The sequence below is a fragment of the Canis aureus genome, chromosome 38 (assembly GCF_053574225.1).
Source record: "Canis aureus isolate CA01 chromosome 38, VMU_Caureus_v.1.0, whole genome shotgun sequence".
NCBI lineage: Eukaryota > Metazoa > Chordata > Mammalia > Carnivora > Canidae > Canis > Canis aureus.
In genome coordinates, this window is record NC_135648.1 from 17,642,302 (window position 1) to 17,714,390 (window position 72,089).

Consider the following 72,089-nt stretch of genomic DNA (forward strand, 5'->3'; position numbering starts at 1 on the left):
CCTAACACCAGCAGAAGAAGAGAAATAATAAAGATTAGAGCTGAAATGAATTATATAGAAGTAAAAGAAACAGAAAAGCAGATCAACAAAACTAGGATATGGTTGTTTGAAAAAATTAACAAAATGATAAACCCCTAGCCAGACTTATCAAAAAGAAAAGAGAAAGGACCCAAATAAATATAACTAGGCCTCAAAGAGGAGAGATCACAATCAACACTGCAGAAATACAATTGTAAGAGAATATTATGAGCAATTATATGCCAACAAATTAGGTAATCTGGAAGAAATGGATAAATTCCTAGAAACACATAAATTACCAAAACTGAAACAGGAAGAAATAGAAAATTTGAAAAGACCTGTAATTAGTAAAGAAATTGAATCAGTAATCAAAAATCTCCCAACAAATAAGAGTCCAAGGCCAGATGGCTTCCCAAGGGAATTGTACCAAATCAATAGCTACTCTTCTGAAGCTGTTCCAAAAAAAAAAAAAAAAAAAAAAAAAGAATTGGAGGGAAAACTTCCAAACTCATCCGATGAGGCCAGCATTAGCTTGACTCCAAAACCAGACAAAGACTCCACTAAAAAGGAGAATTACAGACCAAAATTCCTGATGAACATGGATGTAAAAATTCTCAACAAGATACTAGCTAATCAAATCCAACAATATGTTAAAGGAAAGGATTATTCATCATGATCAAGGGAGATTTATTCCTGAGTGTTAGGAGTGGTTTAATATTCACAAATCAATCAATGTGATGCACCACATTAATAAAAGAAAAGATAAAAACCATATGGTCCTCTCAATAGATGAAGAAAAATCATTTGACAAAATACAGCATCCTTTCTTCATAAAAACTCTCAAGAAAGTATAGCTAGAAGGAACATACTTCAACATCCTAAAGGTCATATATGAAAGACCCACAGCTAATATTATCCTCAATGAGAAAATACTGAGAGCTTTTTCCCTAATGTCAGGAACATGACAGGCATATCTACTCTCATTACTGCTATTTGACTTAATGCTGAAGGTCTTAACCTTAGCAGTCAGACAATAAAAAGAAATAAAAGGCATCCAAATCAGCATGTCACTCTTAGCAGACAACATGATACTGTATCTAGAAAACCCGAAAGACTCCACCAAAAATATTGCTAGAACTGATATATGAATTCAGCAAAGTCCCAGGATATAAAATCAACATACAGAAGTCTGTTGCAGTTCTACCCACAAATAATGAAGCAGCAGAAGGAGAAAATAGGGAATTGATCCCATTTACAATTACACCAAAAATCATAAGATACCTAGAAATAAATCTAACCAAAGAGGTGAAATATCTGTACACTGAAAACTATAGAACGCTTATGAGAGAAATTGAAGAAGATACAAAGAAATGGAAAATCATTCCATGCTCTTGGATTGGAAGATCAAACACTGTTAAAATATCTATACTACCCAGAGCAATCTACACAGTCAGTATAATCCTTATCAAAACAACACACCATTTTTCACAGAGCTAGAACAAACAATTTTAAAATTTGTATGGAGCCAAAAAAGACTCTGAATAGCCAAAGTATGTTGAAAAAGAAGAGAAAAGCAGTAGGTATCATAATTCCAGGCTTCATGCTGTATTACAAAGCTATAATCATTAGACAGAATGGTACTGGCACAAAAACAGACACATAGATCAATGGCAATGGACTCATAACTGTATGGCCAACTAATCTTTGGCAAAGCAGAAAAGAGGATTCAATGGAAAAAAAGACAGTCTCTTCAATAAATGGTGTTGGGAAGATGAACAGCGACATGCAGAAGAATGAAATTGGACCACTTTCTTACATGATACACAAATTTAAAATGGATGGAAAACAAAAATACTAGAAAACATCAAAATACTAGAGGAGAATACAGGCAGAAGCCTCTTTGATCTTGGCCACAGCAACTTCTTACTAGACACATCTCAGGGCGAAAGGGAAACAAAAGCAAAAATGAACTATTGGGATCTCATCAATATAAAAATAAAACTTTTGCTCAGTGAAGGAAATAATCAACAAAACTAAAAGGCAATAGACAGAATGGGAGAAGATATAAGCAAATAATATATCAGATAAAGGATTAGTATCCAAAATCCATAAAGAACTTATCAAACTCAACACCTCAAAAAGAAAAAAATCCAGTCAAGAAATGGGCAGAAGACATGACCAGACATTTCTCCAAAGAACACATATGAATGGCTAACAGACACATGAAAAATGTTCAACATCACTCATCATTGGGGAAATACAAATCAAAACCACAATGAGACACCGCTTCAAACCTGTCAGAATGGCTAAAATTAACAACTCAGGAAACAGCAGATGTTGGTGAGGATGCAGAGAAAGGGGAACTGTTTTTGCAGTTGGTGGGAATGCAAATTGGCGCACTCTGGAAAATAGTATGGAGGTTCCTCAAAAAGTTAAAAGTAGAACTAGTCTATGACCCAGGAATTGTGTTACTAGGTATTTATCCAAAGGATACAAAAGTAGTGATTTGAGGGGGCATGTGCACCCCAATGTTTATAGCAGCAGTATCAACAATAGCCAAAATTATGGAAAGAGCCTAAATGTCCATCAACTGAGAAGATGTGATATATATATCATGGAATATTATTTGGAGATCAAAAAGAATGAAATCATGCCATTTGCCACAACATGGATGGAACTAGAATGTATTATGCTAAGCAAAACAAGTCAGCCGGATAAAGACAAATATTATATGATTTCATTCATATGTGGAACATTTTTTGAGAATCACAGAATGAGGTGTTTATTTGGATGATCTAGAATATGACTACAATAATTTTTAGATTGTCATCAAAATAAAAATACAAAATTTAAAAATCCTTGCAGAACTTCTAGATCTCCATGAATGTAGTGATTGCTATAATTTGCAAAATAATTTATCTGCATAAATAATAATTAATATTACAAGTTATCTAAATTTTTGTGGACCATCTTGGAAACTAACCCTTCATATAAAAAGATTTGTCTAGGCAGCCAGGGTGGCTCAGCGGTTTAGCGCCCCCTTCAGCCCTGGGCCTGATCCTGGAGACCGAGGATCGAGTCCCGCGTCGGGCTCTCTGCATGGAGCCTGCTTCTCCCTCTGCTTGTGTCTCTGCCTCTCTCTCTCTGTATGTGTCACTCATGAATAAGTAAATAAAATCTTTTTCAGATTTGTCTGAAGATGTGCCAAATCCAAAATAATGGACTTGCAAGTAGGGCTTTAAATACGACCTACTGATGAATTTTCACTTCTAGATACTTTTTGGATAGTCAGTCGGATAAAAAGAAAAAAAAATGTTCTAAAATAACTTTCTCAGACTATTCTAAAATCTACAGTGTCTCTTTGTCATCTATCAAAAAACAACATATGTGGAATTTAAGAAACAAAACAGATGAACATAAGGGAAAAGAAAGAAGAATAAAATAAGATAAAACAGACTCAAATATAGAGAACAAACGGGGTTGCTGAAGGGGAGGTGGGTGGAGGGATGGACTAATGGATGATGGGTATTAAGGGGGGCAGTTGTGGGGATGAGCACTGAGTGTTATATGTAAATGATTAATCACTAAATTCTATTCCTGAAGCCAATACTACACTAACTTGAATTTTAAAATAAATAAATAAATAAATAAATAAATAAATAAATAAATAAATAAATAAAAAATACCAGTCAACAAATTCAAGTGTGCAAAAACTTCATTTCTCCAAAAGTAAATTCTCCAAAGTAAATTTACTGTCTACACAAGTAAGTTAACTATGAAATAAGCCAATGAAATTTATTACCACAACATAGAGCATGTGGTCCCAGAACTGTCTTGCTCTTTTCCACGGCACTAACTAAAAAATAGGACATAATTCTATCATCCTGTTAACTTCTTCCGGGATTGGCCCTGAGCAGATAGGCACAGCCTCTGCCCAGTAACTGACCCTCATTTCTTGCTGCTACTCAGACTTTTTTTCCTTCTACAATAGAGTCTTTATTTATTTTATTATTTTTTAAAGATTTTATCTATTTATTCATGAGAGACACAGAGAGAGAGGCAAAGACATAGGCAGAGAGAGAAGCAGGCTCCATGCAGGGAGCCCAATGTGGGACTTGATCCCAGAACTCCAGGATCACACCCAGAGCTGAAGGCAGGTACTCAACTGCTGAGCCACCCAGACTTCCATAGAATCTTTATTTAATCTAGGGACAGAGGTAGCATCTCTATTGCCCTCAAAATCTATATTTTATATTCTGATTTATGTGTTTGAACTTCAAAAGCCAAAAATCATATTTTTGTTGCTGTTTTTTTTTTTCTGTGTTATGTAACATTCTTTCCTGAAGCGAAGAAAGCCACCAGTCTGACTTCTTAAATGTTTGAGACAGGTTGGGGTGGACAGGAAGGGTAAAAGAATTTCCCAAGAAATGAGATGATTTGCCTGCTTTATCAACAAAGAAGCGATAAGTCTTAGAAACAACAAAAGTTGGCTTTAAGTATGAATAGAGATATTAGCTTGAATCACATAAAATTATTAATTTGCTGCCATCTTTTACCTCATAAAAAAAAATTTCAGGGCGCCTGGGTAGCTCAGTCTGTTAAATGTCCAACTCTTGATTTTGGCTCAGTTCACGATCTCAGAGTTGTGAAATTGAGCCCCATGTTCCTCACTGGGTGTAGAGTCTGCTTAAGATTTTCTCTCTCACCCTCTCCCTCTGTCCCATACCTCCTCTCTCTTCCTCTCTAAAAAAAAAAAAAAAAAAAAAATACAATTCATATGGCTTAACCTAATATATATTGTATATATAATATATATATATTATAATGAGTCAGTTCATGAGTTTAACATATTCTCTCTTTAAAAGGGAAATCAAGCACCATTCTAATTCTGTATAATCTATATTATTCTGAAAAGGAGGACTATAACTCCTTTCATAATGCCATCCTAAGAGATGAGGTTCATAAACTCTTCATCTATGTATTAAATAATGTAAAAAACATTTGGACATTTTACAAATACCTAGATGGTGGCACAGTACATTTTGGTGGCAGAGTACATTTTGTTGTGTAAGGGTATGTAGGTTGGAGTCAATTGGCTTAGGTTCTAATTCAAGATCCACATTTGCTAGCTGAATGTCCTTTTTATACCTCAACTTTTTTAATCTATAAAGAGGGGATAATAATAGTACCTATCTCCTAGGGTTTTTATGAGGATTATATGAGTTAATGCTTCTAAGTACTTGTAAAAGCTTGGTACATTCTGTGTTACATGCATATCGTTTAGTATCATTACTAGATGTTATGGGTTGAATTGTGTCCCCCAAAGATTCATATATTAAAGTCCAAAACGTCAATACCTCAGAATATGATCTTATTTGGAAATAGGATTGTCGCATGCAGTTAAGATTAAAATATTATTGCAGCAGGGTGGGACAGAAAGGGTAAATGTGAACACAGGGACAGACATGCACTCAGGAAGAACATTTTGTGAGGATGAAGGCAGAGATGTGGTATTGTTTCTTTAAGTCAAAAAATGGCAAAGATTGCCAGTAAACCACCAGAAGCTGAGTGAAAAGGCATGGAACAGATTGTTCCTCACACCCTCTGAAGGAGCCAGCTCCGCTGACAGCTTGATCTTGGATATCCAGCCTCCAGAACTGTGAGACAATATATTTCTGTTGTGTTAGCCACCCAGACTGTGGTATTTTGTTACAACAGCCCTCAGAAGCTATTAGATAAAACACGCTTGTCTAGAAATGTGATCAAGAAGCCTGAAAATAAATTTCCTTTATCTTTTATAAGACACCCTCTTTCCTTAAACATAGTACAGTTTGACAGAGAGTAGCCTACCCAAGTATTGAGCGCAGCAAGGGAGAATTCTGGCCTTGAACAGTGTAGATAACATACTCGGAGAGTGTAGTAGGACACTGGCAGCCTATGAATTCTCAATATTTGCTAAGCAGGTTTTCTACACTCATACATACGGCCAGGATAGGTTTCACTGTGATATGTGTCGTATGCTCTTCCAACCCAGAAAATACCTGAGCCAACATGTCCAATACTGACTGATTGATTGATTGATTGATTGACTGAAGGAGCATGTGGGCAGGGGGAGGGGCACAAGGAGAGGAAGGGAGAGAACCTTAAGCAGGCTCCACATCCAGCCAGGAGCCCAATGCGGGACTTGATCTCAAAACTCTAAGATGATGATCTGAGCCAAAATCAAGAGTCATATGCTTAACTGACTGAGCCACCCAGGCATCTCATCGTGTCCAATATTTAAATTCAAGATCATGATGTCTGGGTGGCTCCACGGTTAAGCGTCAGCCTTTGGCTCAGGTCGTGATCCTGGGGTCCCGGGATCAAGTCCCACATTGGGCTCCCCGCATGGAGCTTCCTTCTCCCTCTGCCTGTGTCTCTGCCTCTCTCTGTCTTTCATGAATAAATACATAAAATCTTTTAAAATAAATAAATAGATAAATTCAAGATTAACTACAACTCAAGGTTAACTTAAAATTATAATATATATTTCTTTCCTCATTGAAAAACGAAGAAGTGAAAGTACTATCACATTATTCAATCAAACACTTTCATCCAAACAAATGAGATATTTCTGGTGAAATGTCTTGATATCTAATTTATTTGTTTCATTTCTCATCTCTCTACACGTATGGCTCTTGTCCCGTTTTAGTTCTGTATCAGTGAGCCCCATACAGAATTTAACCCTTACCTTTATCATTCACCTCTAAAAAAGTACAATATTAATATCACCTTTCCTAGTTATTTGTCAGGTTTTTGAAAACAGGAAACATGCTTTACTTTAAAAAAATACCCATTACAGTCACCAATTCATAGAAATTATTCAAGAATAAATTATTATGAAATGTCCAGAAAAGTCAAATCTATAGAGACAGAAAGTAGATATACTGTCAGGAGCTGCGGATAGAATGCAAATATGCACAAAGAATCTTTTGGGAGTGATGGATATGTTCTAAAATTAGATTGTGGTGAAGGCTGCACAACTGCACGTTTTTACGGAATCATTAAATTTTACAATCAAAATTGAGTGAACTTAATAGCATGTAAACTATTCCTCAACAAAGCTATTAAAAATAATAAGTTGTTGATCACTTTGAATAAAAATAGTTCTCTATACTAGTTGTATATTCATAGCTAGCAAATGGAGCTGTACACATGAGAGATGAATGGAGAAGCTTAGGGTTGTAGAAAAAGCAGTTGCCATAGCACAGCTATGAACATCTTTAACATCCATTCCATTTTCCTTCTATTAGCAAAAGTATCTCTCATCATCCTTACCATGAGAACAATCCTAGTGCTTGATTATGTGTGTTGCTTTATTATGTTTTACAGTCTTCACCTAAGGAAAAGCTAGTTGATCCCAAAAGGAACCAACTGGCGAATATTTAGGCAGCACACACTATATTTTACATTCAAACTATTGTCATTTGAGAAAGATTATTTACCATGACAAATCTTAAATGGGAAATGAAACAACATTTAACTAGAAAAACGTTTCTGTGCCAGAGTCATATGTTCATTGTAAGAGGGAAAACAAACTTCTCTTTCAAGTGGTTTTAATTATTCAGTCTTTGACGTGATTTCAGCATAATCCAACCCAAATGCTGCCTGATTCTTCTTTGCCAACTCGGATGAGTAGTACATCCACAAACTCCACTGTTTAAAGAAGAATCCTTTCCCTTTCCAGACCTTGTGGATTCCATACTCAAAGCATTCTGACTTCCCAAGAAAACTGAGTCATTGAACCAGAGCTTACGTTAACTGAGTTTCATACGTCTCTAAAAGCCCCTCTTAGATCAATTTTTAGAACAAACATTCAAGATCTAGATCAACATAACCTTAAGTCACAGATTCCCAGGCCACCAACTACCCATATTGGAAGTCTTTACTATACCCCTACAAAAACACAAAATCTCACATTATTTTTTCAATGTTATCTTGCATAATTATTTAATTGCATTTTCCAGTTCACTGCTCTCTGGCCTATTGATAGTACTCAGTACTCATTTCCACCAAGGAGCCTTGGTTGCTCTTAAAGGCAGAGACCATGTCCTTATTCATATTCAAACGTCCAATACATGAAACTGTTCAATACCACCCATTTTTTTTAAGAGCCATCCCAATGCTACCCCTTCCATAATATATTTCTGTCACACCCAGATATAATTACCTACTCCTTTTATATCATCTCTATATTGTACCACTTTTACTACATATATTATGTTCTCTTTTGTTACGTTGAATTTTGATGATCCTTCTTATTCCCATCACACTGTAATCTTATAAAAATAAAAGGCTTATTTACTAACTTGGATTTTCCATTCTGCCTCCAAACACAATCTCACTCAGTGTCATTCTCAGAATTAGAAAGTGCTCAATAATATCAATTAAATCAAATAGTTTTGGTATGCCATTCTCACTTATAATATCCATGAGCATAGATTCAAGTGGCAGAAACAATGAACAAACATGCTTTATCTAGTTTATTGTCTAAAGAGCAAGAAATATTTGTGGGTTTTTTAAAAGATTTATTTATTTTCTTTAGAGAGAGAGAAAGAAAATATGCAAGTCAGGGGAGGGACAGGGGGAGAAGAAAGAGAGAATCTGAAGCATACCCTACATTGAGTGCAGAGCCCAACTTGGGGCTTGATCCCAAGACCGATGAGATCATGACCTGAGTTGAAATCAAGAATCAGACAATTAACTGACTGAGTCACCCAGGTGCCTGGGGTAAGAAATATTTGTATTCTGTGAAAAGAACTGTAAAAAGTTTAAAGGGACTACATCTCTACCAATGTTTCTTTGCCAGAGCGTCTTACAAAGCTATCTCTCTCATACTTTGCAAGTTTCCATTAGCATCTGAGATAATTTTTATATCACTCTGCATTGTGATATAGAAAGCATTGTGGTGTAGTAAATAAGATGTGTTCTTGGCATTCATACAGATCCAGTTCCAAACCATATAGCTTAGCTGTATACGCCCAGAGCACATTACTTACCCTGAATTTCAGATTACTTATCTGTAATATGAAAACCAAAAGAACAGCCTCATGTGGTTATTGTGAGGACTCTATGTGTTTAAGGCACTCTTTACCATGCCTGGCATAATAAAGATTTTAAAAAATATTGAATGAAAAGTACCAATTCAATTAAATACCTATTGAGTACCTGATGAGGGCCATGCATTAATTTTTTCTGAGGACTCAATACTGAATAAGACTGGCATAGGCTCTACTCTCCCAGAGCTTAGAGTCCAGTGAAGGAGACAGACACCTGAACATGCAAATGTAGGCCTGTGACAAGCTCAGTAATGCAGAAGCAAATACAGTGCTTTAAGGCCCAAATGAGGGACACCTATGGAGTCATAGCTGACTTTTTTTCACTCTTCTGACATCTTCAAATCTCAGTAGAAACTCTGTACCTACCAAGTATAGTCATTATTAACAATAAAATCTATTTGATAGTCCAGTGCTGGGGCTCAGAGTAGTGCCAGGGACCTTACACCACATTCTAGAATCCACAAGCACAATCTCATGGAGAAACAGGAATCAAATCTACACGCAAACATCCATCCTTTAGATTTATAGAAGAGCCTCAAGACAAAAGCATAATCAATACACATGTCTTCCATTTGCATATTTTCCTATCTTGGGTAATAACTTAAAACCCAAAGTGAAGAGACAGGGACTCTGCAAAGCAGATGCCCTTGTTATGCTTCTAAAACCTTTATTTTCTAAAATAGCATGCTAATTTTAAAAGGCAAAATAATAAAAGACATACAGGGTGGTGAATGGAAAAGTTTCAAAGCTCACAAGACCAATTTCTCATTATAAGTGGCCCCTGGGGAGTGATGAGAAACTTGCACTCCACTTGTCAAACAGGAACCTGTGTGGCTATTTTACACTTCAGTGTACTTACAGCAACGCCACCTGACCACGAATGTTCTGAGGAAGAAACAACACGAGTTTAGGTAAATGCAGCCTAGAGGCTTTGCTGTTTAATACAAATGACAGCTGTGATAGGAGGGCCTTGGGTTCATTTCCAGGGGCCATGTCCTCTGCCTCTGAACAGGGTTGCAAAGGGCTTCAGGAAGGAGGGCATACCACCTCTACGAGCTCTTCCCCAGCCTGGCATCTACCACACTCTTCTCAATTCCGTCCACTCTCCCCTGCACCCAGCAGAGGGGCAAATGTGCACCTTCTGACCTGTAGCCTAATTCTAAATGTCTTGAGCAAGCACAGCCTGAGAAAACCTTGCACTTCCCCTAGTCTCCTTCGATTTCAAAAATTGTTCTTTCTTATAATCAAAATGCTTTACTTGACTATGTCTTCCAGAGAGTTGACAAATACACACAAGTCATCATTACGTTTCCATAAAGTGCCACATTCAGAACTCTTAGTCACCGCCATCTCTCAACTAGATTCTACGTAAAAATGAATATGCTTTCCAACTCAGAGGTTGGACCATGACGAAAAATTTAAAGCTTCTATATCATCAGCTGGAGAAAAAAAAAAAACAGTGAAATGAAACATCATGAATTAATAATTTATGTAACAAAAGACTAAATACTGTAAGATAAACAAACATCCTTGTAATCAGTGCTCCAGTTCTTGCTTGGCAGTGAGAAATAGAATGGAAGATCTCCCACTAAATGCAGTGGAGTCTCAGAGACAAACAGCTTCTGAAAACTGCTCGAAGGTTGATGAAGTCCTAAAACCGATCTAATTAAGAGCCATGAGATACTGAGTCTCAATTTCCTCTTCTTGTGAAAATAGTAAAATCTGTCTCTTAAGGTTGTTAAAAGAATTAGGTCAAGTCCTGAGCTCACTATGCCCATTGCAGGACCTATATAACAGGTACTTACTAGTAGTAGCATTACCCTGATTAACAAACATCCCATAATAACCCTACAACATCCATAAACACAGACTGCAACAGAGCTCCTCAAATATACCCATAATGGACCTGACTGCCTGCAAGATATATGTGGTACAAGCGAAAAGCCCTAAACTAGAAGCTATAAGACCTAGTCACTATAGATCTGCACACTTAGCTCTGAGACCTGAGATTTTCATACCCCTTTCTCTTTCAAGTTTGTCATTTAGAAATTCACGGAGTCATCCTAAATTGTTTGTAATGCCCCTGACAGCTCACGGACTATCATTTTAATGGATCCTCTAGATTAAGCAAGGCCCACCTACAATATCTGAGAGATCTAATGTCTTGGTCTGACCCCATCCTTAACTTTATGAGGAAATATATATTAACTAGATAATATACTGGAGGTGTTTATGGGGAGGTGGATGGCTATTACCTATAAGATATCTCCCTAGAGCACCTCAGTGGCTCAGTTGGTTAAACATCAGACTCCTGGTTTCTGCTCAGGTCATGATCTCAGAGTCATGAGATTGAGCCCTGCTTCTGGCTCCACACTCAGCACAGAGTGTACTTATGTTCCTTTCTTCCTCTCTTTCTGCCCCTCCCCACCTCTAGATCTCTCTCCTCTCTCTTTTTCTCTCCCTCTCAAATAAATTTTTCAAAAAAAAAAAATATATATATATATCCCTAGAGAACTGCTGACTAGAACAATTGAACTCCTAAATTTCTTTAAACCACATCCTCCTAGGCAACTCTACTAGACCCCAAATTTATTTCTGTTAGGAACAAGCTGCTGTGCTGATTGATAAAGAGCCTATCTCTCAGGAGCTTGGAGTACTTGACAGATACTATCACATTAAAACTGTTAGTTGTTGCGGGGCAGCTAGTATGAAAACTCATCCTACTGATAAGGAATCTGAAACACAGAAAGTCAAGTGACTTTCTCTTAAGCACCAAATGAGTCAAGGCAATCTAACTCTCCAAATTCTATGTACCCAACTGCAATTGCCCAGGCAACTGTGATGTCCCCTGTTATGGATCTCTTACGTATCAGCCACTGCTGTGCTTTTCCCTCCGAGACCCCAGCCCTGGCCCTGTTACCCCTCCTACCCTTACCACTTCCCCCTCTACTCTGCCAGAAACATCACTATTGGCTCCACTAGCATCGCCTCTCCATTCTCAGCAACTCCATGGTCAAATGCTCTCCTGATGCTTATCCAGTCATAACATTAGGAGGATTATTTAAATGCCTTCCCTCCAAACCCCATTAGAGAGAATAGAATTTTCCATAGCTCAAATTGAAATTTACATGAAATCTACCTTTGGCATCTATTCCCCGGCCATGTTTGTGCCCTTAGCAAGATGAGCTAAATAATTTGTGGGCCCCAGTGCAAAATGAAAATGAAAGAACTTTTGTTAAAAAAATAATTATTAGCAGAGCATTTAAACAAGGTTCCCGGGGAACTGTGGGCCATGTCCCATGCACATGGAGCTGCCCCTAACCCCCAGTGTCTCCTCTTGAGTTCTAAACATCTCCACAGATGCATACTCCAGTATCTTCAACAACTCTGAACTATTTCCTCTCTCCTCACAGCAACCTCAAGCAATTTTTTTTTTTTTTTTTTTTTTGCCAATCCCTCAGCTCCACAGGTTTATCTTGTGCACCATTGACATTTGCTATTCTCCTGTCTCAATCCCTCAGGGAGATTGTCAACTAATTAATTCACCAGATGAATAGCGTTATCTGGAAAATCATCCTCACGCTATCATTTCAAACATGGCTTCCAAAATCCTGGCTGCATTTTTATTGACTAATCCATCACTAATTGGCCAAAGGAAACCTGGGGTATGGACAGTGTGAGTCTCAGTCTCTGTCAGGTAACTTTGAATATGGTACACTTAGGAACAGGGCTTGACACCAGAGAAAGTTTCTTCAGTAGAATAATGGTGTCTTCTCTCAAGGAAAACAGACAAAACATTTAATTTCCCATTATCTAAAGCCAATAAAGCATCTGTAGGCTAAGAGCAGCTCTGCCAATTAGCAGAGGCCACAGCCCGACTCAATAAACGGCAGCCTAAAAATAAAGCCACACAGTCCCTTTGGAACGCTGCTTGACTTAAAACAGACCTAAGTGGAATATTCCTTAATTACCAATGTTTCATAATACTTTTTTTTGACCCTCTTTTCTCAGGCATGTTTGATTCTCCAGGGTATTTCTAGGCATTGCAATTTAGCATGTTAAATCTGTTTTCAATCTGCAGATAGGATCATTCAGCCAACCAAACAACCCTGGGTCTTGGCAAAAAAGTAAAAATAAAATAATAAGAAATATATTAGTAAGCCTATTATTGTTTGCATTATCAGATGTAATCAGCATTTGAACGCTAGAGTTATTTAGAAAAGTTTGGGTGTTTTTCATTTATCATCAAAATTCAAAGACATGTTGCTTTATGTTATGTTCCTAAAATACTGGGCATCAACTAAATTTCAGAAATTCAAACCAGAGGAATTCACTAAAGGAATCCTTATGGAATTCTTTTGTGAAATAAATCACTATTCTCAGTATGATTAATAATTCCTCCTCAATCTATATTTTTCTGCCAGATATTTTATCATATTCTGGTGGCCGGCAGTGTATACTCTGTTTCTTTAGAGAATGATCCCCAAACTGCATCATTTGAGACCGATAAATTATTCAACTCAATGGAAACCATGTTAATAACAATCAAGTGGCAAGACCGTCTTCTCAATATGAAATTAATTAATTATAATGACCATCATGTAGCAAGAATGGGGCAGAGTTGTGCAACTACAGCATCTGTGTCACATGTCCTTCTGGTAAAGAAAGAAAACAGCATAGATACATAGACACATGTGCCTAAAAACTCGTGGTTGTTACATAATTTGAAATGAGACTGTAAGATATATATAATTGGTTGGTTTCCAAAGAAGCAAATCAGAAAGGGAATCAGAGATCTTATAGTAAAAAGAGCACAAAATTTATGGGCCAGGGTTTTAGCCTCAATATCTCAGTTAGCTCTGATTTGAGGGGCAATGCACAGGAGATAAATGGAAATGCACAGTAAAATGGAAAAAGGTTTTCTTTTTTTTTTTTTTTGAAAAAGGTTTTCTTAATAAAATGAAATTTTTAATCTAGATTACCTCTAAAATTCCTTTAAACTTTACATTTCTCTGATAGGACTTCTATTTTAAAATGGGGTTGGAGAAGTGTGTCTCTGATACAAGTTTTTCAACTTCTTGCAGAGACCACCAAGATTTAAATATAGAAATACTTCCCTTATTGTAAAAGTCTCTTTCAGAAAGCTCTTCAGCCACGGTATTAAAAAAACAACTGACATAAATCTCACGCTCCTATTTATCTTTTGCCTACTCACTTAGAAAGGCAGTAAGATGGGATAAGTGCCTATCAACCTGGAAAAAAATCCTCAAAATGGTCTTTACTCTAAATTGTTATATTTGAAATTTTTCAGTAGACTTAAATAAGTTTCATGGTTTATTAAATACTATTTTCTGTCCTATTTGAACATGTATTTGGGGTCCTGGGGGCTCTGTTGGTTAAGCGCCCAACTTTGGTTCGGGTCATGATCCCTGGGTCTTGGGATCGAGCCCTACCTCAAGCTCCATACTCAGCATGGAGTCTGTCCTTCTCTCTCGACCCCTCCCCCTGCTTGTGCACTCTCTCTCTCTCTCTCTCTTTCTCAAATAAATAAATAAATAAATAAAATCTTTTTTTTTTTTAGATTTTATTTATTTATTCATAAGAGACACACACACACAGAGAGAGAGAGAGGCAGAGACACAGGCAGAGGGAGAAGCAGGCTCCATGCAGGGACCCCTATGTGGACTCAATCCTGGGACCCCAGGATCACGCCCTGGGCTGAAGGCGGCACCAAACTGCTGGGCCATGGGGGCTGCCCAACAAATAAAATCTTTAAAAAAGAAAATGTGTTTGGGGAAAAAAACAATATTTGTAATTACTGCTCAGAAATGTTTCTTTTTAAAAATAAAGTCATACTTCTTGTGTCTTGGTCCCCTTCTGCTTCCTATCCTGCCCCTTTCCTTGGCTTCATCTATAAAAATAACTCAGACAATCTCTATTGGTCTGATGTCCTGCATTTAGGATGCCTTACAGGATTCTAGGCCCCCAAAATTATAACTCTCATAATGGCAATTACTTTCATTTCCCTTTTAATTTTCTTTGAGCCAAACTACTTTTCTTCTATGTAAAAAATGTTTTCAATATACATTTTCAATTTCTGAAAAAAAATTATTTGATGGACTAGTTTTAAAGGTATGAAGGTGACCACCAGGTACTCAAACCTGAGGGGGAATGTGTGTGTGTGTGTGTGTGTGTGTGTGTTTTGTTGTTGTTTTTTTTTTATGTTGGAAACAATATTAAAGTGGATTTCTAAAGCTCTAGGATTACATTTTTTAAAATTCTTTGCCTTTCCTAAAATTTAACGTGTTTTAACTAGTCTTATTTGCATATCATGTCCTTCCAAAGGTTCTACGGTATAGTTCTATTATGTTATTCTCAGATCCTAAAGACAAACGTTTGCTTTGTTTTATTCCAGTTCCTTATTCAATAGAAACACAAGGACTCCATTGTTCAAATTTGCATGCTTCATAAAAATATGTATTTCTGCAAATTATACTTACAAAGCTTGGCATTTCCAGATATATCTCATTAACTACTACACTAATTAGGGATTATAAAAAAAAGCATATCTCTAATTTTGCGATGTGGGAAAACTTATACAATATGCTCCCTCCTCCAAGCTCCACTGAATGATTTTTGTATTAATGAAAATTGGTGAAAGGGACATTGAGGGTAGTTTTTATTTTGGATGAATCTTGTTAGAAAGAGGATATATTCGTTAATTGTTTAAATATTTATTGAGTATCCACTATGCCAGTCTCAGTATTATGCCCCCCCCCCATATGCTTGAAGCATGCATGAGAAAAATGGGAGATTCCCTTAGTAAAGGAGGGAGAAGCCATGACCGTGCAAGCCAACCCTGAGTTCTCTATCCTTTCTTATACCACCTACCAACTGACAGAAGGATCTACTCTTAAACTGCCTTGCATTGGACCCACTACCTAGCCATCCAATTCTCTGAGTCCCTGGATATCACTTAGACCTCCACCATGAATGGGTCAGATGGGACTATACATCACAATTGTCCTGGGGACAGATTTATTTCATGATTGTTAACAAGTTTTAATTTTTTAATTTTTTAAATTTAATTTTTTTTTAAATTTTAAGATTTTATTTATTTACTCATGAGAGACACACAAAGAGAAGCAGAAACATAGGCAGAGGGAGAAGCAGGCTCCCCATGGGGACCTTCATATGGGGATGTATCCCAGGATCCCAGGATCATGACCTGAGCCAAAGGCAAACTCAGGAGCCACCCAGGTGCCCTTGTTAACAGGTTTTTAAATAATGATCTGCAGCAGAGCCATTTTAATCTCTGTGAAAGAAGAAACAAAGCAAAACAGGAAACATTACCACCACACAGGTATGTTTGTTCTATCCTTCCACAGCAGGAAATTCAGATATCTTGCAGAAAGTAACACTCTCATATAAAGAATGGGGCAGTGACTTGTTTGGATGATGAGAAACCAGACAGACCTCAGATTTGCAACCACATACCAGGAGGCCCAGTATATCTAAGGCAAACACAGTGCCTTAAAGGAACAAATAATGGTGCTTTCCATCTGTGATAATAAAGAAATACTGAAGTTCCAGTTTCCTTGATACTTTATTACATTTGGTCTTCTTAAAAAATGAATATAGCACATTATTTCATATAAAAGAAAGGATAGATTATGGTAGATAAGACATATCTTGAAATATCCTCTCACTACCAGAAACCTGGAAATGCTAGGAAAAATGTACAACGAATACCTCCCCATCCAATTTAAATGTATACTTAAGATCAAAAAAAGAGAGGAAAGAAAATGGTCAAGGAAAAACAGAGAATCCTAAACCAGAGGATTTAACATATAGTTGAGCTCAGCATTTGCTAATATCAGTTAGCAAATATCAGAGGGCTGGTTTTTAGTTCTTTCCAAGTCAGAAAAAGAGCTCTTGGGCTGTACTAGGTAGCAATAATTTAAATTTATTCTATCTGTGTGGTCCAGGAACCACTCCCCCTCCTTCCCCATGCCAATAAGCCAAGAAAATAACAAAGTAGTACTGGGTTGAAGTGGTTGGGTTGCCTGACAAAGCCAATGCACATCTTCTTCTAAGGAGTGTACCCTCAACCTTGTTCTCAGAGGGTTCCACAGATGAACAACATGAATGTACAATAAAGCTGAAAGACATGTCCCAGTTCAAATTAAACAACTTGAGCTGTCTTCTCTTTTCCAGGAAAAGAACATCACTTTTCTACTTACCAATGTTGCCTTAAATACACTTACAAGGATGTGGGAAAGTGAAAATGAGATTTTAACTATTCCCCTAGAATCTATTTGGTTAAGACAGAAAACGACAAACCGCTAAGTGCTCAGGAGAAAATGGAAACCAAGTAGGGCTGCTGCTCCTTTTCAATTACACGCAAGAGATCAGAAACCTGAAAGCATTACTGATTTCCTGGGAAAGCCAAAAGAATGGATTTAGAGCCACTCACCGCCAAGTGGAGAAGCTATAATGATTGGGAATTAGTGACTGGACTTTATAGACTGGAGGAACCACAACTGTAATAAAAGCATCTTTAGAGCAATTCATTTGAACAAATGCAGACAAAATTGGTAGCTAGTTTTAACAGTTATTTAAGTGCATTTTTGTGCTGGCAGCAGTGTGGGGTGCTCAGTAATCTGTTTCTAATTTATGTTGTCACTATGTTTCTGGTTTACAAAAGGCAAAAGCCAAAGTTAGATTGTTTTTAGGTGGCAGCAAGCCCAAGAAGACAAAAGGAGGGGATGAGTCAAGTCTGGGTTGCAGAGTGTTCGATCACACTCTAAGATATGGACCTTGAGTCCAAAAGAGGTTGCTTTGCAAAGATACGATACGGGAAGGAAATGCAGGCTGAAGGGACAGAGTGGAAAGGCTAAGGAGGGTCAGATCCAGAGTTCAAGAAAAGCAGGGGCGACTTCCATTATTTGATGCAAAGGATGGATGTGGAACATGGGGAAATGCACTAGATGGATATCTCAGGATCTGGGAAAGGCAATTGGGCCCCCACAAAAGACAGATCATGCCTATCTGCTCCCTCCAGGAGAAGGGTGATATCTCTTACTTGATGATAAAACGAAGAGTCTGGTTTTAAAAAAATGCAAAACTAGTACTTTGAGTGGTTTCTTAAAGCAAGGTGGTATCTACAAACAGCACAGAACTCAAATGTTCCTTAACTTTTTATTAAAAACTCTGTATCGTTGTAAATAAAAACTCGAGTAACATATTTTTAAAAAATTCTTTAAGGAATGTAGAGCTAGAATAATTGCTTTTTTAAAAAACCTTCTGTTAAAGACTAAGGAGGCAACATCTGACATATTCACAGCACACGTGGTCTTTAACAGATTGTTCCGGTATATATTTCTTGGCTTTTTTTCTCCTCTTAAATCTGTAAGCAGAAACTAGCATTTTCATACTGTACTTCAGTCTGAAGCACCATAGTAAATGTTTTCGTAATTTGTTATCTAAGTAATTTTCAGTTTATTTAAAGGGTACAAAAATTTATTCTGATTTAGTTCACTTAAGTATCAGATGTACAGAGCCAGAAATAGTTCCTGAACACCATTATAAAATCTAGTTTGAAAGGAAATTCACTTCTGCAAGTGGGTAGAAAGTAAAACTATAAAGTCTGTGCTTCCATCTAAATAGAAAACTCTCCACAGGAGTTAAAGTAGTAGCTATTGGTCCCAGTGCAGATATTTGTACTTATGGACACATCAGATTGTCTCCCCTACGTGGGAATGAAGAACATTGGCACAAACTGCTGCCTATTGGATACATTTAACTGAAGAACTCACCAGTGTCTATGAGTGAATTTACCAGTGGTTTGCTTCTAGAATATATTTTAAAGTATTATATAATAATTATATATTAAATATTTTATTATGATGTTAAAGTGTTATATGTTAGTTATATATTTTAAGTACTGTATTATTAAAATATATAGAATATATTAACAAGTTCATAGGATACTGTGAACAAATGGCAACAACTCTAGAAGCTAACAGGATGCACTGTGAATATCTGATTTCTTAAACCACCACCAATAATGAATTTCTAACGGTTCATTCATGTAAAGAAGTTCATGGAGAATTTTAACCATACAAAATGAGTAAATATATTTTTAACTTTGCACATTTGAACTTGTGTTACTTCGGTCTTAGTTGGGCCGAAACAGAGTAAAAACGCACAAGAGTAAATAGATCACAGTTCATCAAAGACCACCTTTTACAGGAAAGGGCTTTCCCACACTGCACCAGTGAAAGCCCCTTGATCCTGTTACCAGCCCTTCCCTGGCATCTCTGAATCTGTCGGGTCCACCTGCGTACTGAGGATTACATCACTCTGACCCCATTAATTCCTAGCCCGCCTTTTCCCAGAGAAGCCAGAAAAGCTTAGATATCTGCCACAAACATCTTGTTCTGGAACTCTTCTAGGACTGCCTTTTGCCCAACTATTGTGTGACTCTTCACTCTGTGGCTTTTTTGCTCTTCAGCCCTGTTGATACCCAATTGTCACTCTGTAAAAGATGCTCATGTTTTATTCTGTTCAGCAATCTTTCCACTGGCACGCTTACCGGGGGTGACTTTCAGAATCGTCCCTCCAGCTCCTTGTGCCCAAACCAAGAGAAAGAGGAAACATCCCTGAATCTCAGGCACAAATGCACACAATGCCCAGAGAAACTCCCAAATGTCCCGACATAGGAAAGGAATTGGAGAACTAGAAGTCAATGAAAATGACCTCTATCAGCAAACAACCAACCTAGATCTTTCACAACTACTCCAAACCTCGCCCCCCACTTCCTTCAGCATTGCTGTATCTACTTAGCTTCTGATTCTCTGAAGCTTGTCTGCCTTTTCTCATCCCAGACTTGGCCTCTAGATTTGATAGATTCAATTTCTCTGGGTTTGGATCTCAAAATCATGAAATACAAGTAAAAATAATCTACCTCATTAGGCTCTTAAATACTTTTAGAAATACTCTACCAACCATATTCTGATCCCCTTTCCTGCTGTCTTATTCTAGCTTTTCTTAATTCCCACCACTCTGTTTCTCTCTCTGTCTCTATATGTGTGTGTGAGACACACACACACACACACACACACACACACACACAGAAGTTAGATTAGACATAGGACGAGGGTATTAATCTCACCATACTCTGCATTCATTAATCCTCATCTGGAGCTCTGTGTTCAGTTCAGATTTGAACAGGTATATTAACTGAAGAAGAGTGGTGAATCCAGCAATCATCCTATGAGGATCAACTGAAGGAACTAGAAAGGTTTAACTAGAAAGGACACCTCTTTAGAACCTTCAGTTATTACAAGACTTAGGAATTTGACTAATCTAAACAGATTGATTTTAATAGTTCTCAAGAATTTAATAACAAGTACTTGCAGGCTTAGCTTGCTCCTTGATATTCAGTTCTCTGTTTTGTAAAAGGCAGTTTTTACTTTAAGCTAAACTAGAAAAAATTTTCTAGAACCAGGAAAATTGATTATTTGGGGAAAAAAATTTAATATTACATTGAAAATTTCATGGAGCTACTGCTTCCAATCATCTGATCACTTTAGATGGGCTGATAGTGTTAGATAAAACCTCTATATCAGCAATGTGTTGGAGTCTCACAGCACTACTTTACATATTCAACAAAACCTCTCTTTGCATAGATACGTGTGTAAAAACAGAACATTCATAGAGAGGGCAGGGTGCCATCAATGGTGATTATAGGGACAGTAAAGTTCTTTTATGCCAGGAAAAATAAAATACTGGGTGTCTAATGGAGTTTCAGAACCTGATTTCAAAAGGATCATACAGATAGAAACTAAAATTTAGCATGCTGGACCGTTCTACAGAATATATTTGTAAGTATGAGATTCCATAGAAGAGTGGATGAATAACAATGATGTTGACTTGATATAAATGACTAGTGGATGTTTACTTTAAGAGTGGGGCTGCTAGAAGTGTTAGATTTCTTCTAAGGAAAACAAACTACTAAACACATGTTTGCCTGGCCTGGCCTCTCTATACTTAAAAAATATTTACAGTCATACATGCATAAATGAAACTTCTAAATTGTGCAGCAAAAGAAATATTACAGATTTAGAGTATGGCCTTTCATTTTATGTGTTTTTTTGTGTGTGTGTGTATGAAAATGGATGTATATGTTTAGATAAGAATATATTATAAAATCAGATGTCTCAGAATTGTTTGCTTCAAAAATCATGCATTTTCAAATAATTAGTTCCATCATTTAATTAGCTGTACTGATTCCGGGTATGGATTGTTGCAAGGCTTACATGAAGCAATGTGAATTTTGATTTTACAGAATTTCTTCATTTCTTAATGTTATGCCTAAACACAACTACACACAAATTACTTGCTTTTTAAAAGGTAAGAATTTTACGTGTTTTGGCAAACAAAACCTCACTAAAACGTAAATTGCTCTAGGTCTTTCTAAATTTTATGTGCCATTCTATATAATAAATACATTTAAATGCAGATGTTATATTGAACAGAATGAATTTATCAACTCTTGTCAGAAAATAAAAACGTTTAAATATGTGGAAAGATGAAATTTAAGAAAATCCATTTATTTTCACATTGCTTTGAGAAAGATTTCATTTAAATGCTAGAGAAAATGTGGATCTATTCTGGCACAATATGTATCTAACTCAATTCATCACTAAAGCATTTATAATCACTCTAAAAATTAGATTGTATAGATGAAATTATGGTTTCTTTAAAATAATCAAGAAAACATTGGAAGCAAAATCATTTTGGAGACCTAACTGTTCTAAATACTCTAGGCTTAGAGTATAAAGGTGCATTCTAGTTTTACCAAGAGGATATGGAGAAAATTTAAAAGGTAGGCAAATTAATGCATAATGCTAACATAAAATAAAAAATATTTAAAGAAAAACCAATGGAAAATACAAATAAGAAACAGGAATTTTTACAATATCAACCCATGAAATTAATAAAATTTAGATAGGAAGTTAAACTAAAAATAAGGATAACTATAATCCAGCACTTACAAAGTGAAAAAATTATTTACTTAATATATAAGACAAAGTATTTATAGACATATTTTGCCAAATATGCATTCTCTGGGAAGTACACAGTAATATTTTTGGTTTTGTTATTATTTTCTTTTTAGGTCAATGGAATTTTTCCATAATCATACCACTAACATGAGAAAAAAATGATTACTATTGATTTGAAACTTGGTGAGTTTCTCCAATTTAAATCAATTCTATATCAAATCTATATCATTCTTCCCCAGAGAACTCTTTTGCCAAAACAGAATTTTAATTCTGTGGAATATTTTGGGCTAATTTTTATTTTTGCCAGTAAATGACCACACATGATCTAATTCCAAGTAAATTTGTTAATTTACTTTTCTTGGAATTACCAAAAACATTTCTTAAAACTTCTCAATTATAAATGTGAAAATAATTCATTCTGCCACTCTAAATTTTGGTATTTTGATGCAGATCTATTACTTAATGATATATTCTGTTGAATGAAAGATTGCAGATATTTCTTTTCAAACCACTAGTTATTTTTGGAAACTCTTTGTCCTCAGACTTAAGTTTATTTTCTCCATTTTGCCAGACAAATTTCCAAAGGCTATCTTTTCTCTTTTCATTTTATAGGCATAAGAATTTTAATTTCTACTCTTTCATCTACTTTTCATATTCCAAAATTAGTTTAAAAGATTTTGTTGGGTTTTGTCTCCTTGTTTAATTTCCTTTTTTTCTTCATGTTTAAGCCTTAACTATAATTTTCAGAAGTGTTTTGCCCAGAAGTCATAAGCTCAAGGGGCCAATCTGGTTTATTAGGAGCTAAGTTAAATATTTGTGAATTTATCTCTTGGTTTCAATGTAGAAGGAGGCATTATGAGGACATGGAGAGTGTTCTGTGGTATTTTAACAAAGAGGTGGTATATGGTGATAACGAATCCTGGAGTAAACAGAGAAGAGAGGTGCAGTGGACACTCGGTTTCTAAAATATTAGAAGATGGGTATTAGGGCTCCAGCCAGTGCGCAGGGACATGGAGCAGAACTCCAGCACTGGGACAGCCCCCCCAACAAGTTCCTTTTCTTTGATGGACTAGAAAACCAAAAAACTTTGTGAAACAAGACTGCTTTGTGATCTGGTTTCTGCATAATACATCTTTTACATAATTCTATCACTAAATACTTTATTTCATATTTTATGTCATCACAATCTATTGGCATTCTACAACTTAATCAATTTGTAAATATTTGACTTAGAATAGTAAACAACAACTTACACATGATTATCAAATAGCATTGGAACATAACACCTCAGGGAATTTATTATTTACTAGGATTAGAGAAGTCAGAAATATAAATAACATTATTTTCATACATTTATATTTATATTACCCTCTTTTTCCAATGTCGCTCAACTAAAGAGCCACTCGGGCTAGAGAACCTCCCTCAAAATCAGTCATGTAGCTGGACACAGGGCTGCTATTGGTCTATACAGAGCCTTTGCTGGAATTCTAAAAGATAACCTTTCCACCACATGGATGAAGCCCCACTTGGAGGCTCACAGCTTGGCAAGGGCATTGTGGGTAGATCTAAGCCCCTTCTCTCCTCCAGACCAGATGTGTCCATGGAGGAGAGAGCCTGCATACTCTAAGGAGTAGCTCTGGCTGGGCTGTCCTCTCAGAGCTCTTCTGGTCAAACAAATCCTTCCTGGCAGCTTGTCCCTTCAAAATGATACACACATCCAAGTGTCTGACTTGCTATAGGAGATCCAGCTACTTCTAAAGTTGGCAACTCAGCTATTAATATAATGTGTGAACAATAGAAATGTAGGAACACATGGTACAAATGAAAAGAAGGAAGATTTGCAGGAGAGCATGAGAACACACCGAAGAATGGATAAGGTTAATTGGAAGGCTTCTGAAGTCTGAGTTGAAATTTAAAAAGAGGAAGGAATGCAGTCTGACAGAATGTGTGTTTCCTGTGCATACAAAAGAGTTTAGGAAATATTTCCTGAGTGACAGAGTGCAAGAAGCTGAAGGAAGATCAGATTATAACTAGGACAGAAAGGTTTTACATACAAGCATTTTTCTAATCCTTACAATTCCATTTGAGAGACAAGGTAATTAAGAATCTAAGAGTTTATTGACTATGCCCAAGGTCACGCAGCTAATAAGACCCTGTACTCACGGCCCTGTTTGTTTGGCTTCAGAGCCTAGAATGATTATAATATACTCGGTCACCTGTCAAGAGCTACGGGAACCCCCTAGATGCTAGTGCATCTGGAAATTACTTTACCTTTGTCATGCTTCTGACCTCAGTGGGTGTTGCATACTAAGACTGTCCTGCCTTTGCCAAAGAATTCCATCAGAGTTCTTTAAAAATATTTATGATACCTTGTCAATATGTCAATATGACATGGAAGCTCTAATACATTAAGAGAGTAGGTAATGAGATATGAAAAAAATAGTGTTAAATATAGTAGGGAGGGAAAAAGTCAAGCTACAGTGGAAGACAGGGATGACTAAACTGACACATGATGAAAGGGACTTCTTTACCAGCCTCCTACTTAGAAGAGAAGGGAGCCATTGGGTAACTGCATCTTAGAAGCGATTATAGGCATAAAGAATCTTATATTTTAATTCAGGGTCTAATTATGCACAAGATCAGTTATGAAGAGCCAGTCAACATAAGAGGTTTCTTAGCTTCAATTATTTCAGTGTTAATCATCTTTGGTAATTTATCTTTCTAACAAAATATATGATTTTCATCACACTATTATTTAAAGACCACAGTGAATTATTATTACTACAACAGAATAGAATCCAACATGTAAAACCATCCAGATTCTAACTGCTCACATAGCTATTCTTATAATCAACTCTCTTTTTTGCTTAAATTAGTTTGAATCTATATTCGTAATCACAAGTGTCCTAACTTTGTTTTTTTTTTTTGTTTTTTTTCCTGTAGATAGATATACTTAGCTACTCTGTCCTTTGTTCCTCCTTACAGTAAAGACTCATACAGAAAATGAAGTCCATCAGACCACAACACCCATAAATTCTTATACCCAAACCTGCAAATGTACTTAGATCTACACCCATTCCAGTCACAAGGAAACATCCATTTCTTCCTCTATTTACACTTCTCCAACATTCTATCCCCCATAATTTGAATTCTAGTTCCTTTAAAAAAATTTTTTTTTTCAAAACCTGAGAATCTATCGATTTTCCTCCTTTCTCCTATTTCTGTAACATCCTCCCAAGGACACTCACACTGTAGACTTTATGAACCATACACTTAGAGATGTGCAGGTCAGAATGGCCAGAGAGCATAGTCCTGTCTCTCTGTTACACTGTTTGGTTCATGGCTTTCATCAGAAGGGAAGAAGGCAGGGATGAAGGGAGGGAAAAGTAGAGAAAGTGCAGGTAGTCCTACGTTTGTCCAGGTCTCCATTTCCTCTTGTTTCCTTCCCTCTTGCTTCTGCCCAACCTGTTCCACCAAAACCCCTCTCACTGTTCTTGAATGGCCTTCTTGTTAGCAAATATGACAGATATTTTTCAGTCCTTTGTTCTCTCTCTCTCTCTCTCTCTCTCTCTCTCTCTCTCTCTTTCTTTTGAGAGGGAGAGTGCGTGCATGTGCATGGAGCGGGCATGAGGGTAGGGAGAGGGGCAAAGGGAGAAGGAGAGAGAGAGAGAGAGAGAGAGAGAGAACCTTAAGCAGGCTTCATTGCCCAGCACAGGGCTCAATCTCATGACCCTGAGATCATGACCTAAACTGAAATCAAAAGTAGGAAGCTTAGCCTACTGACCCACTCAAGTGCCTCCCCCCACTGCCTCCCCCATCCTTTTTTCCCTTCATCTCTTCCCAGCATTTTTGGGTTTTGTTTTGTTTTGTTTTTAAGATTTTATTTATTTATTCATGAGGGACACAGCAAGAGAGGCAGAGGGAGAAGCAAGCTCCATGCAGGGAGCCCAATGCGGGACTCGATCCCAGTACTCCGGGACCATGCCCTGAGCCAAAGGCAGATGCTCAACCACTGAGCCACCCAGGTGCCCCCATCTCTTCCTGGCTCTTAACACTCAATTGACTAGTCTTTGCTCTTGGAGAACTCATTCCTTGGCTTCTGTGATACCACATCACTCTGATTGTCCTCCTGCAGGCTCCACTTTTTCAGTGTGTCTCTGAGTCATCTGTCTTGGGCCATCTGCTTTTCTCAGTTCATATCCTCTTCCTGGACCATCTTATCTTTTCTTTTGGTTTCTCCTATGTGTTTTATAAAAACTGCCACCTTTATCTTGAGGTCAAATCTTTCATCCGAACTCGTTTCCTTCCTTTCTCCCACCTTCCATATCCAGTACATCAAGCTCTCCCCCACATCTGCAATCTGTCCCATTCCCTCCATCTCTCCTGCCACCTTCCTAATCTAAACCTGTAACACCCTCACCTGCACTCCTGGAGGTATCCTGGAGGCTGTCTCCTAACTACTCTTCTGAAATCCATCCTTGCACCATTACAATCAATTCTACTCACAAAACCAAACTCAAATGTTAGCATGTCTATTCCATTATTTTAAAACCCTCGATGATTTTCCAACTCCTAACTATGAAATTGATGATGTGTATGGCCTAACATGTTCAGCTTTTGCTATCTTCCAACTTCATCTCTCATCGCTTTCTTGCTGCCATAAGCATTTTTTTAACATGATTACTGGTCCTGTCTTAACTTTCTAGCCTATTCTCTCAGTTTTCTCCCTGCCATATTCTAGATTCTTGTGATGACTACATTCCTTTCATTTCCTCAATTAGGACATGACCCATTGCCCAAGCTGCCCTTCATCCCCTTCGCTCAGCACATTCCTGCATGCCCTATAGGTTCCAACTCAGCTATTACTGTACTGGGATGACATCTTTAGCCACCCCCAAGTCTGGCTAGGTTCTCCTCCTGTGTGTACTTATGGGCCACTGGACTTCCTGTCTCAAAGTCCCCATCACATGGATTTTAACTGCTTGCTAATGAGGACAGGAAGAGGAAAAAGACAGGATCTACATAGAACTGGCAGCCAGAACTTGACACATAACAAATGTTCAACAGATGTTTTGATTGAATCAATAAGGACTGATATAAAAACTCAGTTATCCTTAGTTTATTATGTGTAAGTGTGCATATATGTTTAGCAAAATATTTCCAGCTCTCATTATAAATTGAAGATTTAATTATTAATAAATTTTTGAGTCGTTTTCTCAAAATTCTGAGATTAAAACCTCTGTAATGTATATTGTTATATAAGGCCTGGGCTGAGTAAACTGTACCTGAATTTTAAGCCACGGTTATACTGCCAAGAGTGGAGAAAACCAGGTAAACAACACCCTTCTCAGAGCTCACCTTTACGGAATCTTATTCTTTATTTAGCTACTTAGGCCATTGTGACTAATTACAAAGAAGTAAATTCTTGTTCGATATATTGAGAGATCTTTCTAAAACTAAGAATTACCCAAAAAAGAGAAGACTCAGGAGTTGAATTCATTGTCAGTAGGCCTTAAAGAGGAAGGTCTTTCTCAGTAAGTTGTATTTTTTTAAATACCACTTAAATGCCATGAATAAGTGGCCCAGATGGGTTCTAAAGTCATAACTCTAAGTACTTATATTTCCAGAAAATCTTTACAAGATGAGTTATTTTATTTTTCTCTCTCCTCCCCCACCCCCATGAGTGATAATATTCCATTAATTTCAAAACCCAAGCTTATTTTTTCATGACTTATAATTTTGTGTGTTCCTGAGACATTGCTCTAGCACATAATTATTTTAAATGATTAAATTATACTAAGATTATTCTGTATTGCTTTAGAAAAATGAGCAGGCAAAATTGTTGGATTTGCAAGATGTGCAGAGATGAATCTAAGAGGCTTCCTTCAAAGTAAGTAGCATTTAAATTCTACAGCCATTCTCATGCATATTTATCACATAATAAATAGGTGTACATTTATTCAACTGTTAATTTAATATATTTTGTTCAGAGAGTAAAATTTGCATTTACACATGAGTAATTCCACCAGAAGAGCAATCATGTATTATGCTAAGGTTTCATTTTCATTATTTATGGTTTACACTTGAGAATTAAACAAGTATAATGCTCGTACATGGTCTATTCTGAATAACTACTGTTAAATTTTTTTGAAGTTTTATATTTTTATGCTAAAATGAGATTCCTTATCCAAAATATTTTCGTGTCAAACCCTCTGTCTACAAAGTGCCAGAAACCTCATGTCTAGTTGGAAGAAGGGAGATTGATAGGGTCACTAAATGCTTACCAAGCTCCTGAGTCTCTTGGATATTTTGTCAAACTAAAAACGTAGCCATTTGGCTGGGAACCGTGACTGCTAAGATGGAAAGCGTAATGCCTGAGAAGGGTAATATACCATTTGATTGGTTTTTCCACCTCAAGGATTCCCACACCGGGGATTGCTGTTTGTTGGCTTAACCAGACCTGGACTAACCAGGTCCGTGTCGTAGTGTTCAATTCTGGCCACATCTCCCTTTCTCTGGTCAGAGCTGGATGCCAGCAGTACCAAAATGTCCAAAAATACTTACAAGCATTTGTGCGAGGTGGGGAGGTGGCTGCAATGGTGGTGGAAGAGAGTGTAAGACCCTAAGTTCACCATTTTAAACAGGGGAAGCTGCTGTACTGAACGGGTGTGTGCAGGAAGGGAGATGAAACAGAATAATTTGGGAATAGCTTCCATCTCTTCTGCTGATGACTCCCAAGGAGAATCACCACTGGGGCTTGCGTTTCTTTCTACTTGCCTTGCAGACCCACCATCAGGGAAAGGGGAAGCCAAGGGAAAAAAGAATTCACAGTCATGGCAATCTGGCCATTTCATAGGTGCTTTACATTCATGACCTTCTCTAATTTTCAAGATGATAATTTTGAGAGATAGGTCTTATTCCCATTTTATGTATAATACAACTAGGGCTCAAAGATTTTAGGTAAAACCAAAAGCTATTAAATGCAGCACTGGAATTCAAACTCAGGACTATCAGACTCTGAGCACCCTACATTCTTATTTCCACAATGACATGAGGGTCTCAGAATGCTCCCCTGTCTGGTATCCACTGCTTTTATTAGGAAATCTGGGTGGGTGAGGAGACAGAGACGTTTAGAACTACTCTCATATGGGCACCTGACTAGCCATGGGACAAGATGAACTTGAGATACTCAGAAAAAAGTTACAAGCAAAATGGGGTTAAACCAAAACGAAATTTCATTTCACAACTTTAACTCCGACCGTAATGACCCCAATCATGATCTATCTTCATAAATCTCATGAATTTTAGAAAGAGAAGAATTATCTCACCAACAAAGTACCAATGCTTTATTTTAAGCTAAGCCAAGACAATGATAGCATCTTTGCTCATGTAGTAGATTTTATTTTTTCCTATATAGTGGGAACAGGGGAACCAGAGAGGCATGCCACATACCTTGCCTAGGACTCACCAATTCACTGGATGGAAAAGGTTACTTTAGGTTACTGTTTTTAAAGTTCTAATAAGAGAAAAGAACAGTGAGTCAGATACCATTTCATGGAAATGTTTTTTGCAAGCAACCCTAACAGCAGTATACTGTTAAGCCTCAGGACTGATGCACATAGTCTACCTAAAACTGGCAAGGGCCATCTGAATTTGTAGAAAACAAAAGATATTTGACCTTTTAAAGACTCCTGATATGTTTCCATGTTCTGGGTTATTTTTTAACCTCTTTAACTAATCTTCCTTCATTGTATGAAGTACCTCCTAATGCTGATGGCTTTCCCTCAACACCAATTATGGAGCTACCTCCATACCAGGTGTAGCCCATGGACAATGCTAGCTTGTCTAGCTATCTGATTATTTGACATTATGGAAAACAGGAAAATTAAGAGTGAACCAAACATAAACTGAAACAATCACAAACTGAATGTCAATAAACACACGGAGTATTTTAAAGGCGAGAAAGTAAAATGATTTATATGTAAGAATACATGGTCACTTGCCAATTCACCTCACAAAGCCCTGAAAACTGAACAGAAATGAAGCCTCAAAAGCAGTATCTTTCACAGATATTTTTGAAATTGTAAACGTTTTTTTTATACCATTTGTTCACATATTATTCACAGTAACAGACATTCAAACCCTCAGCATGTAAAAAAAAATTATAGCAACTAATAGAGAAAATATCTACATATAGTAGATATGGAGTTACTAACTTTATTATGTGAATGCATACAAATAGAGTTTGTGGATGAACTCTAGGATGTTAATAGTTAAATGGGCAAACACATTTGGTGTTAGCAGCACACAATGCAAACCCAAATGCGGTTTGACCATTTGAACCAAGAATCTTAAAAACGTACATTTCTTGACCCGCTTTAATTCTACTTCTACGAATCCCATAAGCAATTAGCAATCCTTAATCACAAATTTTTATGTTGAAAACTGAGAAATAATCAAAATTCTCATTGAGAATAATTATGTAAACTAAACAATGCCCTCTTGTAAAGGCACCTGGATGACTCAGTTGATTAAGCATCCCACTCTCGATTTAGGCTCAGGTCACGATCTCAGGGTCATGAGATCCAGCCCCACGTGCTCTGTGCTTAGAGGGAAGTCTGAAGATTCTCTCCTTCTGTACCCCACTAGCTCTCGAGGACTCTCCCTCTCTTTCTTCCTCTCCCTCAAATAACTAAATCCTTAAAAAAAAAGAATGGCCCCTTGTAGAATACTCCACAGTGACTATCAATGACCATCAAATTTATAATTGTCATGACACTATAAGTGGACTTTAAGACAATTGTGATGACATATAAAAAGCTTATTAGAAGTGAATATATACATATATATGTGTATACACACAAAGTGTGTACGCACACAAACAAACTTGCAGAGTATGGATACTTCTTGGTTAAAAACACACAAACATACATAACAAAATATTAACAGTAGTAATTTGGGAATAGGGAAATTACAGGACTATGGATATTTATCTTTTAAAAATTTATTTCATCATATTATCAAGTTTATACTACTGACATGATTTTTTAAATTTTTAACCATTTAGAAAGTAAAAATAAAATGTAGAAGATCACAGAAAGATAAGTTTCCATCCAAAACCACACAAATAGGGACCCCTGAGTGGCTCAGGGGTTGAGTGTCTGCCCTCACTCAACTCAGGGCGTGATCCCAGGGTTCAGGGATCAAGTTCCACATCAGATTCCCTGCGAGGAACCTACTTCTCCCTCTGCCTATGTCTCGGTGTCTCTCATGAATAAATAAATAAAATCTTTTCTTAAAAAAATCACACAAATAGAGTACAACATTTTGGCATTATTTTCAAGATCATAGATTTCTATGTAGCTGAGTAAAACCTTGAGAATATTTTGGTGCAATAAGCACCTTTTGTTTCTTTTCAAAGCATTACTTTGGAGGAAGTACTACAGTGGGGCCAGTCTTTTGAAAAGCTGATGGCTACAAAATGTGAGTATTATGTATACTTCATCTTTGAATAACTAGTCAGTTTTACTCCTAACAGGAAAAGGTGGCACTAGATGATGAATGCGTGCTCTCTTCTCACAGCCTTCTAAATGGCAACTGCCCCCCTGTTAAAAAAAGAAAACCTGAAAATAGTTTGTCATGTCAACCACTATTATTATCTTTGGTGTTAATTAAAACAAGATTAGTCACTGCGAATATTTAGTTTTCACAAGTATATGTGTAAAATCCCTTGGAAAATATGCTTAAATCGTAACACATACAGAAATATACCGCCTTAGCATGGCCTTCTAAAGTTAGCATTTTAGAAAACTCAACAATTTGCTGCTCTTAGTGCTTTCAAAAGTAAGAATAAATTTGAGTCTTAATGTTCTAAAACTCCGCAGAGTTATTTTTCAACTTTATCAGTGTCTGATTTAAGTGGAATGTTATAGAAGACTGCATATAGTTGTATATAAGTATTGACATTCACATGGTAATAAATGAAAGTTAACAAAAATGCGTATTAAGAAGATAGAGTCATAGGCTCAATGCAAGCAACATGGAGAAGTATGTGCATTCATGGGAACAGTCAGTTGTGTTTGGTTAGAAAACTGGGAAGTTGATAAACACCAGAAGACAGATACACACACAAAAAATGTAGTAGGTACTCAAAGAAAACTCTTGTTTGCTGAATTTCGTATTTTTTTTAATGGAGTTTGCTCCCACCAAATGTTTCTTAATTTTTGCCTATAGATTTTTTTTTTATTGAAGTTCGATTTGCCAACATATAGTATAACACCCAGTGCTCATCCTGTCAAGTGCCCCCTTCAGTGCCCGTCACCCAGTCACCCCATCCCCCTGCCCACCTCCCCTTTCACTACCCCTTGTTCGTTTCCCAGAGTTAGGAGGCCCCCTTGACTTCTTTTTATTTGAGATTCCCTATTAGACTTTCTGTTAACATTTCCTCTGTTTACACCTATTGACTATGGAAAGGGAGTTAGCTGTGCTACTTGATTGATGGTTTGATTGATGGAATGTGCCAGTGGTAACTGGATAGAGTACTTCTTGTTACTTCTAGAGGTGGCCAGGCTTCTGGGACACTTCCTGCTCTCTGACCCAAGGGCCCCTCCTGGTATGGAGACAGCTGTGTCTGTCTAACTCAGAGGGTAATGGCCAGAGATGTGGACCCCTGGCTTCTCCTATAGGAAAACCTTCATCAGCTATTCTGGGAGTTACTTCATGGCCCTTCTTAGTCCTGGGATCCACACCTCCAGACTTGGGTCACTACCTGAATTCCCATTGATCATAAAAGTCTTTCCAGTAAGCATCTGAGGCTATGGTTTTCTTGTGAATCTCCCCTGGATTTTATTCTCAAGCATTCCTCATAGTTTGTGATCCAGTTTACCAGAGTGATTGTGAATTTTTAAAAATATTTTTGGGTCAATTTTAGGACACTGGAATGAGAAGAAGAGACAAAAGCATATGTTCAGTCAGCTGGATTGACTAATCCTCTGCTAAATAATTTTAATTTCAGTCCCAATGCTCTGCAATCCATGTTTTGCAACATTGCAGGTTAATCTCCCTCTGGAAGTTTCAAATTCTCCATCTGTAGCATGGGAATACCACCCATCTTTTCAGCATTACTGTTCAGGTTAGCCATAAATGCAAATTAGGCACACAATAATTGGTAGTTATTTTAATTAATAACAAAGTGCATGTCTCTGAATATCATTCCTTTTTCTTTGCCGCTTACCAAAAAGTTCAAAATCTCTAACTTGGCCTTCAAGACTGTACCAAAGCTCGAATGCATTTTCCATGATTTACTGCAGCTCCACGCCTTCACATGACGCACCCTTCCGCTGGGGTGACCCTTGATCCATTTGCTATACCTGTGACGCACCTGCTCCAGGCTTCTGCACAAAGTCCTCTGTCTACTCTGTTATCTGCCCATCGTGGCTAGTAAAATTTAGCTTTCACCTTTTCCCTGAAACCTCTTGGAAATACTTGTGCTCTCTCTTCTGTTAGTATCATTATTTATTCTGCTTCTAAGTACAGTTATTTAGTGTGCTGGGTTTTTTCCACAGGCGGTTTCTCAGTAGATCTTAAATTCCCTGAGAACACAGATCGTTGTGCGTTCACTTTTCATCTCCCGACCCAGGGACTCAGAATGTGCTTTGTATCTAATGGGCATGCAATAAATGTTCAGTGAATATATACAAGACAAATATTGGTAAGAAAAGATCAAAATACCAAGCCATATTATGTAAAACTTTCTGTGCCGGTCCTGAAGGCCTCATAAACAAAGTGAATAAAGTTAATTTGTTTGGTAATGATCTCAAGTTAGAGCTTAGCTAGAATTAGCTATTTAGAGATCTAGTGTCATGAGAATAAGCAAAGTTTACAGAAAAGATGAGGACAGGAAGAGAGCATACCGCTCTTCATAAACATCGAAAAAGCAGCGTAAGAATCTCTTGAGAAATTTAGTTACTGTGAAATTCATGTAAAAATTTAATAATCACATAATGAAAACAGGTGATGAAAACAATTCATTCTCTGGACCATCCAAACAAACAAACAAAAAAAGCATTAAATGTGCCAGAGAATACAGTGTATTTACGCTAACCAAGGATACTAGTAAAATGCATTCTCTAGCTAAGATATGTAGATGTCTCTTTCTACATAGATTAAAAGACTGTTTCTAAGAACATGTAGTTTAAAAACCCATTTAGGAAGGAAATGTATTAAGCGTGGTCTCAATGGATGAACAGGAATTGGTTTAAGAGATGTTTGCTGAATAGTCATTAAGTGCTAGCTATCACAATACAGTTAAATTCAACTTCCTCATGGGAAGAAGGGATCCAAGAAAATCATCAGTTTAAGAACAGAATCCCAGCAAAATTAAGACCTTTGCTAGAAACTAAGAATGCTAGTAATCTAGATGCTTTTTAATGATACATTATTGACAAGTTAATTTTTCAAAAACAGTCTGTGTGCTCAATATCAATTCACTAAATCTTAAACACTTGGATAGCAGCCAATGTGCTTGAAAAAAAATTCCATGTGTCCATGTACCACATGAAATAACATAACATTTTTCAAAACCTGAAAAATCTCCCAGAAGAGAACAGGGAAGCCTGCTATTGATAGCACATTGGGGTGAAGTGGAGAATGGTGATTGATGGAATTTCAAAGGCAAGGCAAACACAACACTTTTTAAAAATAGACTTTGACAACATTTCCACCAAGGCTGTCTTAAGGGCTGACTAGCAAGGTTTGGTTTGGTTTGGTTTGGTTTTTGGCTTCCAGATAAAGATGGTTTTATGAAGCTATCTGGGCTTTTCCCATGAAGAGCCTATTGTTAAATTCGACAGGCAGAAGGAAGCTCTAGATATAGAAAGAAAAACACAGACACATATTTCTTTGACATAAAATTACTTGTGAGGTCTAGTTAGGACAGCCTTATACAAGATCAGCACCCAAAATATATCAGCAAAGTGTGGCTTGTGACTGGAGGAAACTGTGTGGTTATGAAGTGCCCTATGTAAATATTGAGAATCTGAGGGCTGCACAGATTGCTCCAAGAACTGCTAGGAACAAACTGCTTTGAGTTTTAGCGTACACTGTGAAGTGTGATCCCTGAGCAGTGAAGTATCTATTGAGTTCCAGCTATGTATGACACAGGGACAGAGGAAGTGCTTTCTTGAAGGTATCCACAATTAAAGATAAATAAAATATAGGTGTACCATAAGCAGTTTGTGAACTACAAAGAAGGGAGACTGGAAATAGCAGATGACCTACTAAAAACCTAGTATGTACATGCTAAGGGGCGAAGATAGTTGGAGAGAGATGGCAGGTCTCCTGGGAAAGCTTACAAGAGGCAAATCTCAGCTGGAACTTGATTCAGACTAGTGTAAAATGGTAAGGAAGTCTGACTGGCAGTATTTTAAAGATAGTCAACTGTTTTAGAAGTCCAGCAGAAATAAATGCTTCTTTGAAGAAGAGATATACTCTGTAGGATCCCTCAGGATTTAGTGTAAAAATTGGTCTCATTAAGAAATCTCCATAATGAATTAAGCAGAAAGTGCCCTGCAAAATTTGCAAATCTGCAGATGATAGAAAGTCCTCCAAGTTTCGAAATACCCAACTGTTTAGGAAAGAGTTACATTATTTGCAAATGGGCATAAATGCAGTAATAAGTCTTTTAATGGATCAGAAAAAAAATTGTCAGAATTATTAGTTAATAACTCATAAAAATATCTGAGAATTACCAAAAATATTTCCTTAAATGTTGCTGGCCCAGAATACAACACTGCACTTCGAAATACCATCAAAATGTTAAGCATCACCAAGATGAAAAACCTAGTAGAAATCTATAGTTCTGATGACTAAATTGAGTAGAACTAGACATGCATTTGAAATGACAAGGGAACCAACTATTGCCTTATACCCTCTCAGGTTTGACAAACTTTACATCTCTACAAAATGGAAAGATTGCGTGAAAAATAATCAAATCAAAATTTTAACTAATCAGTTTTATTTTTAATTTTAATTAAAATGACAGCAAATGATGCCAGAAAAAAATATATATGTAAGTATATGTATGCCCTAAATCTCAAAAGATGAGGATAGACGTCTCTCACTGATATTTGAGTAAAGTATGCTTAATATAAATAGAAAGAAATTAAACTCCAACTAACTTGCCTGGATGATTCATTCAGTCCCTGCATGTGTCTGGTATACCTTCCCAGCCCCGGGACAGAGGTGACACAGATCCACAAGGTCACTTGTGCTCAACTCATCTGCTCCCTCTAGAGGGAGGAGATAGCCAAACAAGCAAATACATTGACGAATATATTAATTCCAGAAAGTGGTAAGTGCTTTGAAGAAAATAAAACCAGGTAATATGGCAAAGAAAGGCAGGTATAAGAGGGCAGATCAACTGGGTGATTGGAGAGCAACCATCAGAAGGGGTAAAATTTGACCTGAGAGCTGATTGATGAGAAGCAGCCAGCCAGTCTGGGATCTGGGAGCAGAGTGGCCCAAGCAGAGGAAAGCTGTGTTCAAAAGGCTCTGAGATATGAGTGAGGATAGTGTTTTCAAATAACCAAAGAAGTTCAGCATGACAGGAGTAAAGAGCCTTATTGGCCACATGAGCAATTTTAGACTACAGATTAACAGTAGATGTGCTTTTAAAAGTACCCTCTAGGGGGCACCTGGACGGTCATTTAAGCCTGGGACTCTTTGGTTTCCACTCAGGTCATGATCTTGGGGTGGTCAAATCCAGCCCGGCGTTGGGCTCCACACTGGGTTAAGATTCTCTCTCTCCCTATCATTCTGCTTCTGCTCCGCTTTCAAAAAAAAAAAAAAAGTAGCCTCCAGTTTTCTTCTGAAAAAAAGAAGCAGAGAGACCAGTTGGAAGGCTATTGCAATAAACCATGAAAACACTAGAAATCAGCAAGGAAGACAAAGCCAGGAGAATATAGCATAAAGACTAATCAAAGCCGTCAGGCTATGAGATCACTTAGAGGGAGAGTTCAGAGAGAGGAGAGGAGAGATCCAGAGATGGAGCTTAGGTGCATATGCTAATATTTCCAAATCCAGAGAAGAGGAGGAATCAGCAAAGGAGATGGAAAAAGAGCATCAGGTGAGTTAAGGATGACCAAAATAATGCATCATCATTAAAGGCAAAGAAGAGCATGTTTCAGGAAGGGAGCTGTGAACTGTGTCAAAGACTGCGGAGAAGGCAGGTAAGATGAGGAAAGAACAGTGACTTTTGCTATGACAATATGGAAGTCAGTGGTGCCTTGACCGGAGTAGTTCCAGGGGTATGGGGATGGATAGGACAAGAGGAAGCAAGGCAGAGAATGTAGGCAATTATTTACGTAAGTTTTGGGGCGAAGGTCAGCAGAGAAAACAGAAGAGACTAGAAGGAGACATGAGGTCAGTACTGTGAATAGAGTCAATAGCCATTTTTTATTTTATTTGGGAAATACAGCAGCTTCCCTAGAGATGATGACAAACATTAGAAGAAAGTGATGACATAGAAGAGAGAGGGGATAATTTTAAGAGTGACAGAGAAATGAAAAGCCATGGAGAAAAAAAAAAGAAAAGCCGTGGAGAAAGCATAACAAAACAGAAGCCAAAAAAGAACTGCTTGGACATTGTTTTCCTTTCAGGAGGCAAATTAGAAAGGACAGGTACCAGTGGAGGTGGGATGGTTGATTCGGTGGCGGTGGCGAGAAGACAAGGGAATCTCTCCCGGATCAAATCAGGGTTCTCAGTGAAGTCTGAGACAAGGTCATCAGCAGAGAGCTGAGGAGAGATGGGGGAAGGAGAAGATATGAAATAGTTTCTGGAGAGTTAAAGAACCAGGACGTTATGGAAGGGTGGTAGGTGACTGGGCAGTGTTGCATGCCCGCTTCAGATGTGCTGGGGCGATTTCATGTGAGAAAGGCCAGGTACCTATTTTTCTGTGGCCTCTTCAGTTTGCTCCAGAGCAGACATTCTAGGTAGGCAGGTGTTCTGAATCACAGAGTTTGCATCAACATTGATTTTGGTCAAAATCATCCTTCAACATATTGTCTATTTTCCTGCCTTTCTCAGTTCTCACAATTACCTGCACACAGCCTTGGAAATGCCAGGTTGGATACTATAGGACTGTCACACTGCTGAAGGCAATGAAGACTGCTCCAATTTACGCTGGCTGGAGCATCCGCATCCTGACACAAACCAGACATTAGAAGTTACTAATGGATGCTGTTGTTCCATCACATGCAGCCTGATGCCAGAGGCAGAGCCGTTGCCTCCGCTCCCTTCAGCCGTGAGAGATTCCGTGCTGCTCGCTGTGGATTGACAGCTTCCTATCACTCATTCTACCCTCTGCTAACCAGCTGCTGGTGCTGTGGTTCCCTTCAGCAGCCCTCCTGTTCCCTACACCACCGCCCATAGCCCTTCCACCCAGGACCGTCTTCTCCAACTCCTCATGCACTTGTTCACCTTGCAGGGAGAAAAGCACAACAGCAAAACCTGGCCTCTTATTCACATCACTGTTCAATTAGTACATGTTGTCTCATTGTCAAAAAAAAAAAAAAAAAAAAAGTAACAACATGCCAGGGAAAATCTCTGGTCTTTGGTGCTCCCTGGGTGCTAAATAATCAGGGCCTGCTTCTTCACTTCTCAAAACTTCTGGAGAATCCCTTTCAAACACAGAAGCATGAGGAATCTGAAAGCCTTGATTGACAAACATTGGTTGAGTCAGCACTTACTGTAGGCTCTGGTGAAATGGAACCTTCCATATGAAGGTGGAACTGTGGTCCTGATTCACAAAGTGTGAGCCCATGGGTGGGAGAGTAATCAAAGTAAAGCGATGGATACAACAGACTGTGATGTAGGGTGAGGTGGAACTGTAATTAAAATAAGGTGAACCAGGTGCTATTTGTCAACTGACAGGAAACACATTTAGTGTGTGTTGGGGGTAGGGGGCCCAGAGAAATTTTTCCAGGAATTGAGATACTTGGCCTGAGTCTTAGATCCGAGTAACAAAGCCCACCTCACAGAAGGAACTGCATATACAACAGCATGGGGGTAGCACACAGCCTGGCCAGGAGCACAGCTCAGACAAAGAATGTTTCCAGAAGTGACAAGGGAAGAGAGGTAGGGAGCACCATATCCTCATGGGCCCTGTAGCCACTGCCAAGCTCTGGCTTTTCTTATTTAGGACAATAATGGGAAAAGATTGAAAGGTTACAAATATGGGTTGTGGCCAGATTTTTTACTTAGAAGTTCTTCTCTGATAAAAGTGCAAAAAAGATTGAAAGCAGGTCAGATAGATGAACTGAACAGGTCAGATTAGAGATGGTTTACAGATATTTCTCAAAAATTATAAACAAAAATAATTTGTAAGAAGAGAACAGAAGATAATGCAATAAATGTAACAGTGTCTTTCTGTTATGAAGAGATCTGAAAAAAATCCAGAAAACACTAACAATGCAAAAGACATTGCAAATGATTGCAATTCACAGAAAGAAAAGATAAGGTCGGTAAGAAAAAAAAAAAATGCTTAGGCATTCATGCTTTAAAATTTTTAAATTAAACAATTACAAGTCACTGGTTTTACCCCATCAGATTGGAAAAGATGGAGTGAGCAGACACTTTGACAATGCTGTTAGTAATGAAAAATAAGGAAATATTTCTGAAAGCAATTTTACAACAGGTGTCAAGAATCTCCAAAAACATCGCATCTGTCAATCTAGGAATTCCATTCCTTTAAGTTAATTCTAGAGAAATAATTACAGATACAAAGATTTATACACCGAATTTTCAATGTTGGATAATTTATAACACAAAAATGGGAAATGATATAAATATTGAATAATGGGAGGATAGCTAAATAAAATATTGAGTAGTCCTGCAATAGGGAAAGAGTGACACAAAATTGCTTTCAAGTATGATGCCAGGAGTTTGTATGCGTATCTGTGTTTGCGTAGATGAATGAATATTAGTTAGGTAGAAAGTCAAACATTAACAAAGGATTGAAAGAATAAAGGGAAATATATCCAATTGTCAACAATCATTATTATCTTTATTAGAAGTTTTCTGTATTTGAAAACAACTCCTAGTACTTTGTTATTTTTAAAATAACACAGCAAAGAGAAGTTAAGAGAAAAATCTTAAGTGATTAATATCATAGAAGCCAAACTAGAGAATCCCAGTAAAGCAGATCTACTTTAAGACTTCACGTAGAGTCTAGTACTGTTATGGAATTTGTTATCCCAAGTGGTAGAGATTGAAAATGAAATAAATTTGAAATTGTTTTAGGCACATTTCTAATGAAAAACTGCAACATAGCGAAGCGTTCAGATTTAATCTACGGTGTAAGCTTTTTTCCCTCGCAGAAAACAGTCCTGGAACAGATGGGCCACTGTTCTGACTCAGCCAAGAGGAATGTCACATTTCCCTTCTGCATCAAGACACTGACACGTGTCACCTTGTATGTCATAGAAATAGTAATTTTCAGTGACTCACTTAAAGAGAACATCCTAGAGAGTCCCAAAAGCATCACTCTCATTCTTAAGAAAAAAACATGCACTATATATGACATAAACCTATTTTTTCCATCTTCTCAATTTAATGAGCAATTCTGTTGTTTGTCCTTATTCACTCTGCTCAAGCAGAATCATGGTCTCTGGAGTGTAACACTCAGGAAGAAGTATCATTTACAACTTCAAAATGGGCTACTTTGGGCTACATTGCCTGATTTGGAAAAGGCTTTTCCACCTTTAAATTCACTAGCTGTCTGAGTCATTAGAAATTCTCAACTGAGCAATTCAGTTTCAACTTTAATAGCTACTCAGATTCCTGGAACACTTTTATACAAATGCGTTTTCAGCTGCTTACTTGACTAACTTACGAAAATTCTGGAAAATATACCAGCCATGTGAGTCTATTTGTTCTATGCACCAGAATCTTACCTGAAATATCAAAGAAGTTCAAGTGGCCCAGGTCAGCTTTCAGGTCCAGCTCTGGTTATGCTGCAGGAAAATGCCACATTAAATTCCCACTATTACACAAGAAATGTTCATTTCTTGTTCATGTCACACAATGACTGGTTTCAGCTCCAGCTCTATTCCGTATCTTCATTTTGACCTTCGGACAAAAGGAGCAGTTCTTTTCTAGAATGTGACCTTCACATGACAGGTTGGAAGTGCAACAGCAGACCACCTGCTGAAACCTACCTAAAACCTTCTGCTTGCACCTGTACATGGCACTTTGCATGTATTTCATTGGCTAAAACAAATCCAATGGCAAGGCTGATATAAATGGAACATGAAAGTATAATCCTATAAGAAAGTAGGAAGTAACTAATATTAATACTACAATCTACCTTATCTAATATCTATATAAAATATAGACTGCAATGCATGGATGGCTTCATGAGCAAAGGACTTGAGTATATGGAGGATTATTTGGGGCCAGCCCTAAAAGATCCTTCCTCCACTCAGTCAGGAGAGGAGCTAGAGAAAGTTGATACAGATGCAGGAAGGTTCTGAAATGAAAATCTCTAAATATTTTACTATACAATTAAGCTAAACATAAATATAAACACAAATGCAGAATACTATAACATAAAATCTAATATTGGTTTCCAAGTCATCCTCTTACCACCCACCCACCCATCTGCTAAAGCCATCTGAGAGTAGCCTGATGACTGACTCTCACTCCAGGATCTACAGATTTTATCTGGTATCTCATTTTTCCCTGTTCCATAGCTCATTTCTTTATTTTAGGACTCTTATTTTCTGTTCTTAATGAAGCATCAGTCAAAATTCTATTGAGTACAAAGTATATCAAATTGCTTTTTCTTTTTTATTTTCTTAAGCAGAACTCTATTTTTTTCAACACACACTGCAAATTATTGACTTTCAGCTTTACTCTTTAAGCCAGAAATGGCTTTTTGTTTTAATTTGTTTTTTTTGTTTTTTGTTTTTTGTTTTTTGTTTTGCCTCTCCATTCAGCTACTTCTTTAATAGGAACTCCAATTGCTATGGACATTGTCTCTGGCCTCAGCTTTCTATGCCTGTGATGAGGCAAGGTACAACTTAAAGTTACTTAGGTGTGAAAATAAACTTCTTCCTTGAAATGCAAGGTCGAATATATTCCCCCATTGGGTAGAAATATCTAATTCATATCATTTTCTATGTTATATTTTTATACATGCTTTATCCCCAACTCATTGGTCCTCTCAACTCAAGTGATGTTCCTTTCAAATATTTCTCACCCAATATCATGAAGGCTAGCTACACTTACTGGTAATAATGAGACATGCTCTCATTTTGTGTATTCCTAGGATGGCACGTTTCTTGCAAATTGCCAGTTCACCATAGCCCTAATCCTCCTTAGAGGGAATTTACCTCTATTTGAGTTTTTCTCTTGAATAAAAATATCTTAATTGTTATCTTTATTTTCATATTACTGCTGACAGAGCCAAGGAGTCAAAGCTTTCTAGTGCTAGAAAACTCAATCTAATCTCTTAGGTGAAGATCTAGAAAAATTTGATTTTACATTTCTATTCCATCCGATAACCATTATTTCTTATGATGGTGATCCTATGCTTGGTCGCATATTCAATGTGCCTACACACACCTTGCTATTACTATCAATTAAAAGTTACATTGTTTCATCATTTAGCAATTTCATTTCTCAGATATGCCAAGAGACTTCCTAGTCACCAAATGAAGTTCTATGGCTGTTTATCTTCGATACTAAGAATATTTGGTCCTAAAGATTCACAGTAATATGTTGGATTTGTGAGACCTTGCTTAACCCTCCTCTAAAAATAGTGACTCAATCAGAAAAGCTCCTTCCATATGTATATCTCATCTACCCACCCCAAAAATGCAGCTTAAGACCAAAATTAAGGATGACCATCTGTTAGCATCAAGTGTCATTTGATGTCATGCTGCACATGCTCATTGTCCTGTTCTCAATTTTGAGATAATTTCCAACACCCCATCTGAATTTCATTCTTTGCCTGGTCCTTCATTTTTAATTTGAATATAAAGCGTGAATATGAAGTTAAATTTGTATTCCATTCATGTTCTCCTGCTCTGATTGGATATTGAGGAAACACTCCAGGCTGTACAACCTGATCAGTGTACTACTTCTATATGACTTGGATATTTTTCTTTCTCTTTCTTTTCCTTGACCTGCCTGTTGAGATTCTAAACCTTGTTCTGACCTTCCAGTTTAAGGTTGAGGCCTTAGATTTTTCAAGTCAGTTTCATGGTCAGAGCTCTGTCCACTGATACAACTTAAGTCCTGTTTTGGGGTCCTTTGGACCTCTCCTACCCTAGACCCAAAGGCATCAGTGGACATTTTTCTCTGAATGATTCAAAAGAAAGAAATGAAGGGATGACCACATCACTGACTGGCATTGTCAAACATGTTTCAGACGTATAGATCTAAGTGTGTGTGTGTGTGTGTGTGTGTGTGTGTGTGGGTGTGTGTTTCATTATATAACATTCACTTGTTAAATAATTTGGAACCTTTGATTCAGACTTTGGCTTTAACCTGTATTAAATATTGTTCAGATTTTGTAATGATATTGACCCACAAAAATAAGCTGATTTCTCCATTACTTTTAGATGGTCCAGTAGTCTATGCTGCATACTTAAAAATGGAGCACAGTGACGAGAATATTAAATTCTGGATGGCATGTGAAACCTATAAGAAAATTGCCTCACGGTGGAGCAGAATTTCTAGGGCAAAAAAGCTTTATAAGACTTACATCCAGCCACAGTCCCCTAGAGAGGTAACTATGTGACAGTGATGGCTAATGGAAATGAGTACATCCCGGGGAGGGCTCCAATATCTGTGAAGCACACATATGCGCCAGCACCCCATATCCAGGATCTCCTACTATGCTACAAAGTCAATCTTGTTGACTTATTTTACAGATAAGAAACCTGAGAATCTGAGGAGTTGATTAGCTTTTTCAGTGTCACATAGCAGTCAAGGCAGAGAGTTAGGATTCAAAGTTAGGCCTGTCCAGCTCTAGAGCCTCTTCTCATTAAATTATCTTAAGTCCAATAAATAAATAAATAAATAAATAAATAAATAATCTTAATTCCTTGAAAAATTTCTTTAAAAAAAATAAAAAAAGAAGAAGTCCTTGTAAGAAGAACTGATTTTGCTAGAAGGAACTGCAGATACCATACATGGGCAAGTTGACAGTACCAGTGGTGTTGGAAAAGTCTGTGACATCTCACTAAACTTACTGCTCACCTCATTTCCTAACCAGCAAATACAGCAAACATTCATACTGATATTACTGCCAATTACTTACAACTGCCTAAAGAAAATAAAGAGTCATGAGTACATGACACACTGGGACCCCTCCTGGTGGAGACAGAATAAGTAATGAAAATTCTTGTCAAGGGGATAAGGGTAGATGATGATATATGAGACTCCTATCATGCAGGACAGTCCTACATTATTAACTTTTTCCTCAAAACTCTTATCTGGAAAATACTTGGTTTATTGAAATAACCACTTCTCTCCTTTATTTCTCCACTTCTCTTCACTCTCTTCCCATTTCAGGGCATATTCAGTGAAATCAGCATTCATGACTACTAAGAAAGATAAACTTTAAAAATAGCACTAACTTCCCTTTTCCTTAAAAGAGGCCTTCATCTCATAAACTTCCTTGTTTGTAGACTCCACTAACAAACCAGTTGCATCTGCCTAAATAAGCAAGAGTTTCTGAGATTTCCCTGGTCTCGGGCTGTGTGTTTTTTTTGTTTTGTTTTGTTTTGTTTTGTTTTTTAATCTGAGATATGTAGGTGGATGTTTGGTTTTTAAAAAGCCACATTTGTTTCTCATAAATCTTTTTAGATACCTATGAAATTCCAGACAAAATTACCCTTTCCACTAAAAGAAAAAAAAAAAAGAAAGAAAAAGGAGAGGGGGAAATAAATTAAACCTTTCCATTATCTATCTTCAATTATGCCTACTTATGTTCTACATGTAATTTCACTTTTCAGATTAACATTGACAGTTCAACAAGAGAAACTATCATCAGGAATATTCAAGAACCCACTCAAACGTGTTTTGAAGAGGCTCAAAAGATAGTGTATATGCACATGGAAAGGGATTCCTATCCCAGATTTCTAAAGTCAGAAATGTACCAGAAACTTTTGAAGACTATCCAGCCCAACAACAATTCCTAACTACCACTCAAAAGTTTAAATTGAAGATGGTGTATTGAAAGAACTGGCTTTGTTTTTTTAATTAATACACAAATACAGACACAATCAGAAATAGAATAGGAATGAAATAGAAGAAATCAAACTATAAATTAATTTTTTCTAATTCTCAAAGAGAAACAGATCCCCAAAGGGATGGCCCTTAGAACAGTTATAACATGAAAAACACAATTTATGGGCATGCCTGTGTAGCTCAGTTAACATATAGGAAAAAGGAAGGTCTTCATGACACCAATATTATAAGGCTTGTACTGAGTAGTCAACTAATGGATATTTTCTTATTAATGAAATTTTGCTGTAATAATGCACAGATCAGTTCTTTTAAAAGTGTGGCTATACGAGTTGTCTCTAGCATGAGTGTATTCTAGAAATGGAGTGCTTGTAATAGCCTTAATTAGTAGAGAGACTTAGTATTTGAAGTACAATCAGTGGTATAATATCATGAGCAATGAAAGATGTGTTCTTGAGATAGATTTTATCTGTAAAAAATTCCTACTATTATATTAACAATTGAACTTCTATATCACAAATATCTTCTACATAGGAAAAATTCCTGATGATTCTAAGCTATTAAGAATGTATAAAATTCTTTTTTATTCTTATGTTGATATAAGGGTAGAAAATGGTTCATACATTTTAAGTATTGTTTCTTCACAATGTGAATTTATCGTGGTCCCAACAATCAATAAACCCAAATGTAAACTAAAAACTTACAAATCTATGCTTTTTTTCAAAGACAAAGTGAGGTTACTATTCCAGCAAAAGAGTTTTTTTATCTGTACTGTCATAGCAGCTTCTTAGAGTTTGCTAGGAGATTCCGGAGGAAACAACTCATATCTATTTCATTGTTTTGTTTAGCATATAGCATAGCATATAACATTCTATACAGATGGATAAATATTCTATGTTTTTGATGAAGAATAAAATGCACAAAATATTTAATATCACTTTGCCAAAGATTTAACTATAGAAAAATTGTGTCCAAGATTTTTAGTTTTACTATGAAAAGTGTTTCTCAGGTCTCATATTTGACTGGAATGGCATTACTATTTTAAATGCCTATAAACCTATGCTGTATGACATGAAAATGAATATCAACTGTAATTCTTCTCCATCAGCAAAGGGATATTATAACATAGAAAAAAATATTTGAGGGTTTATTTCTGAGAAAATGCTTGAGATATTTTCATGAAAAAATATATCATTAATTAATGTGGATTCTAGTTAAAGTAGAAAGTATTACCACAGAGGTCCAATTTTATTTTCTCTTAAAAACAAAAACATCAATATAAAATACAGATTGACATTTTAGACATCTGAAGTTGATGATGATCCCTAGCCATAATAAACCAAAAAAAAAAAAAATGTTTCCACATACTTCAGATAGTTTCATATCACTCTGACAGCGAATGAGTATATTTATAGACATATGTTTAGGAAGTGTTATACATATATGGTCACAATACACATGGTTAAAGCAGTTTCAGAAAACCTTGAGCCCTTACTATTCAAATCGTGCTAAATCAGCCACTGATATAATGAATAAATGGAATAATCAGCATTCTTTACTACTTATCTCTCCCCTCCAGTGGATGAATATTTGTGCTCCAATACAGGATAAGTCTAGAACTTTCAGTTTTGCTTATACACTAATTTTACTTCCCAAATAGAGTCCCTCTGTTTAGCTATCCCAGCACCTTCACTCATGTTGGGTAAACAAGGTGCCACATGGTAACATGAAACAAAAAGCTTTGGACTGAAGTACAAGGCAACTGGATGAGTGCCTGTTCGCTCACCTGATGTCATTGTACCTATAGTACCAGTAGGTCTCATTTTCCTCATCTACCAAATAAAAGGATGGGACCAGCTTATTGGACTGAGCCACACACACAGCCTGTGCTTTATTACATACCATTACTAATAAATTCATTATTCTTTTACTCTGTAACAAGCTTGAATTCATTTTAGAATTCCTCCAAAAATCAATGTTTTCGTTAGGAAATGGATAATACTATTTTGCATTTAACACTGTTTGAGGGAGTGCTGAAATTTTTTGCTTCAAAACAGAGAATTTAAACTGCCATCTTTTCAAGAATTCTACATGGCAGCATGCGTTTTATGTTAGTAGCAGTTAAAATAGCTTTCAGATCATTTTTACCTAAAAACATACTAAATCTTATTCATTTTCCATAGGATAGTAAAACAATTCAAAAATTGATGATACTTGTCAAATGGCTATGAGGGTATGCCCACATCAACACATTTTTACATGGTATTTGTTTTATCATAAGTGCTTTGAGATTAATAAGTCAAAAACGTATTGTTAGATTTCTGATGTCAGAACCTGGATTTATTTATGATTTTTTTCTTTTTTTAGATATACATTTTCAAACTCTGAAGATGTATGAGATAAGCCTTCATTGTATCTGCATAAAAATAAAATCTTATCTTCTCCAAAGAAGATAGTGACAGAAATTTATACAGTTCAGATTCAAATATCTTGGCAGAGATGAACACTTTCCTATTTATAATTCATCAGTCACACCATAGTTTCATCAACTGCAAAAGACTTTTTACCAATTTGGGAAGAACGATTACAGAAAAGAGATATGTAAAGCTTTCTCCAAATACATAATTGGGTGTGATTTGAAGAAAATCATAAGATACCACTGCCCAAAAATATCTTCTCCCATATCTAGGACCTGAAATTCCCATCACTGGTCATAAAAGGTGAAAAATGGGGTTGAAATTCAAGCTGTAAGTGAAGAATGAAACACTAGTGCTGACACTTTACCTGTTGCCTAGCAGAAAGTAAAACTTAGGAAAATAGAATGTGGGCCTATAGGATGGCACAGGGAAATAGGTTGAGAGAACAAAGATATTAGGGAAACTAGAAGTCACAAATGGAAAGAGACTGCTTATTAACATCTTCCTATACTGTTAAGTAGAAAACCAAAAAGACAGGAGAGCTTTGCTTAAAAACAAGTATTCTAAAATGCTAATAATACATTTTTGTGGAAAATAATAGCATTCCTATAGAAATAAAAGAGCAGGTATTAAATTCCTCAGCAAATAGCATTTATAGAGGCATTCTTTCAATGAAACTTTATCTAGCTCCTATTGAGTACAGATATTGTATATTCAAACATTAATTAGGTGAGGCTTCTGCTCACAAGCTTGTATGAACCGATAATTAAAATACAAACTAATAATGAGAGTCTAAGTGAGGCAAATGAAGAAAAGAGAGGGAGAGATTGTGAACAGATCAGATACAGGGAATGGTCAAGTTTGATCCAAAGTTTCTAATCTGAGCATCAGAGTAAGTATAGGAAGCTATTAACCGAAAAAAAAAAAAACAAACAAACAAAAAAAAAAAAAAAACAGCTCAGAAGGAGGAGCAGGTTTGGGAAACAAGTTGAGTATGAGGTGCCTAGATGCCATAAGTGGGATTCCAGAGTAGAAATGTAGATCTGGGAATTGTTAGCATGGCTGTCTCAATGATCAGAAGAGATCTTTTAGTGAAGCTGTGCCGGACAGAGAGCAAAAACCCAAATGACCCAAACATACCTTAAGGAACAAGATAACATATTAGTAACTCTTAAATTCTCATTGAGAGCTCATCACATCATTTATAGTAATGATAGGGATTATTTACTGAATTTTACTATGTGGTGGATACTATGCTAAGTTTTTGGATATGTTATTCACTCATTCAATATAGAGAATCTACCATATAGCAAAATGGTTGTTAGATAAAAGGAGCCACCAATAAACCAAGCAGAAAATATGTCTGCTTTCAAGGAGCTTACATCGTCTTTATGTGATAAAATAGTAATCAGACAATCATATTGGCTACAAAACAAAAAGACAAAATAATAGGATAAAGAGTAGCACGGTGGAGGAGATAGGGGTGCTCTGGAGAAAATAGGTAAGGAACCCTCCCTACATAATTCATATACTCCTCTTTTTTTTTTTTAAGATTTTACTTATTTATTAATCAGAGACACAGAGAGAGAGGCAGAGACATAGGCAGAGGAAGAAGCAGGCTCCATGCAGGGAGCCCGATGTGGGACTCCATCCTGGGACTCGATCCTAGGACTCCAGGATCACGCCCTGGGCCAAAGGCAGATGCTCAACCGCTGAGCCGCTCAGGCGTCCCTACTCTTCCCTTTTGATAACTCTAAACAAGGATGAGGAATCCAAGGTTTTGAGAGGTGAAATAACTTTTTCAATATCTCTCACTAGAACCAAGATTTTTCTAACTCTAATACCTTAATCATTTTAAGTTGAGCCTCCCATAAACAAGCCGAATAGGAAAGCAAACGTACAATGATCTAATATATAAAAATATTCATTCAAATTTAAAATGCCATTACTATGCAGACCATTTTAATATGGAAGATCACTATTAAAACTATCTCTAGTTACTGCTAATAAACTCATGAAAATTGGTTTAAAATACCATCAATGCTTGGGTCTCTGCTAGAAAAAAGAATTACTAGAACTGATGTAATGATGCTCAGGTTCCAGTAGTAGGATGAAACATCTGTTTAATTGGTAAATATGTTGCTTAAACCAGGTATTTAAACACATCTATTATGGAAAAGAGGGAAGGCGATCGTAGAGGAACCAAACTAGGAGCCTGCCAAGAGGTTGAAGGTCATGGTCCCCACCATGCAGCAACCCACAGCTGTTATCCAGGATGAAAACTGAGCGGGAGATCCAAGACCAGGGCCAAAGCCATAGGCAGTCAGTACTAACTGTCTGCATCTTCAGTTTGAGATCCTGAAGGAACAGGTATGGGCAAATAGTGAAAAATGTCATTAGAAGCACTAAGGTCAAAGAAATACAATGCTGAAAGAATCTATAATATATGGCCAAAGAATCTGGAGAAAATAGGAAATCATAAGATCTTTTTATTTAATTTTAATAAACAACACCTTTCTCATCGGAGGTAGTTTTTATCTGCTAGCCATACACACACAGCCACATCATAAAGACACTACCCAATGTCTAGTGCCTGCCATTGTTGCCTTGCCCCACAGTTTTGCTTAAGATGTGGAACCAGCCACTTAGGGCTTAGATCATTTATCCAAGTATAAACTAGTATGTTTATAAAAAGGATTTGATCAGTGTCACCTTCAAATTTCAGCAGTTCACAGGACTTAGAATAATTCATTTTCACTATTTTACTGGAGCCTCAAAACATCCTCCATACATAGAGGGGAAGAGGAGCAGAGCCCAAAGAGCAGGGCATTGAGGGTGTAGGCTACTCCAGGGGCCAGTGCTTGGGTGGTGAGATTCAGGCAGGCAACTAAAAATCCAGTAGCAGGAAGGTAATGGAAACTTCCCTGCTGGAGTGCTGCATAAATAAGTGAACTGATGGATTCAGATGTTCAGACCACTGTACCCAGCAGATTGTCGGGATCCTAAAAAGGGAGTTATGAAGACCGGGATTGTGCTTTTAGAAAGTAATGGCTTATAAGAATCAAAAAGGATGAAAGAATTCACATGCAAGACAAAAACAAAATAAAATCTGTAACGGGGAAACAGAGGGCTAGGAGTGTAAACCGAAGGGGCAGCAGTCACAGGTGTCAAACGCTAGAACCGGGGAAAGTGAAATGAAGAAAGAAGCACCATACCGAGAGCGCCAGGATAGTAAATAAGCAGCACTTGTATGATAAACATCCTTCATTAGACAGCTTCCATTCTTAATAAGGAAAGGAAAGTTTTCAATGCAAGAAAGGAATATGCCAGATCTATAAACATACTTAGTCTGAAACTTATACTTTAAAAGGAAAGGCATACAGAGAGAGGTGGGAAAATCTACTGGATACTTTGACTTCTTGATGGGACTACAGCTCATCTTGCTGCTTCTAATTAATAATGTGTTTAGCTGTATCGGACCCTTCGATGTGCTTCTCTGACAGCACTTGTAAGTGAGTTCTGTCTCATGGGCCTCTACTAGTGAGAAGAATGATAGAAGACGTGTAAGGTAAATATAGTCTGTTCGCATGCCATAACACCATCTGATAGCACCCCAGACGCCAGGTGATTCAAACGTAAGTTGCATCCCAAGCAACTAAATCTAAAATTGGAGTGTATGTGCTAGCTAGGTTTTTATGTTTCAGTTTGGCAGTTTGTTTCTAGGGTAGCCACAAATGAATGTTATTATTAGCTTCAAGCTTTGGTGGGAAGTGTCATCAATGCTTATTCTTCGAGAAAAAAAAAAAAAAAAAAAAGGATTCGGAGGTTCTGTTTTCAGGCATAAAACTTGGAAGCTACCAAGTGCCAGGCACCGGGATCGTCATTTTACATTTCTTGTCTCATTCAAGTCTCACAATAAAAGTGCAAAGAAGTTATTATTAGCTACATTTTAAACTTGAGAAAACTGAAATTCAGAGTGATTAAGAACTTGTCTAAGCTCACTCAAGGAACCAAGAAACCAAGAAACCAAGCCAGCGGTAAAATTAAGAATTTTCTAACTCACATCCATGCTCTTCCCATTAATCAAATGAAGTTTTGTTTATTAAAGACCAAAAGTACGACTTTTTTAGTCACATGCTTGCATATCAGCCTCTGACACTGAGGGGCTCTCATGTTACTAAGTTATGATGGATCTTCTTGACAGATCTCAAATTAGCTATTGTCATCATTCAAACAATGTCATAATATTAGCCAGCTGTGGGCAACACCTAGAGATACACAAGTTTGAAAATTCCTTCTATGTAATAAGCAACAGGTATTGCAATGTACACTCCTTTGTGCACTTTAAGGGGAAAAACAATCATGAAGACCTAATTTTAAAAGAGATTACTGGGGCACCTGGGTGACTCGGTGGTTGAGCATCTGCCTTTCACTCAGGTCATGATCCTGGAGTCCTGGGATCAAGTCCCACATCAGGATCCCCACAGGGAGCCTACTTCTCCCTCCGCCTATGTCTCTGCCCCTCTCTCTGTGTCTTTCATGAATAAATAAATAAAATCTTTTTAAAAAATAAAAGAGATTACTCTTTTCCATAATTCCCTGTCTTCCCAAAGGCAGAAAATCCTTCAGACAAACCGAAGTGAATAACCTGAATATTCTGAACTGAATAATCAATCCGATAACAGAAAGATGTTGAGAAATCATCAAGGCCCTTCTTGCTGAGCTAGATGTGTCTGGAACAGTTTCCTCTCTCCCCGTGAAGCATCATCGATCATGTATATCCCCCCAGCCTAGATCTCTTACCTGAGCTCCACATCTTCTTTATGCAATGCCACCTCATTTGGGGGCCTTTTATGGTGCACCCTTTTATCATTACTCATACTCAATGACTCAGAAAGGTGGGGGATCCAAATCTCATTTTTAAGATGAATAAATCATTACTTCCCTGAAATCATCAATCGAACAATTGATGGAGACAGGCAACAGTTCAAGTCGTCTTCCTGATTCTTGTTTATTCTTTCTCTAGCCCTCAGTGCCTCTCAGCATAATCCCCAGTGCCCGCATGTGGTTCCAGAGCTCTTTCAATTTTTTGCATCTAGAACTGAATGCATCATTCTCCTTGTAATTTATCTCTGCTTCCTTTCCTTCCTGTATTCTTTATCAGAATGGATGGCACCACTCATCACCTGTAATATAATTATATGTTCACTTGCCTACCCTGCCATTAAATTCCCACTTACCTTTATGTGCCAAGAATCTGTCAGCCTAGCAAAGAGTTTAATACACACCTAATATGTAAATATTTGCTAAATAAATGATGCTCCCCAGCCACCTTCGTCAGAACCTAGGGAGTCACCCAAGACTCTTTCCTTTCCTTTGGCCACAAGGCCAGTCAGTAACCAAGTTTTGTCTCCACAATGGTTCGTGTCTCTTCAAAATGTTTACTGTAGCTCACCAGTCCAGTCTCATCATTTGCTTGTTCTCTCATGCTTTCTTGTGCTGGCTCTGTCTGTCTGTCTGTCTGTCTCTCTCTCACACACACACCTCCCCCCCACACACACACACAACACACAACACACACCTATTAGAAACTGCTTACAAGCCCTTCAAACCCACGTGCCTTCCTCCATGGTGTCATTTCCCATACATGAAACGCACTTTTCTCATTTACTTGCCTCATAAATTCCAAATTATAAGACCAAAGGTTAATCATTTGTCATCCCTTTAAAGTCACAGTCTTTTAACATGCATTTTCTCACATAGAACTTCTAACCATTAAAATATGTACATCTAATTTTATATGTTCAAAATATGGAAACTTTCTGCTTCCATTAAAGATCACCAAATATGTTATCTTATCTGTTATTATTTTTAAATTTCAGTCAGTCTCATCCTCCATCCTTAGTGGCAGCAAGAAAACAAATGTGAGATACTAACCAAGATGTTTTACATGCATTTCTATGGCTCTCCCCTATTTGTGAGCAACAAACAGTAGCATAAGGGAGCATTTAGAAAGACCACGGAAAGCAAATGGTCAGTCTTGGCTTTTGAATTTTAAAATAAAGACCTAAAATAATAATAATAATAATAATAATAATAATAATAATAATAAATAAAATAAAATAAAATAAAATAAAATAAAATAAAATAAAATAAAATAAAATAAAATAAATAAAGACCAGAGGGAGGCCTGGGTGCCTCAGTGGTTAAGGGTCTGCCTTTGGCTCAGGACATGATCCTGGAGTCCCGGGATCGAGTTCCCTATCAAGCTCCCTGTGAGGAGCCTTGTGCTTCTCCCTCTGCCTATGTCTCTGCCTCTCTCTCTGTGTCTCTCATGAATAGATAAATAAAACCTTTAAAAAATTAAAAATAAAATAAAGACCTGAAACTCATAGCAATAACAAAGATCTTAACAGTTTTTTATTTGCAAGCACAGACTTTTCTCTACTTTCAAATGGTTATCTTGAAAACCCAGGCATAATAGTTATGCCGTTAGAAAAATAAATTTTAAAATTTCAAATATAGAGTGCTTGGAATCCTGCTTTACTTAAGTTTTTGAAACTTTTTATCTTTAGTGTGAAAACGTTTTATTCAAGTTTACGTCCTGTATGTTGTATCTATTCATTTACCTTTCTAGTATTTATACTTTATTTTGCTAATAAAATTTTAGGAAAATGACTCCTCAAAAAATCTGCTTTACTTAATAGAAGTCATAGCATTCTTACCAACACTAGTCTATACACACCCTTGCCTTTTCCCAGTTTTACCCTATTCCCTATTAAATTTTACCTGCCTGAAATTTCTGCCCCCTTTCTCTTTGCTTTAAATAATTCCTATTCCTCCTCAATACCCAGTTCGAATCTCACCATATTTTCACAAAGTCTTCCATGATCACATCAGTCTAAAAAACCATCTCTCTCTCCAAATGTCCACAGCAACAATTATCAATGAAATTGATAGGCCATAAATCATGTACTATTTTGTCATATTTTTTTCTCTTGAACTACTTTTTAATATTTTATTATTATATTCTTTTCAACAATAGTACTCTATTTCTGCAACTAGATTATAAAATTTTGGAGAGAATTGACCATGTTCTCCATCTTTATCTCCACCAAAAACCACGTCAATGGTTTGCAAGGAGTAAATACTAAAACACATTTGATACGGTATTTTATCCTTTGGTGATGATGATAAACATAATAGTAATAATATTTATTAAGCATTTACCAGGTGCCAAGTGCTGTGCCAATCACTGCATGTGTATTATCTCCAGTAATTCTCACAATCTTATGAGTTTGGTTCCATTGCTACCCTTATTGTAACAGCAGGTAAAACTGAGACTTTAGAGGTGTTAAGTAATTTATTCTAACCACACAACCACAAGTGGAAAAACCAGAAATTATTTTTATCCTTTATGCTAAGTTTCTGCTTGTAGAAACCCACATTTAGTAGCAGGCATACAAAATGTTATTATATATTTCTTGATGTCATTGTTTTAGGAAAAGTATTCTTATCAGTAATAAATCTCTTTTCAAGTGTATTTATCCCCTAAGAACAACAAGAAAGCACTCTGAAATAGGCACCATCACTAAGAAGTGGATGGTGTTAAAGTTGCTTCGCGGCTGTAATGAAGTAATACAAATTTTCAAGGGAGAAAACTAAATCACATGAATAGAAAACATAATGAACCAGAACTCTACAATAAATAATGATAAATAGTAGACAAGGATTTCTAAATATTTTACAAATAGTAGACAAGGATTTCTAAATATCAGAGCTAGTGATAATTCTGAAAAACAATTAGGCAATTTAAAAGCACAATCTGGAGTAAAAGAATTGTTGTCAACTAAATCACTGTGAGAAAGAAAAGCGTTTTTTAAACAACCTCTTAATAGGACCTGGAATTGGTGAAATCATTTACATGTGAATCATAACTAAGGAAAATAAAGACAAAGAGATTATAAAGTACTTTGAGCACAGTACTATCTGTTCTTGGTTTCTGCTTCTGACAAACAACTCTTACAAATAAAAGGAGCATGAAATGTTTGAGGAACTTTAAATAGTTTGGGTATCTAATAAGAACTTCCAAAACTAATATATCCAAATATGAATTCTTGATCTTCCTCCAAAGTCTATTCCTCCTCAATTTTCTTCATTTCAGGAACCATCATTACCTCTTCCAAGCTCTGCAATTTTCCCTGTTAACATTTCACCAGCCTGAAATTTCTGACCTCTTCCTCTTGGCTATAAAACAAATCCTGCTTCTCAATATCCAGCTCAGATCCTACCATATTTTCCCAAAGACCTCCATGATCACTCCAGGTTAGAACATCATCTCGCTCTCACTTCTGAATGTTCACAGCAACTGTTGTCAATGCAATGCATGAATCACAAACATTTAGGACAAACCCTGGAATCTTCCTGAACTCGCTCTTTCTGTCACATCCCCCATATAATGCATCAGTCAATCCCATCATCTGAAATGTATCCTGAAGTCTATCACTACTCATCATCTTCACAACTTTGATCTACTCCAAGCCATTCTGTATTGTGCCTAGACTATTCCAATAGGCTCCTAATTGGCCTTCCAGCTTCTACTTCTCCATTCTTATCACTTTCCCCGACACATACAGACACACACACGCATGCACACAAACACAGAGCCAGAGTGTTCTTTTGAAAATGTGCTGGATTATATCACTCTTCAAAAGTTCTCCAGTGATCTCAATAACTCTCAAGGGAAAAAAATCCAAAATACTTGACATGGACTATGAGGCCCACCACCACATCTATCTAATCTTCCTTTACATTTGCTGTGAACCTAAAATTGCCCCCCAAAAAATAAGGTCCTTTTTTTTTTTTTAAAAAAAAAAGTAGTATCAGTAGATAAAAGTTATTTCACAGAGTTGCTGTGAAGGTTATATTATTCTCAACAATAAATGTAAAGTATCTAATAAACTGACTATTATAGGCCTTCATTAAGTGTTCACAAATATGCTTTTTTTCTATTGTTATATTTTTAAAATTTTATACAAATAGAAAAATATGGCTGCCTAGAGTGTGATCATTTTTTTAAAATAGTATTGTTAAATGGATTTTTTTTAAGATTTTATTTATTTATTCATGAGAGACACACACAGAGAGAGAGAGAGAGAGAGAGAGAGAGAGAGAGGTAGAGGGAGAAGCAGCCTCCATGCAAGGAGCCTGATGTGGGACTGGATCTCAGGACTCCAGGATCACGCCCCAGGCCAAAGTCAGGCCCCAAACCACTGAGCCACCCAGGGATCACCTAATCACTTAATATTGTAATCCAAGAGGTAGGAAACACACAATTCTTAGTTTACACATTGCAAGAGAGACAAATGTAGGTCTATTAGTTTGCATTGTTTAAAATAATAATCTACATCTGAGATTCTGCAAAAAAAGGAAAATAACCTCGAAAAACCCTCAAATTATTATGATCTTTATCACATTATAAACTAAGTCTTTTCTCTGGTATCACGCTTACACAAAGTCAAGGTACTTGAAGGATCACTTTTCAGTATAATTTTATTTTAGTAAAATATGCTTATGTAGATGGTATCTATTTTAGTATCTCATATTTCCTGGAAATTAATTATGTGGAAAGAAATGAGTGGATTCTATGTCAATAAGTACAGGCTAGCATTTTTTGCCATTTAATGTTTTAAGAATATGTGAGCATTTTCTGACTACAATCTAAATTAAATGCAAATAGTCAAGTAGTACACAGAGATCCCATTATCAAGTCTTTCTACTAGCCGAGAGGGTGAATAATATAATGAGACATGTTAATTATTTGCTGTCCTGCAGCTGTGATTGATTAGTTTTGACTGGTACATCTTGCTAGTGTGTTAGAGTACAGTAAATATTGGGGCTTGTTATTTTTTCCAGGGCAAGGAAGCCATGGTCTCTAATGACTTCATTGTAGCTTTCTCTACAATCTGCCAAAATGTTGGTATATCCAGGTTAATCTCTTTACCAAATAAATTTTTGTGAATTTCATGTTACCAGACCCATCATAAAGGGCCTTCTGTCTTAGAAAAGTTGACATCTGTCATTCTCTCTCTCTCTGTCTCTTATACACACACACACAACCACACACACACACACACACACACACACACAAACTACAGTTTATGACTTAACAACATACATAACCAAACCTATGGAGGTACTAAGAAATCTTAGCTACCATATGTATATTCTTTCTTTATACTTAAGAATATCTTTTTTAAAACATGTTCAGTTTTTTTTAAAACAACCAAATGCCTTTTGTGGGTCCATGCATAATTGCTCCAGACCCAGTATTAGATTTGAAAACTTTGAACTGAATGTGAAGAGTTTTTAATCATGGCCATCTAAAAGAAATTGTCACTGGAGCAGTGCTTCTCAATCTTTTTTTTTTTATTGTCATCCCCCTAAGGCTCCTTCCTAGACATTTTTGTTTTCCTAATTGCCTCTTCCCATGAAATATTGATACTTCAGATACTTATCTGGTTATTTCTGGTTATTACCATAGCCCTTTATCAGGGCCACAAGCCATTGTAATAGCTGAGAAGTTTTGATTCTCCAAGAACCCATTTTCACCCCTTGGGAGCAATATCACTCCTGGTGAAAATGCATTCACTTGAGTCTTCATTGCATTTCCTCTTTACCATATTCTCATATTCCATATTTCATTTCTCTATATGGACACATGAACTTCTCTATATCTTATGCTTCCCATACAAATTGGTGAAATAGTAATAGGCATATCCCTCCCAAGTCTAGGTTTACTCCCTAAAGAAGGTAGTCAAGACAATGCACATACTTATTCCCTTTCTCCACCCCACAAATAACACATGATGATCCAGGCTTAAGAAACCTTAAGGCAATCTTGAAGAAAGAAAGAAATCTCAAAAGAGCCACAGGCAAATTGTGCTTTGCAGAAAGTCTGAATGAGCTTGAATCTATAGTCCATTTACTTTAATGAAGCTTTAGTGTCCACATCTATTAAATGGAAATCCCTTCGGTTATCTCTTGTCCATTCATTCATTTAACAAATATTTGTTAGCGTGGTCAAAAGCCCCAATGAAGATAATCAAAAATACCTATTGATCAAAAAAAGATAAGTTTCCTGAACTTCTGCAGCAAGCAAGAATGCCACCTTTGCCGTCTTAAAAATCTCCAAAGGTAGAAAATTAGGGAAGGATATTTATAGGATTGTAGGTTATATAGGTTAAAGGGTTATAAGATGCATTCTGAATGATTTTGAGGTAGTTCTTGAGAAGCAGAGAACCAGTGGGGACTGGGCAGAGTTAATGACATAACTTTGGGTTGGTGGTCATAGGGATGTTGAGTTCTTGAAATAGTGTGGTAAGCAAGCTATTTTTCAAAGCAGTCCAGAGGAGGGACGTCCTCATTTTTATATGTCAACTGTCTTAGTTTGTGGTTTTAAGCTTCCTGGAACAAAAGAAAAAATAAAATTTTTTGCTTGGTCCTAGTATCACATAACACAGGAACCTAGGATTTGTTTCATTTCTTACCTCCTGCAATATGTCAGATGTTAATTTAGGCACTGAAAATATAGCTGTGAACAAGATGAATTCCCTGCCTTCAAGAAGCTTCTGCTCTACCAAAAAAAATATCTTTGGATATGACATCACATGGAATAAATCTTTTGAAGAAGTGTAAGTTGCTAGGGAAATAAATATCAGAGCAAATCCATTAATAAGGGCATTATAAGAAAATGTCATTTTGTAAATTGTCAGGAAGTCTCTAAAGAAGGATCCTTGAAAATGTCCACTGGTTTTTCAGTGTCTGGGCTTGAAACGTGAAAGACAAGAATGGGGTAGTTTACTTTATTTTTCCATTGTGCCTTTGGAGTGATCTACAACTCACTGTAGATCACTATAATCTATAGATTAAATTATTTCATTTAATTTTGCCCCAGATACTTTAAAGCCCCCAGATAGGAATTGCAACAGTCTTTCACAAAATTCTAAGGAAGGCCCTGCCTCACCTTCTGAGTTTGGGAGGACATGCATAAAGGGAGGAATAGGGCAGCCCGGGTAGCTCAGCGGTTTGGGGCGGCCTTCCGCCCAGGTCGTGATCCTGGAGACCCGGGATCGAGTCCCATGTTGGGCTCCCTGTATGGAGCCTGCTTCTCCCTCTGCCTGTGTCTCTGCTTCTGTGTGTGTGTGTGTGTGTGTGTGTGTGTATGTGTCTGTCATGAATAAATAAATAAAATCTAAAAAAAAAGGAAGGAATAGAAGCTTGATCAATACTATAATCTAAAAACTATTAGTTCTAGTTAACCCAAACTGCCTGGGATTAAAATCTATAGAAGACTATGCCCTGGTTTCCATAAATGTTGGATCTTAGTAGGTATGAATATAAGACATGCATGTTTAAGAATCATCCCTAAGTGGTTTTCTTCATAGAAGTCTTTGGAGTCCAAAGGGCTTAATTCCCATACTGTCCATACAGGAAAGCAAATCTCACTGGCAATTGCAATCGAGAATTACTGAAGCTCTAAAAGTTAAATAAATCTACCCAAGAAATTCAAATCCAGGAAAATAGGACAATTTAACTTCCTGAAATTATTGCTTTGGCTCTATTTGGCTCAGCTTTGACATATCCTCTGGACAGATCATCCATGAACCAACAACTCCTACTACATTCTGTCCTCTCCAATCTGGCAGGCCCACTTGTACCCTTCTCTCTTCCCCCACTAAAATTGGCTTCATCTCCAACATACCCATTTTGGAAATAGCCATCACACCAGGCCCAGCAGGCAAACCTTCACTAATCTGTCTCCAAATGTCCTGGTCCATCACTTACTAATATTGTGACCCTATGTAAGCTGCTCAAATTCTTGTGCTTGACATTTCTCACCCATAAAATGGGGGTACTATCTAGTTTGGGAGTTGTTCTGAGGTTAAGTAAGATAATGCATGAAAAGTGGTTACACAGTAACTAGGAAACAAATAACTACAAATTTTCATTGTGATTATTATTCATATCTCCAACACGACTCTCCAATTTTGTCTTTTCTTAAATGCAGCTGAATCCAACAGACTCTTGACTCTTATCACCTCATACCTCACACCTTAATCTTTTAAGAGGTTTCTCACTTATTTTCTTATCAATTTTTCCTTTTCATTCATTTTAGACATGAGTAATTAATCATCCCTTACCCTCAAATGCCCATTACATCAAGTTCCTGGCTTGTACACATTCTTGTGCCTTGCCTTGAGGTTTTCTGTAACTGATTCTACTAAACCAACCTAGACCTTTCTTAATTCATGGTGAGTGGATTCTTTTTGGCAGTTTTTAGTTACAATCAATGGTTAGAGAAAGACAAAATCTATAGATCTTCTCTCTCACAGCCTTGGCAATCCAAGTACCTCAAAATGAAAGCAAGATTGAGAGTTGATTTTAGGATGCCTGGCTCAGCGGTTGAGTCTCTGCCTTCTGCTCAGGGCTTGATCCTGGAGTACCAGGATTGAGTCCCACATCAGGCTCTCTGCAGGGAGTCTGCTTCTCCCTCTGCCTGTGTCTCTGCTTCTCTCTCTGTCTCTCATGAATAAATAAATAAAATTTTTAAAAAGAGAGAGAGAGACTTGGTTCGACATCTATGCAAATAGACATTTGACCCTGAAACAACCATATCACCTACTCTGTAAGTTCAATGAAGGCCCATCTCTCTTTCCTTTCTGGTGTTCCAGCAAAGTTCTATATGGAAATTTTACGTGAATTAGATTCCATGCTATTCTGTTTCTTCCCTGACCTCATAGAGACATAACTGACATAAAACATTGTATAAGTCTGTGTATAATGTTGATCTAGTACATTTATATATTGCAAAACTATTACCACCACAGCACTGACTAAAACCTCTGTCACAATCCCTAATTGCCATTCTTTTTTGTGGTGAGAACATTTAAGATCTACTCTCCTTGCAACTTTCAAGTATACAATATGGTATGATCAACTATCATTGCCATCTTATACATTAGATCCTCAGAACTTATTCATCTTATAATTGGAAGTTTGTACCCTTTGACCAACATCTTCCCATATCCCCACCCTCTACTCTATTCTAATGGCAAGACTCAATAACCTTTTGCCCGAGTCAGGCAACAACATCCTCTTCTAAACAACTGAACATAGGACAAGTTCAGAATCCTAAGCCTACAAGGCCTTTCCAAGGCATGTGGTCTGCTGGACTCACTAGGTTTTCGTGCCTTCTTTATGTACCAGCTGCCATGCTTATACAAAATTTCCAGCCTGCTAAATCTTCATTTCATGGACTAAAAAATAATCTATATTATCCATTATACTAATTAATAAAGCAACTGATATTATTGAAATAAGGAGGGGTGCCTGGGTGGCTCAGCGGTTGAGTGTCTGCCTTTGGCTCAAGGTGTGATCCCGGAGTCCCGGGATCAAGTTCTACATCAGGATCCTTGTATGGAGCCTGCTTCTCCCTCTGCTTGTGTCTTTGCCTCTCTCTCTCTTTCTCTCTCTGTCATGAATAAATAAATAAAATCCTAAAAAAAAAAAAAGAAAAGAAAGAAAGGAAAGGAAAGGAAAGAAAGGAAAGGAAAGGAAAGAAAGGAAAAGAAAGGAAAGGAAAAGAAAAGAAAAGAAAGAAAGAAAGAAAGAAAGAAAGAAAGAAAGAAAGAAAAGAAAAGAAAAGAAAAGAAAAGAGAAAGAAAAGAAAAGAAAAGAAAGAAAAGAAAAAAAAGAAAAGAAAAGAAAAAAAAGAAAAGAAAAGAAAGAAAAGAAAAGAAAAGAGAAAAAAAGAAAAGAAAAGAAAAGAAAAGAAAAGAAAAGAAAAAAGAAAAGAAAAGAAAAGAAAAAGGAGAGTGAAGTTCTCTCTCTGCCTGGGGCTCTAAATTTGGGGCCTCTGCATGGAATCTTACATATACTGACAAACAACCTCTGGCATGGATATTTCTAATATACTTTCCCCCTGCTCCCCAGCACACACATTTATCTAGAGCATGGTTTTTCAACCTTGTCACTACTGACATTTTGACCTAGATAATTCTCCGTTGTAGGGGATGACATGTGCATTTTATGATATTCAGCACACACCTGGCACCTACCCAAGAAATGCCAGTAGCACCCTTCTCCAGCTGTGATAAGCAAAAATGTCCACAAACATCATCAAATGTCCCAGAGAGAGAAAACCACCCCTAGTTGAACAATACTGCTCTAAGCTAGACTTACCTCTTAAGGCCATCCCGGGCCACCAGGCTGGTTTTCTTTCTTTACTTTTGCTTAAATAACCCCCAGTCTTAGAAGTTACCTTCTCAACTCTCCTACTCAAATATGACCCATCCTCTAAGACAATAAGCACCTTAAAAAACCACATGAAGCTCTCATAAGTGATTTGTTTGGTCTGGTGATGCAGTTTCCACATCACTTTGGTCCCCACAACTCTGGTTATCTTATAGTTCCCTACTCTTTCTACTTACCTCATTTATGTGACCTGCCTGGCCCTGTAAGATTTTGCTGTGCCATCTTTACCTTAATGTTAAGTGCAAATCATTCTTCCATGAAATTTCCCACTCACTATGTCCATAGTTAGGCTCTTCCTTCTATGGAGAAGCTTTACACTCTGAAGAAGAAAAATTCAACACATTCTGGTACTAACATTTCCTGCAACATAGTTAAGTAAACTCCTGTTAACAGAGGTAAACTATTAAACCACTATACACAAAAGCCATTTATTTTGTAAAATAGTCACAGAAATCACAAGTTGGTAGGCTGGCTAAAAAATTGTTAATCTAGGTTAATACAGAGTATAAGCAGGCCTGCAGTTTTTAGAGGACCAATACCCATAGAAGACAGAGTTCTTAATAAAAATCCATTTACTTAGCAACCTATGAAGCTGCTTGTATTAGGTGAAAGGTACAGGTAATTTGTGAACACCTAGCTAAAAAAAAAAATTAACTCTCTTGTTTCTAAAAATAACCCCTATCATATCACATCAAGAACATCATAAAAGCAAATGTTGACAAAATACAACATTAGGTGAACCATGGCTGTTTTCAGTAAGGCTTAATAAACATAGCAGGAGTTACAACAAATTAATGATTAATAAAGTGCTGTGAAGATGCAGTGATATATCTGTGCATATATTATAAATGTAGGTTAAATCATGTAAAAGTTGTCCTACTTCAATTCAGTTTATAATATGTAAAGAAGTTTTTACAGTTTTCCCTAAAATACAAGTAAGAAAAATTTTGCAACATTATATGGATGTATCTTTAACAGTGCAAAAAGAATTCTCAAACTGAGATAATGGGTTATGATCTTTAAGATAAAAGTAGATAATTATCTACTTTTTGTAAATATAAATGACGTCCATTGATTATCTCACCCCTCACCTTTTCCAACTGAAGTCATTCTACATCTCCTTTTTTTATTCTTAGATCAAACATTTTACAATGTTACAGCACAGCCAGATACTCCTCCTCCAAGACAATCCCTTCTTAGATAACATGGCATTTGGTGATTCTTAAAACCACATTTGGAGTTAGTTATATTCAGTTTATAGATGGGAAGATGAAATCTCAGAGGATTTTAGAATATTGTCTAAATGTTTAGGTGAAAATGTAGAACCCAAACTCAGGCAGGCCTGATTCCAAATGTATAGTCTTTAAGCTACTGACGCTGCTCATCAGTTTTCTCACTCTCAACAAAGGAATCTTGACTATAGAGGTCAGTAGAGTCCACCTGACTCAGTTATCGGTATATCATCATTCCACACAAAATTTGTGTGAAATATTCTGGCATTTTATGAGATAACCAGAACTTTGAGAACAGGATATGGGTAGGTATAGAGATATTACTATAAATGTTGGAATGCATTAAATAAATGAATAGCATCCATCATATACAAAGCATTTCTAAGTATTCAATAGATGAAAATGAGGATTTGAATAAACTTCCATGCCCTTATTACATGGAACTGGTAAAACACCTTAATTAATGTGGCTAGTCTCCATTCTGGTCTGGATTATTCTTTTTTGCATCTTCTTTTTCTGGCCATGCTGGTCTGTTATAGAATGTGAGTTTATTGAGCATCAGGATCTTTATTTTTCACACACTGAAAGTTCAGTTATAAGTTCTATCGTTGTATCCTAATAATATTTACTCATAATGACTATTCAGTATTTGCCAATCACTATGTTAAATATGTTACGTTTATAATCTTGTATCATATTTATAGAACCGTGGAAGGTAACTCTTTGTACTATCATTTTGTAGTTGAGGAAATTGAAGCTTATGGGTATTGTATGATTCTAACGTCACACAGCTGGGAAATGGTAGACTGGAATGCAGATGTGGAACTGTGTAATTCCAAGCTGTACACTCAACCACCTTGTGGTACAGCTGAGGAGGGAATGTTTCTCTGCAAAGAAGCTTTGCAAAATGCCAGCTGCATGCTTCACATGCTAACCAAGACTTATTCCCTTCCTCTGTTTATATGGTGTTCTGGGTTCTGCGTGAGGCAACCACTCTGTGCCAAAGGAAAGAGTGCTTTAGTCAGTTCCCTATAAAGGAAGGAGAGAAAAAAAAAAAAAAAGAAAGAAAGAAAAAAAAGAAAAAAAATAAAGGAAGGAGAGCTGATGTTTTTCTATGGAGAAAAATATAACTTCCAGATTAATGATCAACATGAAAACAAATTATCATTGGGCAAACATTTCCTAGGCATTAAATGTTTTCCAGTTACAGTGTTCAGGGGATGTTGCTGGTTATTCTATCTAAATGGAGGTTACATTTTAATCAATTTATCAATTTTATCAATTTTAACATTATATACAATTTACGTATCTAATTAAGTTCTACAATTTATTTAGTTAGTATCACTTTAAATGAATAATGTAAAATGATTTTAGCTATATAAAATACATTAATTAAATTACATAGTACTTGATTCACCTTAAGTCTAACTTTTCATAGACTCAAGGATATTAAAGGTCCTTAAAAATGCTTCAAGTGGAAAACTGAACTTCTACTGGGAATGTTATAATTCACGTACTGAAGCATGCCTTCTCATGTACAGATGAAACCTATGACATCTTTTCACTATGCTTTGCTAAAACCAACTGTACTATCTGGTTTTTTACCCAAGAAAAGTTTATTCTGCTAGTCTAAGGCCTAGAGGAATCGTTATGTAGTAATTTTTCAAGGTTTTTTTTTAAAGATTTTATTTATTCACTTGAGAGAGAGAGCACAAGCAGAGGGAGAGGGACAAGTAGACTCTGAGCTGATTGCAGAGCTGGACATGGGGCTCGATCCCATGACTCTGAGATCATGACCTGAGCTAAAATCACGACTTGGAGGCTTAACTGACTTAAACAACCAAACCAGGTGCCCCTCAGGGTTTGTTGTTGTTGTTGTTGTTGTTAAGCCTAATTAAATGCTGTTCTAAAGTTTATACTGAGAAATTTATTTTGCAGTGGAAATTTACCCACTGGATACTTAATCAAGTTTTTTTTTTCCTAAATATTTATAAAGCAGTGTCCGAGAGGTCACATATCAGATTTACTACAATACAACTTTTAATAGACAAGAGAGTGGATTTTAACCAAAATCCGCATACTTGGCATGGGATGAGCACATATACTATTTTTAGTTAAATACTTCCTCTACCTGGAGAGATTTCTGTCCTGGGGCATTTTAAAACATGAAGTGCTAATATTTTTCTTTTTTTAATTGAGTGAGTGAGTGACAATCTTCTGAAATCCTTGCCAGGACGAAGAGAAACACTAAACATAGATTGAGAAAATCCTTCTTATTTGGGAGATTAAATCAGACCTGTATAAACACCTGCAGTCATAGCAACATTCCACTACAAACCAGTAAATGGTTACATTTTCAAAATTCTGTAATTCCAGTTGTCTCATCCTATGCTTTTGTAATCATTGTATTCCTTTTCAACCATTCGCCAGGTCCCCAAATTATTGCTCTTTACACAAATTGAGAAAGCTCAGAAAAACGGATTCCCTAGCTAAAAGGGGTAATCACGGAGTACACACAAAACAGGGTTAAAAAAAAAAATCAGGATATTCTAGTGAAAAAGAAAATAGTAAGTATTCTCATTTAAGTTTCAAAACACTAAATTCTAGTGTCATATAGCATTAATTCTAACACTCCATGATCCTCTGTAACATTACATCATCTTTCTCATACACAAAAATGATCCTTATAGTCATTCCTTGAGGAAATTGTCATTATTATAATCTCTATTTTATAAGTGAGTAAACAATCACTCAGAAAGCTGATGTGTTTCCTGGGAATTAAACTCATCAGACTAGATCGTGTTTTCTAAGGCGGGCAAGCCCTTTTAATGAGGTTTAGGGAGCCTCATTAAAGAAGAGTGAGGAATTAGGGTCATTTTGCACTTTGGGAACCCCACCTGTTATACTATGTATAATGACTTTTCTGTGGGTTCCATCAAACAAGACCATTTCCACAGTCTTTCATAAGCTAGTATTTTAGTAACAAAAAGCTTAGTTTGTCTGATTATAATGAACTTTATTAAATCACACACTCCTCTTAAACTTCTATCTCAATAGTAAAGAAGTTACCCTCATATTTGGAAGTTTTTAACTGCAGAGCAATAGTCATTGCCCAAGGAAGAAACCAAAAGGATATGACTTAAGTTTCTTAGTTAATATGTTTTTTAAAAATATGTGCAATGTTTTTTCATTTGTAAGCAATTCTACTTCCCCCATCACTAGGTATATTTCAGCAATAATGATAACTTAAATCTGAATCCATCGATAAGATTGAAACAGGATTTTACCTGCATTTTTTTTTTGCATTTTTATTTTATGAACCTGACATAATGGAATTTAGGCCTTACACAGAGATTTCCAGAGCTTCCTGGACCTAAAAATGTACATTTCAGTTAGTACCGACTATCTATCCTTGCAGTAGAATGCAGCACGGCTGACTACTCACTTTAAGTTGAAAATGGATCTGATGGACCTATTGTCTTTCACACATTCAACTATGGGTTTGACTAAGCTACAAATTAGTACTTTGAAAGTATACATTGATTGCTCCTTTTTAACCTTTTCTGTATTAATTACCTGATGTGTACTACTACCCACCAAATGCACGCACACACATAAACACATGCACATGCACACAGCACAGTTTGATCAATTGCCTGACTTAACTATTTTAAATATTTTGAAAGTTCAATGCTTTTCTCTTTAACTCTCTGAACAATTTCATATCCAATTATCCACATTCATGATCAAATTCTAAATCTATATCTCTCATTTTGTATATTCTCCTTAACCCCAAGCCCACATACCCAGTTTTCGGGGGGACCATGGCAATATGAATCGGTCCAATCAGTGTCTTCTAATCATTGCTTTGGGTTCCACAGTGCCCCCTTCATTAATTTCCTCAGTGTCCCCACCCTCCCTTTCCTAGCCTAGTTCTCAATACTTCCTGCCTAGTTTCACCAAGTTTTCTACTATTCATCCCACCAGGAACCCAGCCATCTTCTCCATCCCTTTATCCCTCACAGAGTCACAGTTACCTTCCCAAAATTAAGATCTGGCCCTTTCGTGACTCATCCCAAACTTTGCACGTCTCTGACCATCCAAAAAATAAGATTCAAATATCTGGCATGGGTATTCAAGAGCTTTCTCTATGTGGCCCAACACAACTTTTCAGTTATAGCTCCCAGCCTACTGTTTTTCTCTGGTCTCTACTATGAACTAATCATTATTCCAACTCTAATTACACATTTTCTATTACCTAAGTACTTTTCATCTTTTCAGCGATCGCCATTGATTGCTCCCATCCTTAACTTCCATCTTTAAATCTTAGCTACTCTAATATCCTCTAGCTTGAAATGCTTCTCAGTTTCCTCTTCAGAATGGTTGCCTTTCTCCTCCCATCTTCATTACTCTTTGTTTGCATCTCTGCCATGGTACCTATTACATATCTCTTTAAATTATATCAGGTTTTATTCAATCAAATACACATCTATTGAGGGTCTCTCCTGTACTGGCCAGTACTAGGAAAAATAAAATGAGTCAGACAGCATCACTCCTCAAAAATTTACAATCTAAACCATCAACTAGACACTCAAATTTTGTATCACAAGAAAGATACAAACAAGGTACTGTGAAGGCTTAAATGAGGTAAATCTTTATGTCTTTCTTTCCCAGAAAGGTCAAGAACTACCTCTCTCTCTCTCTCTCTCTCTCTCTCTCTCTCTATATATATATATATATATATATATATATGTTTGATGTTTGATGTTTATTATAACAATTATATATATATATATATATATATATATATATATATATATATATATATATGGAGAGAGAGAGAGAGAGAGAGAAATAGGCTACTGGGGAAGCAAAAGTTACACATGGATTTTTGACTGGGTGAGATCAGAGGTAGTCGACACCCCTAATTTCTAATTGCTCAAGGGTCAATTGTAAATACAAATCCACTGTTTTATGGCACAACCTATGCTATAATGTATGCCATAGAAAGAATGTTGAGCAACTTTTATATATCTACAGCAAACAAAATACGAATTCTTGTGTAACAAATTAATTATAACATAACTTAGCAAATTGGAGGTGGAATTATAATGTAAGATTCATTGGACAAACTGACTAGGCGTAAGTACTTACTGTCTATGACTGTTAAAAATAATGATGTCCACCCACTCATATGAAGTTCAAAAGAAGCCAAATATCATTGGCACCATGTTCTGGTGACACCAGGATGGATGTTTATGAGTAACTTTACCATTGTCAAAATTCTCAGTCTTTATAGAATTCATTAGCTGATGAAATATATTATTAAAGGGAAAGCAAAACAAAATCTAGACCACTAAATCGACATTTTCTGTTCATTCACTTCCTTGATTATAATAGTTGTATAAAAGCAAATGATTTAATCGTCACATAATTTATCTCAAACATGCAAATAGTGCAAGTAAAATTGTGGTAAAGGTTGAAGCAGTTTGTTCAAAAGATGATCATCCTTCTGATGAAGCAGCCAACTAATAGTGAGAACATTTATGGGACTTTAATTTCTCCATTTTTAAATGAAGCTGATCAAGGCTATTCCAAGGGTTCTGTCCGTTGTTCTTTGTACAAAGGGACAATGCCAATGGGGGGAGGGGTGGCTGAAAGCCAGCCTGTGCCAATTGCCCAAGCCATGAATTTACAGGCCTCCAGAAGCCAGGGGGAGTCACCTTGGACTAACTCGCATACAAGGGCCCTTTATGCCCTAGGAGCCCTGAGGCTGTCACTTTCATCAATGCTAAAATTTCCACATATTCTTAGAATCCATTCTAACAAATATCTAAATAGAACATGACTCATGAACCAATTAAACCTCTGAAACATGATTTGAACTTAAGCAATTGTAAATAGTCTTAAAATTGTGCATGACTTTTTTTCCACAAAAGATAAATATTATATTTTAAATATTTTTGAAACTTTAAACTGCCACCACTTGATTCAGCACACTAATAGAAAACAAAGACAATTTGTAACCTCTACCCTACATTTTTTAACATTTTGCAACAAACTGATCTTCTCAACAAATGAAGCAAGTAAAGTAATAGAGTATCTAATTATTGAATCCCACCCTCCTTCTATGACCTCTGTAAGAAGCAGCTAACCATGAGCACAATAAGGACCACAAAAATATAATACCATAACCAAATGCCCAGCTGAATATTAAGACAATTTAGAAGTCCTTATGAAAAAAAACAAATATATTTCTTTTTAGTCATTTCTTATTTCAAAATTCTTTTTTTTTTTTTTTTAAGTTTCAACCAGGTTAACAATCTAAAAAAGTTTGCAACTGCTTCTTGGAAAGTGGGGTCTTCTGTGAGGTGGGGAGAAAAGGTGGAGGACGGTACCTAAATTGCTGCCTTTCACTTATTGAAGAGGCATATATTTTCTGCGCATTTTTTAATATGCTTTGGAGCAAGTCAAGATCAAGAGCATATAACGATTAAGATTAAGCATGTAAAGACTAAGTGACCTTAATCCTTTAGCAACACCTTATTCTACTGGAAACTGAAATTCTTATCATATATAAAAAATTTTACAAGACTAGTAGAACAACATTTTGTTTCTTTTTATTCACCCTCCCCACTGAATTTTGCTGACAAGTTGAGTCTTTGAGTTATTTTTGTTCAAAGGTTATCTTTTCAGGATGTAAGTGTTGCCTATTGTCCTTTTATTTCTTCAATTTGCTCTTGGGCTTCCTAGTCAAAACACATTGATTTCACTAGCATTCTCCTCATCTTTAACTGCTCAAGTAGCTTTACAAACTCTTGTGTACATAAACAAAGGAGATGTGGTCATTGTGGGCACATGAACATATATTTCAGCATATGAAACTCCATCAAACAGTACCAGGAATAAAGTGCGGATTGTGGACTAAATGTCAGAGTTTAACTGAGAATTCAGTCAGTCAACCACATTATACTAATTAAGAATGAATAAACTCATCTGTAATAAAATGCTTGTATTCATATACTTTTAGCACCCCCCAAAGCCAAATCCCTCTTAATAAAAGCAAAAATTCTAATAAAGTACATATTCATAAAATGATGTTCCTTACATAGTAACAGTACACTGATATTTGTTTGATGTTTATTATAACAATTAGCTTAATAAACTGTGCTGTAATTCACTGATAACATCAGGTCCTTCTGAGATAGGTAAAACCATTTGCTAATAATTGGCATGATGTTTTATACTTAAATTAGTGCTTTCAAATGTCTTATTTTTTAGCATGTATGTTAAATAACACCTTCCTTGGGGCACCTGTGTGGCTCAGTCAGTTAAGCATCTACCTTTGGCTCAGGTCATGATCCCGGGGTCCTGGGAGCAAGTCCCAAGTCTGGCTCTCTGCTCAGTAGGAAACCTGCTTCTCCCTCTCCCTCTGCCTGCTGCTCCACCTGCTTGTGCTCGTGCTCTCTCTCTCTCTCTCTCTCTCTCATTCCCTGTCAAATAAATAAATAAAATATTTTAAAAATAATACCTTCCCAAAACTCTTTTTAGGTTTCTATGACTACTATAAATACTAGATAGATAGATAGAGGATAGAGAAATAGATGATAGATAGATAGATAGATAGATGATAGATAGATAGATAGATAGATAGATAATAGATAGATAGATGATAGATTTGTTAGG

The 72,089-nt window shown here is 36.7% G+C and overlaps 1 protein-coding gene across 2 annotated transcripts; it reads left to right on the forward strand.

Moving 5' to 3' along the window:
- The first annotated feature begins 20,847 nt into the window (after positions 1-20,847).
- RGS13 (regulator of G protein signaling 13) lies at positions 20,848-48,341 on the forward strand. Of its 2 annotated transcripts, XM_077886620.1 has the most exons (6): positions 20,848-21,004; positions 22,300-22,369; positions 28,008-28,076; positions 31,608-31,669; positions 43,810-43,976; positions 45,208-48,341. In XM_077886620.1, the coding sequence occupies exons 3-6, from the start codon at positions 28,012-28,014 to the stop codon at positions 45,391-45,393; spliced, it is 480 nt and encodes a 159-aa protein (XP_077742746.1). In that variant the 5' UTR covers positions 20,848-21,004; positions 22,300-22,369; positions 28,008-28,011; the 3' UTR covers positions 45,394-48,341. The 2 variants fall into 2 exon arrangements, with proteins under 2 accessions (XP_077742746.1, XP_077742747.1); XM_077886621.1 differs by lacking the exon at positions 22,300-22,369.
- The last annotated feature ends 23,748 nt before the right edge of the window (positions 48,342-72,089 follow it).

What these genes read in the sequence shown, in the direction of transcription:
- RGS13 (XM_077886620.1), top strand. Translation starts at nt 28,012, where the DNA reads ATGAGCAGGCAAAATTGTTGGATTTGCAAGATGTGCAGAGATGAATCT. An exon ending in TCTAAGAGGCTTCCTTCAAA is followed by an intron (nt 28,077 to 31,607) that starts GTAAGTAGCATT and finishes TTCTTTTCAAAG; the next exon opens with CATTACTTTGGAGGAAGTAC. An exon ending in AAAGCTGATGGCTACAAAAT is followed by an intron (nt 31,670 to 43,809) that starts GTGAGTATTATG and finishes CATTACTTTTAG; the next exon opens with ATGGTCCAGTAGTCTATGCT.